The 62,544-nt window shown below is 40.1% G+C and overlaps 9 protein-coding genes across 9 annotated transcripts; all 9 read left to right on the top strand.

Moving 5' to 3' along the window:
- Positions 1–1,234: 1,234 nt before the first annotated feature.
- LOC130138931 (NAC domain-containing protein JA2-like) lies at positions 1,235–1,684 on the top strand. The gene has a single exon (XM_056314528.1). It carries the CDS (start codon positions 1,235–1,237, stop codon positions 1,682–1,684), a length of 450 nt encoding a protein of 149 aa, XP_056170503.1.
- A 4,710-nt stretch (positions 1,685–6,394) lies between these two features.
- On the top strand, positions 6,395–7,608 carry LOC130138930 (NAC domain-containing protein 72-like). The gene is made up of 2 exons (XM_056314527.1): positions 6,395–6,796; positions 7,336–7,608. Exons 1-2 carry the CDS (start codon positions 6,395–6,397, stop codon positions 7,606–7,608), a joined length of 675 nt encoding a protein of 224 aa, XP_056170502.1.
- A 9,130-nt stretch (positions 7,609–16,738) lies between these two features.
- On the top strand, positions 16,739–18,229 carry LOC130138929 (NAC domain-containing protein 72-like). Its single transcript, XM_056314526.1, has 2 exons — positions 16,739–17,140; positions 17,681–18,229. The coding sequence occupies exons 1-2, from the start codon at positions 16,739–16,741 to the stop codon at positions 18,227–18,229; spliced, it is 951 nt and encodes a 316-aa protein (XP_056170501.1).
- Positions 18,230–21,898: 3,669 nt separating this feature from the next.
- On the top strand, positions 21,899–36,242 carry LOC130138928 (NAC domain-containing protein 19-like). The gene is made up of 2 exons (XM_056314525.1): positions 21,899–22,300; positions 35,670–36,242. The coding sequence occupies exons 1-2, from the start codon at positions 21,899–21,901 to the stop codon at positions 36,240–36,242; spliced, it is 975 nt and encodes a 324-aa protein (XP_056170500.1).
- Positions 36,243–39,887: 3,645 nt separating this feature from the next.
- On the top strand, positions 39,888–41,101 carry LOC130138927 (NAC domain-containing protein 72-like). Its single transcript, XM_056314524.1, has 2 exons — positions 39,888–40,289; positions 40,829–41,101. Exons 1-2 carry the CDS (start codon positions 39,888–39,890, stop codon positions 41,099–41,101), a joined length of 675 nt encoding a protein of 224 aa, XP_056170499.1.
- A 3,942-nt stretch (positions 41,102–45,043) lies between these two features.
- LOC130138926 (NAC domain-containing protein 19-like) lies at positions 45,044–46,567 on the top strand. Its single transcript, XM_056314523.1, has 2 exons — positions 45,044–45,445; positions 45,995–46,567. The coding sequence occupies exons 1-2, from the start codon at positions 45,044–45,046 to the stop codon at positions 46,565–46,567; spliced, it is 975 nt and encodes a 324-aa protein (XP_056170498.1).
- Positions 46,568–50,208: 3,641 nt separating this feature from the next.
- LOC130138925 (NAC domain-containing protein 19-like) lies at positions 50,209–51,718 on the top strand. The gene is made up of 2 exons (XM_056314522.1): positions 50,209–50,610; positions 51,149–51,718. The coding sequence occupies exons 1-2, from the start codon at positions 50,209–50,211 to the stop codon at positions 51,716–51,718; spliced, it is 972 nt and encodes a 323-aa protein (XP_056170497.1).
- A 3,654-nt stretch (positions 51,719–55,372) lies between these two features.
- Positions 55,373–56,952, top strand: LOC130138924 (NAC domain-containing protein 55-like). The gene is made up of 3 exons (XM_056314521.1): positions 55,373–55,774; positions 56,089–56,140; positions 56,552–56,952. The coding sequence occupies exons 1-3, from the start codon at positions 55,373–55,375 to the stop codon at positions 56,950–56,952; spliced, it is 855 nt and encodes a 284-aa protein (XP_056170496.1).
- A 3,553-nt stretch (positions 56,953–60,505) lies between these two features.
- Positions 60,506–61,918, top strand: LOC130138923 (NAC domain-containing protein 72-like). Its single transcript, XM_056314520.1, has 2 exons — positions 60,506–60,907; positions 61,448–61,918. The coding sequence occupies exons 1-2, from the start codon at positions 60,506–60,508 to the stop codon at positions 61,916–61,918; spliced, it is 873 nt and encodes a 290-aa protein (XP_056170495.1).
- Positions 61,919–62,544: the final 626 nt, after the last annotated feature.

Raw genomic sequence — 62,544 nt, 5'->3', positions numbered from 1 at the left:
TGACTCAATTGACAAAATATGAAAAAGTTTATGATTCAATTGGCATAATTAAAAGGTTTAAGACTGAATTGGCAAAATTGCATCTAGTGCATATCACAAGGTCGAAATCTTTAAGGTAATTCATATATTTACCCATAAACCGTAAAACTTAACCAAATAAAAGTGATCGACCGATCATAGTTTATTGCAATATTTCCTCTTGATCAACTCAACGATTTTCCTTATTAATTTTGAGAAATGGTAAACGTATTAAGTATATTTACTGAAAATTGGGTGTCAAATGATGTGTAAAAGATTATTATTGGTCAAGGAATGAAGCTAAACAACCTTTCGTGCCCCAATTTTTCATTGGGCATTCAAGTTACATTTCACTCGGAATGAAAGGTGAATATTGTGTAAAAGGTTCAAATGGAACGAAAGGTTTACATTTCACTCAGGAACTAATATGACACATGAAACTAAGATCGCCCCTTGTCCGATCCCGGTGAGGTCGGGCCTCGCTGGCCTCTAGTAAGGCTCAACCTCCCCGGATTTGGCGAGGGGGACTCTCGCCGATCGTCGCCTTTAGCTAGTTGCCGGCCATCTCCGAGGCCCAATGACCGGAGGAGATGGAATGAAAAGAAAAATCAAAATTTTTAATAAATAGATGAATGCTCGTCTTGTAATGATAAGATGTTTTGTTTTTTTTTAAGTGTATGAGTAAGTGGTAAAATTTACCATTCACTCGGGCATTAAATTTTTTTGATAAGTTGTTAACATTTTCAACTCCCATTTATGGACGACAGTTTGACTTTCGCGTTCATTCCATATTGTATAAATAAAAGTCGGCAAATCAGTCACTAAAACGTAACTGTAAAGTTTAAATGCAATTGGTGATCATGTAAGGATTGGTCTACAGGCGGAAGGACGGCGCGTCTTTGGGGAAGATAAGATTCAACCTGAACTTTGGGGATATTTAACTGATTTTTGCCGCTTATTTTGTTCATTTAAATTGCATACAAGTTAGTTTAGTTGATCGTTACACTAAAAAAAAACACATTATTTTTCATATTCCGAAATTATCTCCAGCGGCAATTATGCATTATCGTCACCTTCGATGTGGCTATATAGTTCGTGAGAGAAAGCATTAGATCAGAAGCAAAAAAGAAAGAAGTCTTTTAGAGAGCAACATAAGATCATCCCCCACGAATTGAAGACTCTCAGATAGCTGGTCAGAGAGAAAGAGCGTGGAAACATGGCCGATACGCTCCCCATCGGTTACCGGTTTTCTCCGTCCGACGAACAACTCTTCTTCTATTACCTTGCGCATAGGGTGAGAGGGGATTTATCGTTTTCCGGATTCATCCCCAAGTTCGACGTGTACGAGAAGGAACCGTGGAAGTTCTTCGACGAGAACGCGGACAGGAGCTTGTACGTCTTCACCAAGATCAAGATGAAGAAGTCCAGAGCGGAAAGGACGGCGGGGTCGGGGTTCTGGAAGGGGGTGAAAACCACCGACATCGAAGATCATCAGGGCAATATCGTCGGCCACAAGAAGCACTTCAACTTTAAAGTGAAAGACGGCTCGTCTTTCGAACGCGAAAACGCAGCAAAGGGATCTTGGATCATGCACGAGTACTCCATGCTTAAACAAGAAGTGAGTCGAATTCTCTTGCTCTACCATCTTTTATTTATTGCGATGTAAGCCTACCTTATGTTTTCCAGTTAATTGCTGGCTGTTAGAGACGATAGTCTACGTACTGTATGGGTGCCTCTGATGAACCTTTGAATCTTGTTGGAACTTTTCCATTACAACAATTTAGTTATTTTACATAAGATATTCAGAAAGCTAATTATTTTCTTTTTAGATTTAAATTTTGAAAGCCAAGTGAATCATAATATATTTGTACAATCAATATATCTTAGCCTTTGTCATGTTAGAATTATTCTTATAATATTGTGTACGCTAGTGTACCCGTAGAATTAGAATAGTGCCGCTTCTATATCCTAGGGTTTCATCAGGTGAGTAAATCGTGAAAGCCAAACTCGGTCATCTTTTGTTCTCGTTTTTAATTCTTTGAAAGCCATGTTTAGCATAATGCATTCATCTAACATGTTTAGATACTATTCTCCCAGCTATATTTGCTGGAAAAATTCATAAATTTCTTAACACCTTGGTGTTTCCTTTGGTATGTAAAATTGCAGATTGTTCTATGTAAAATCCGATTCAAGAAGGAAGAAAGCGGCAAAAAACAAGGCACTACGATTTTCCTAAGCATGCCGGTCGAACCCGAGAAGATCACCGACTCAACGAATCTTCCGACTTCAACCGCAACATCGATGTGCCTCACCAAGACATCAACATGGAACCATCGGAAACAATGTCTCTCTTTTCATATCCTCATGTTGATCGGCAACCATGGTATTGCACAGGTTCGGAGGGGAATTCTCGACTTTGGCATCTCAACCGTGCTTAGCAATCGTGCACAACCAGTGTTCAATAATGGGGTTTCGTAAGTGAACGAAGGCCAATCGAGCAAAGCTTCATGGGCATCGCGACATCCGGTGGAAACGCAAATTCACCTGCATTACCAATCACGGAAGAGAATACTGACGACGACGGTTCTCAATGGTTTCTTGACCACATCAATCTCGATTGGACAAATGGCTGGGAGGACCTTGAAGACAACTTCGTACCTGAATGGCCTCTAGCACGTGATGTTACCGCATCAGAGTTCGCCCCTTTGATGGTAGAAGCACTCGAGTAATCGTTCGGCAAAGATCTACGAGAATATGTAAATAGTCCATTGCAAGAACCGAATTAACTCTTACAATCGATGAATATTGGATGATGTGATTTTGCAACATTCATAAGTGCTAACATGTTTCATTCGAATCCCAATTACATATTTTGATGTTGATTACACTGAAAAGTATCCCGTTCCATTGTTACTCATTCTCCATTGTACACATTCTCATCAAACAATATGTTATTATTCAATGCTATACCTCAAGATTGAATTTATATCAAGAGTTCTCAATAAAAAGGCAAACTATATAGTCCGGCGATTCTCCTCCTCCTCCTCCTCCTCATTATTATTATTATATTTAACTCTCATTGGTGATTAGCTCTACATACAAGCCAAAAAGGTGAACTCTCATAAGACACGTAGAATCACACTTAAAGTACACCCGAAATCAATGACAAACTTAAGTGAATTTGGTTTTGGCATTTCATCGGGTATGTTGTGTACAAGTCAATCATACCATTCACATGCAAGTTTCATGTTGAAATTTTGACACATGTATGATTCAAGGTTGTCACTTAAGTGAATTAGGTTATGGCATTTCATCTGGCATGTTGTGTACAAGTCAATCATACCACCATTCACATGCAAGTTTCATGTTAAAATTTTGACACGTATGATTCAAGGTTGGAAAGACATGTAACGCTAACAAGGGCATGAACTAACACGAATGACCAACATAGCAAAAGCAATACATAAGCGTATAAAGAGATTTGCAGCCAAGCAGTAAATCATTTAGGGCCAAGACATAGAAACATAAGACCAAGTTTGACACAAATCAAAAATGAGCGAAGCAACCAGATATGCGATTAGAGTGTTATGGCTGAGAGATCCAACAAAAAAGAAAAAGAGGAGGTCCTTGGAAACATAGAGGCAGGAATGCGACGTGAAATAGAGGACTATCGTTTTCCTACCTCGACAATATGAAACCTATGACACAAACCCAAATCCGCGACCAGCAAGGTGGAAATGGCAATGGGAAGAAGGGGCTTTGTCGGAGGGAATGTCGGAGAAGATGAACTGAACCCTATTTGTTGCTAGGGTTTTTTTTGTGTTATAATGAAGAGAGAACATGAGCTAATTGAATAAACATCAATTGAGTTATTATTATTTTGAAAAAAAACTAAGTTATTTTCACGTGGCTCTCCACGTAGTTTGCCACATCACTCAACTTCATCCACGTGGCTTGCCACGTCACCGAGCATTTTCCACGTCGCAACTGTAATGGCAAAATTTTATGGAAATTAACGGAGGGTAAATTTGTCATAGGTATACCAGTTTAAGATTTTCGTGATATAAACCGTAAGAAAAATGATTGCATTTTTTCTTTGTGCAGCAAATTCTAAGCATTAAATTGTGTAAGCTTATTGAATGAGAGTTTGAACTTGGATGGATGTTGAATATAATTTATGTTGTATGCACCTTAAAGAAGAAGAATATACTAAAGATTCAAAAAGGGGTTTTCCAAAAAAATAATAAAAAAATGTGATTTACTCATATTTAGTACTCGAATTTGGCCCACGTAATCAAATGTGGAGTTATGAATCAAATTTATAAACTGGTTTTTATATCCCCTGCATCATTCCTCAATGAAAGATGGTGTGCAAGCAAATCTACCTTCCTTCGTCGACTAAGACATTCTCATTATTGAACTCCACCATCCAAAAAGAAAAGGGAAAAAATTACAAAAAAAAACTCTAAAATATGACAATTGTGACACATTTACCTGAACTTCTTTTATGAGATAAAAAATCCTAAACTTTTACTAATGTGACACATTTGCTCTCCATCAATGTCTCATTAGATGATTTTTCATCCAAAATAATGTCATTTAATTTCACTAAATTGCATCTTGTGCATATCACAGATTCACTGGGTCGAAATCTCTTAGGTAATTCATATATTTCCCCATAAAACATAAAGCTTAACCAAATAAAAGTGATCGACCGATCATAGTTTATTGCAATATATCTTCTTGATCAACACAAGGATTTCCTTTTTTATTTTTGAGAAATGGTAAACGTATTAAGAATATTTACCGAAAATTGGGTGTCAAATGATGTGCAAAAGGTTATTATTGGTCAAGGAATGAAGTTAAACAACCTTTCGTGCCCCCAATTTTTCATTAGGAATTCACGTTATCATTTGGAATGAAAGGTAAATGATTTGTAAGTGGTTATCTCCAAATGGAAAGAAAGGTTTACATTTCACCCGGAACTAAGATGACAGGTGCAACTTAAGCATATAAGTTACAAAAAAAGTTAATGATGTTTCTCACATTCTTAATTGAATATTTCCAAATGTTTCAAGTATTTCTCGGATTAAATTAAATCCAAAATGTGAATTTCACAAAAATTATGAAAAGTTTAAAAGTTAAAAGTTAAATACTCAAGACAGGCCTAATTTAACCTAAGCTAAGAATCACTAGGAAAAGCACCAAAAAAATCTTAAATCTATTGCACTTATGTCAATTCAGTCCTAAATATTTCAATTGTACCAATGGAGTCATAACCCTTTTGACATTTTGTCAATGTAGCTAATCAAGCCAATTTTGACTGGAAATAGCCGACGTGGGTGTCACGCCTTACGTGGCACGACTAGCGAGCAGCCGCGATGTGGACAGATTCATTATTTTTTTATATATTTTCATTTCCTTTTCTCTTTTTTTTTCCATCTTCCTTCACTAGTCGTCGGGCCCTAGCTACAGCTGGCGCTCGGCGGTCGGCCACAGGCAAAGACCAACAAGGGTCACCCTCGCCGGGATCCAATGAGGGGCGACCTTGCCAACTTCAAGGGAGGCTTGACCTCACCAGATCTAGCAAAGCGAGACTCTCCCGATCCCGGCGAGGTTACCCCTCACCCGATCTCGGCGAGACCAAGCCTCACTAGCTTGTAACAAGGCTCAACCTCCCGGATTTGGTGAGGGCAACCCTCACCGATCGTCGCCTTTAGCGGTCACCGGCCACCTCCAAAGCCCCGCAACTAGCGGAGAAAGAATGAAAAAAAAATCATAATTTTTATTCAATAGATGAAAGCTCATCTTGTAATGACAGGATGTTTTTTTTTTTAATGTAAGAGTAAGTGGTAAAATTTACCATTCACTTAGGCATTGAAAAATTTTAATAAGTTGTTAACGTTTTCAACTCCCATTTATGGACGACAGTTGATTTTCGCATTCATTCCATATTGTATCAAATAAAAGTCGGCAAATCAGTTACTAGAAAGTAACTGTAAAGTTTTAAATGTAATTGGCAATCAGGTAAGGCTTGGTCTCCGGGCGGAAGGACGGCGCGTGTTTGGGGAAGATAAGATCCAACCTGAACTTTTGGGATATTTAACTGTTTTTCTCACTTCTATTGTTCATTTAAATTGCATACGAGTTAGTTTAGTTGATTGTTACACTAAAAAAAACACATTATTTTTCATATTCCGAAATTATCTCCAGCGGCAATTATGCATTATCGTCACCTTCGATGGGGCTATATAGTTCGTGAGAGAAAGCATTCGATCAGAAAAAAGAAAGAAGTCTTTTAGAGAGCAACATAAGATCATCCTCCTACGAATTCAAGAGTCTCAGATAGCTCGTCAGAGAGAAAGAGCGAGGAAACATGGCCGATACGCTCCCCATCGGTTGTCGGTTTTCTCCGTCCGACGAACAACTCTTCTTCTATTACCTTGCGCATAGGGTGAGAGGGGATTTATCGTTTTCCGGATTCATACCCGAGTTCGACGTGTACGAGAAGGAACCGTGGAAGTTCTTCGACGAGGACGCGGACAGGAGCTTGTACTTCTTCACCAAGATCAAGATGAAGAAGTCCAGAGCGGAAAGGACGGCGGGGTCGGGATTCTGGAAGGGGGTGAAAACCACCGACATCGAAGATCATCAGGGCAATATCGTCGGCCACAAGAAGCACTTCAACTTTAAAGCGAAAGACGGCTCGTCTTTCGAACGCGAAAACGCAGCAAAGGGATCTTGGATCATGCACGAGTACTCCATGCTTAAGCAAGAAGTGAGTCAAATTCTCTTGTTCTACCTTCGTTAATTTATTGCCATGTACGTCTACCTTGTCTCTACGTACCGTATGAGTGCCTCTAATGAACCTTGGAAACTTGGTGGAAGTTCTTCCATTACAACAGTTTCGTTATTTTACATAAGATATTCGGGTTCCTAATGCTAATAAAATCCAGAAAGCTGATTATTTTCTTTTTAGATTCAATTTTCAAAGCCAAGTGAACCGTAATATATTTGTATAACCAATATATCTTAGTCTTTGTCATGTTAGAATTATTCTTATAATATTGCGTACGCTATTGTACCCGTAGAATCATAATAGTGCCGTTTCTCTATCCTAGGGTTTCATCAGGTGAGTAAATCGTGAAAGCCAATTTGGTCATCTTTTTGTTTTCTCGTTTTAAATTCTTTGAAAGCCATGTTTAGCAGAATGCACTCATATAATCCGTTTAGATCCTATTCTCCCTGCTTTATTTGATAGAAAAAAATCATAAATTTCTTAACACCTTAGTGTTTCCTTTGGTATGTAAATTGCAGATTGTTCTATGTAAAATCCGATTCAAGAAGGAAGAAAGCAGGGAAAAACAAGGCACTACGATTTTCCTAAGCATGCCTGTCGAACTCGAGAAGATCACCGACTCAACGAATCTTCCGACTTCAACCGCAACATCGATGTGCCTCACCAAGACATCAACATGGAACCATCGGAAGCAATGTCTCCCTTTTCGGGTCCTCATGTTGATCGGCAACCATGGTATTGCACAGGTTCGGAGGGGGAATCCTTCACGTTGGCATCTCAACCGTGCTTAGCAATCAGTGCACAACCAGTATTCCATATTAGGGGTTTCGTAAGTGAACAAAGGCCAATCGAGCAAAGCTTCATGGGCATCGCGACATCCGGTGGAAACGCAAATTCACTTGCATTTCCAATCACAGAAGAGAATACTAACGACGACGGTTCTCAATGGTTTCTTGACCACATCAATCTCGATTGGACAAATGGCTGGGAGGACCCCGAAGACAGCTTCGTACTAGGTGAATGGCCTCTAGCATGTGATGTTACCGCATCAGAGTTCGCCCCTTTGATGGTAGAAGCACTCGAGTAATCGTTCGGCAAAGATCTACGAGAATATGTAAATAGTCCATTGCAAGAACCGGATTAACTCTTACAATCGATGAATATTGGATGATGTGATTTTGCAACATTCATAAGTGCTAACATGTTTCATTCGAATCCCAATTACATATTTTGATGTTGATTACACTGAAAAGTATCCCGTTCCATTGTTATTCATTCTCCATTCTCCATTCTGCCCATTCTCATCAAACAATATGTTATTATTTAATGCTATACCTCAAGATCGAATTTATATCAAGAGTTCTCAATATAAAAAGGCAAACTACCTAGTCCGGCGATTCTCCTCCTCCTCCTCCTCATCATCATCATCATTATTATTATTATAGTTAACTCTCATTGATGATTAGCTCTACATACAAGCCAAATAGGTGAACTCCATAAGACACGTAGAATCAAACTCAAAGTACACCCGAAATCAGTGACAAACTTAAGTGAATTTGGTTTTGGCATTTCTTCGGGTATGTTGTGTATAAGCCAATCATACCATTCACATGCAAGTTTCATGTTAAAATTTTGACACACGTACGAGTCAAGGTTGTCACTTAAGTGAATTTGGTTTTGGCATTTCATCCGGCATGTTGTGTACAAGTCAATCATAGCATTCACGTGCAAGTTTCATGTTAAAATTTTGACACGTATGATTCAACGTTGGAAAGCCACTGAACGCTAACGAGGGCATGAACTAACACGAATGACCTTACAAAGCAAGAGCAATACGTAAGCGTATAAAGAGATTTGCAGACAAGCAGTAAATCATTTAGGGCCAAGACATAGAAACATAAGACCAAGTTTGACACAAACCGAAAATGAGCGAAGCAACCAGATATGCTATTAGAATGTTATGGCTGAGAGATCCAACAAAAAAGAAAAAGAGGAGGTCCTCGGAAACATAGAGCCTCGAATGCCACGTGAAATAGAGGGCTATCGTTTTCCTACCTTGACAATAAGAAACCTATGCAATAAACTCAAGACCGCGACCAGCAAGGTGGAAATGGCGATGGGAAGAAGGGACTTTGTCGGGGGGAATGTCAGAGAAGATGAACAGAACCCTATTTGTCGCTAGGTTTTTTGTGTTATAATGAAGAGAGAACATGAGCTAATTGAATAAATTACATCAATTGAGTTATTATTATTTTGAAAAAAACTAAGTTATTCCACGTGGCTCTCCATGTGGTTTGCCATGTCACCGAACGCTGTCCACGTGGCTTGCCACGTCACTAAGCATTGTCCACGTCTGCAACTGTAACGGCAAAATTTTAAGAAATTTAACGGAGGGTAAATTTGTCACAGATATTACAGTTTAGGATTTTTCGTGATATAAATCCTAAGAAAAGTAATTGCATTTTTTCTTTGTGCAGCAAATTCTAAGCATTAAATTGTGTAAGCTTATTGAATGAGAGTTTGAACTTGGATGGATGTTGAATATTATTTATGTTGTATGCACTTTAAAAGAAGAAGAACAAACTAAAGATTCAAAAAGGGGCTTTCCAAAAAAATAAAAAAAAATGTGATTTACTCATATTTAGTACTCGAATTTGCTCCACGTAATCTAATGAGGACTTATGAACCAAATTTATAAACCGGTTTTTATATCCCCTGCATCTTTCCTCAATAAAAGATGGTGTGAAGGCAAATCTACCTTCCTTCGTCGACTAAGACATTCTCATTATTGAACTCCACCATCCAAAAAGAAAAGGGAAAAAATTACAAAAAGAAAAAAACTCTAAAATATGCCCATTGTGACACATTTACCCTAAACTTTTTTTATGAGATAAAAAATCCCAAACTTTTACCTATTTGACACATTTACTCTCCATCAATGTCTCATTAAATGATTTTTCAATCAAAACAATGTCATTTTTATTTCACTAAATTGTATCTCGTGCGTATCACGAGGTCGAAATCTCTTAGGTAATTCATATATTTACCCATAAAACATAAAGCTTAACCAAATAAAAGTGATCGACCGATCATAGCTTATTGCAATATATCCTCTTGATCAACACAACGATTTCCTTTTTTATTTTTGAGAAATGGTTAACGTATGAAGAATATTTACGGAAAATTGGGTGTCAAATGATGTGTGAAAGGTTATTATTGGTCAAGGAATGAAGTTAAACAACCTTTCGTGCCCCCAATTTTTCATTAGGAATTCAAGTTATCATTCGGAATGAAAGGTAAATGATTTGTGAAAGGTTATCTCCAAATGGAAAGAAAGGTTTACATTTCACCCGGAACTAAGATGACACGTGCAACTTAAGTATACAAGTTACGAAAAAGTTAATGATGTTTCTCACATTTTTAATTGAATATTTCCAAATGTTTCAAGTATTTCTCGGATTAAATTAAATCCAAAATGTGAATTTCGCAAAAAATTATGGAAAGTTTAAAAGTTAAGAGTAAAATACTCAAGAGAGGCCTAATTTAACCTAAGCTAAAGGAAAAGCACCAAAAAAATCTTAAACCTATTGCACTTATGTCAATTCAGTCTTCAACATTTCAATTGTATCAATTGAGTCATAAACATTTTGATATTTTGCCAATGTAGCTAATCCATCCAATTTTGACAGGAAATAGCTGACGTGGGTGTTAGCCGTCCTACGTGACATGGCTAGCAGACGACCGACGCTGATATGGACAGTTTCTTATTTTTTATATTTTTCATTTCCTTTCCCTTCTTTTTTTTCCATCTTCCTTCACTAGTCGTTGGGCCTTAGCTATGGTTGGCGCCCGGCGACCGGCCACAGGCAAAGACCAACAAGGGTCACCCTCGCCGAGATCCAATGAGGGGCGACCTTGCCAACTTCATGGGAGGCTTGACCTCACCAAATCTGGCGAAGCGAGACTCTCTCGATCCCGGCGAGGTTGCCCCTCACCCGATCCCGACGAGGCCAGGCCTCACTGGCCCGTAACAAGGCTTAACCTCCTCGGATTTGGCGAGGGCAACCGTCACCAGTTATCGCCTTTAGCTGGTTACCGGCCATCTCCAAAGCCCGGCAACTAGTAGAGAGAGAATGAAAAAAAAATCGTAATTTTTATTCAATTGGTGAATGCTCGTCTTGTAATGACAAGATGTTTTTTTTTTTTAGTGTAAGAGTAAGTGGTAAAATTTACCATTCACTCAGGCATTATAAAATTTTAATAAGTTGTTAACATTTTCAACTCCCATTTATGGACGACAGTTGATTTTCGCATTCATTCCATATTGTATAAATAAAAGTCGGCAAATCAGTCACTAAAACGTAACTGTAAAGTTTTAAATGTAATTGGCGATCAGGTAAGGATTGGTCTCCAGGCGGAAGGACGGCGCGTCTTTGGGGAAGATAAGATTCAACCTGAACTTTGGGGATATTTAACTGATTTTTGTCGCTTATTTTGTTCGTTTAAATTGCATACAAGTTAGTTTAGTTGATCGTTACACTAAAAAAAACACATTATTTTTCATATTCCGAAATTATCTCCAGCGGCAATTATGCATTACCGTCACCTTCGATCGGGCTATATAGTTCGTGAGAGAAAGCATTAGATCAGAAAAAAGAAAGAAGTCTTTTAGAGAGCAACATAAGATCATCCCCCTTACGAATTCAAGAGTCTCAGATAGCTCCTGAGAGAGAAAGAGAGTGGAAACATGGCGGATACGCTCCCCATCGGTTACCGGTTTTCTCCGTCCGACGAACAGCTCTTCTTCTATTACCTTGCGCATAGGGTGAGGGGGGATTTATCGTTTTCCAGATTCATCCCCGAGTTCGATGTGTACGAGAAGGAACCGTGGAAGTTCTTCGACGAGGACGCGGACAGGAGCTTGTACGTCTTCACCAAGATCAAGATGAAGAAGTCCAGAGCGGAAAGGACGGCGGGGTCGGGGTTCTGGAAGGGGTGAAAACCACCGACATCGAAGATCATCAGGGCAATATCGTCGGCCACAAGAAGCACTTCAACTTTAAAGTGAAAGACGGCTCGTCTTTCGAACGCAAAAACGCAGCAAAGGGATCTTGGATCATGCACGAGTACTCCATGCTCAAACAAGAAGTGAGTCAAATTCTCTTGTTCCTACCTTCTTTAATTTATTGCGATGTAAGCCTACCTTATGTTTTCCAGTTAATTGTTGACTGTTGGAGATGATAGTCTACGTACTGTATGAGTGCCTCTGATGAACCTTTGAATCTTGGTGGAACTTTTTCCATTACAACAATTGAGTTATTTTACATAAGATATTCAGGAAGCTAATTATTTTCTTTTTAGATTTAAATTTTGAAAGCCAAGTGAATCATAATATATTTGTACAATCAATATATCTTAGCCTTTGTCATGTTAGAATTATTCTTATAATATTGTGTACGCTAGTGTACCCGTAGAATTAGAATAGTGCCGCTTCTATATCCTAGGGTTTCATCAGGTGAGTAAATCGTGAAAGCCAAACTCGTCATCTTTTTGTTCTCGTTTTTAATTCTTTGAAAACCATGTTTAGCATAATGCATTCATCTAACATGTTTAGATACTATTCTCCCAGCTATATTTGCTGGAAAAATTCATAAATTTCTTAACGCCTTGGTGTTTCCTTTGGTATGTAAAATTGCAGATTGTTCTATGTAAAATCCGATTCAAGAAGGAAGAAAGCGGCAAAAAACAAGGCACTACGATTTTCCTAAGCATGCCGGTCAGAACCCGAGAAGATCACCGACTCAACGAATCTTCCGACTTCAACCGCAACATCGATGTGCCTCACCAAGACATCAACATGGAACCATCGGAAACAATGTCTCTCTTTTCATATCCTCATGTTGATCGGCAACCATGGTATTGCACAGGTTCAGAGGGGGAATTCTCGACTTTGGCATCTCAACCGTGCTTAGCAATCAGTGCACAACCAGTGTTCGATAATGGGGGTTTCGTACGTGAACGAAGGCCAATCGAGCAAAGCTTCATGGGCATCGCGACATCCGGTGGAAACGCAAATTCACCTGCATTACCAATCACGGAAGAGAATACTGACGATGAAGGTTCTCAATGGTTTCTTGACCACATCAATCTCGATTGGACAAATGGCTGGGAGGACCTTGAAGACATCTTCGTACCAGGTGAATGGCCTCTAGCACGTGATGTTACCGCATCAGAGTTCGCCCCTTTGATGGTAGAAGCACTCGAGTAATCGTTCGGCAAAGATCTACGAGAATATGTAAATAGTCCATTGCAAGAACTGAATTAACTCTTACAATCGATGAATATTGGATGATGTGATTTTGCAACATTCATAAGTGCTAACATGTTTCATTCGAATCCCAATTACATATTTTGATGTTGATTACACTGAAAAGTATCCCGTTCCATTGTTATTCATTCTCCATTCAGTACATTCTCATCAAACAATATGTTATTATTCAATGCTATACCTCAAGATCGAATTTATATCAAGAGTTCTCAATAAAAAGGCAAACTACCTAGTCCGGCGATTCTCCTCCTCCTCACTATTATTATTATTATAGTTAACTCTCATTGATGATTAGCTCTACGTACAAGCCAAAAAGGTGAAATCTCATAAGACACATAGAATCACACTCAAAGTACACCTGAAATCAGTGACAAACTTAAGTGAATTTGGTTTTGGCATTTCATTGGGTATGTTGTGTACAAGTCAATCATATCATTCATATGCAAGTTTCATGTTGAAATTTTGACACATGTATGATTCAAGGTTGTCACTTAAGTGAATTAGGTTATGGCATTTCATCTGGCATGTTGTGTACAAGTCAATCATACCACCATTCACATGCAAGTTTCATGTTAAAATTTTGACACGTATGATTCAAGGTTGGAAAGACATGTAACGCTAACAAGGGCATGAACTAACACGAATGACCAACATAGCAAAAGCAATACATAAGCGTATAAAGAGATTTGCAGCCAAGCAGTAAATCATTTAGGGCCAAGACATAGAAACATAAGACCAAGTTTGACACAAATCAAAAATGAGCGAAGCAACCAGATGTGCGATTAGAGTGTTATGGCTGAGAGATCCAACAAAAAAGAAAAAGAGGAGGTCCTTGGAAACATAGAGGCATGAATGCGACGTGAAATAGAGGACTATCGTTTTCCTACCTCGACAATATGAAACCTATGACACAAACCCAAATCCGCGACCAGCAAGGTGGAAATGGCGATGGGAAGAACGGGCTTTGTTGGAGGGAATGTCGGAGAAGATGAACTGAACCCTATTTGTTGCTAGGGTTTTTTTTGTGTTATAATGAAGAGAGAACACGAGCTAATTGAATAAACATCAATTGAGTTATTATTATTTTGAAAAAAAACTAAGTTATTTTCACGTGGCTCTCCACGTAGTTTGCCACATCACTCAACTTCATCCACGTGGCTTGCCACGTCACCGAGCATTTTCCACGTCTGCAACTGTAATGGCAAAATTTTATGGAAATTAACGGAGGGTAAATTTGTCATAGGTATACCAGTTTAAGATTTTTCGTGATATAAACCGTAAGAAAAATGATTGCATTTTTTTCTTTGTGCAGCAAATTCTAAGCATTAAATTGTGTAAGCTTATTGAATGAGAGTTTGAACTTGGATGGATGTTGAATATAATTTATGTTGTATGCACCTTAAAAGAAGAAGAATATACTAAAGATTCAAAAAGGGGTTTTCCAAAAAAATAATAAAAAAATGTGATTTACTCATATTTAGTACTCGAATTTGGCCCACGTAATCAAATGTGGAGTTATGAATCAAATTTATAAACTGGTTTTTATATCCCCTGCATCATTCCTCAATGAAAGATGGTGTGCAAGCAAATCTACCTTCCTTCGTCGACTAAGACATTCTCATTATTGAACTCCACCATCCAAAAAGAAAAGGGAAAAAATTACAAAAAAAAAACTCTAAAATATGCCAATCGTGACACATTTACCTGAACTTCTTTTATGAGATAAAAAATCCTAAACTTTTACCAATGTGACACATTTGCTCTCCATCAATGTCTCATTAGATGATTTTTCATCCAAAATAATGTCATTTAATTTCACTAAATTGCATCTTGTGCATATCACAGATTCACTGGGTCGAAATCTCTTAGGTAATTCATATATTTCCCCATAAAACATAAAGCTTAACCAAATTAAAGTGATCCACCGATCATAGTTTAATGCAATATATCTTCTTGATCAACACAAGGATTTCCTTTTTTATTTTTGAGAAATGGTAAACGTATTAAGAATATTTACTGAAAATTGGGTGTCAAATGATGTGCAAAAGGTTATTATTGGTCAAGGAATGAAGTTAAACAACCTTTCGTGCCCCCAATTTTTCATTAGGAATTCAAGTTATCATTTGGAATGAAAGGTAAATGATTTGTAAATGGTTATCTCCAAATGGAAAGAAAGGTTTACATTTCACCCGGAACTAAGATGACAGGTGCAACTTAAGCATAGAAGTTACAAAAAAAGTTAATGATGTTTCTCACATTCTTAATTGAATATTTCCAAATGTTTCAAGTATTTCTCGGATTAAATTAAATCCAAAATGTGAATTTCACAAAAATTATGAAAAGTTTAAAAGTTAAAAGTTAAATACTCAAGACAGGCCTAATTTAACCTAAGCTAAGAATCACTAGGAAAAGCACCAAAAAAATCTTAAATCTATTGCACTTATGTCAATTCAGTCCTAAATATTTCAATTGTACCAATGGAGTCATAACCCTTTTGACATTTTGTCAATGTAGCTAATCCAGTCAATTTTGACTGGAAATAGCTGACATGGGTGTCAGCTGTCTTACGTGGCACGACTAGCAGACAGCCGGCGCTGATGTGGACAGTTCATTATTTTTTTATATATTTTTCATTTCCTTTTCTCTTTTTTTTTCCATCTTCCTTCACTAGTCGTCGGGCCCTAGCTATAGCTGGCGCTTGGCGGTCGGCCACAGGCAAAGACCAACAAGGTCACCCTTGCCGGGATCCAATGAGGGGCGACCTTGCCAACTTCAGGGGAGGCTCGACCTCACCAGATCTAGCAAAGCGAGACTCTCCCGATCCCGGCGAGGTTACCCCTCACCCGATCTCGGCGAGACCAAGCCTCACTAGCTTGTAACAAGGCTCAACCTCCCCGGATTTGGTGAGGGCAACCCTCACCAGTCGTCGCCTTTAGCTGGTCACCGGCCACCTCCAAAGCCCTGCAACTAGCGGAGAAAGAATGAAAAAAAAATCATAATTTTTATTCAATAGATGAAAGCTCATCTTGTAATGACAGGATGTTTTTTTTTTTTTAATGTAAGAGTAAGTGGTAAAATTTACCATTCACTTAGGCATTGAAAAATTTTAATAAGTTGTTAACGTTTTCAACTCCCATTTATGGACGACAGTTGATTTTCGCATTCATTCCATATTGTATAAATAAAAGTCGGCAAATCAGTTACTAGAATGTAACGTTAAAGTTTAAATGTAATTGGTGATCATGTAAGGATTGGTCTCCAGGCGGAAGGACGGCGCGTGTTTGGGGAAGATAAGATCCAACCTGAACTTTTGGGATATTTAACTGTTTTCCTCACTTCTATTGTTCATTTAAATTGCATACAAGTTAGTTTAGTTGATTGTTACACTAAAAAAAAACACATTATTTTTCATATTCCGAAATTATCTCCAGCAGCAATTATGCATTATCGTCACCTTCGATGGGGCTCTATAGTTCGTGAGAGAAAGCATTAGATCAGAAAAAGAAAGAAGTCTTTTAGAGAGCAACATAAGATCATCCTCCTACGAATTCAAGAGTCTCAGATAGCTCGTCAGAGAGAAAGAGCGAGGAAACATGGCCGATACGCTCCCCATCGGTTACCGGTTTTCTCCGTCCGACGAACAACTCTTCTTCTATTACCTTGCGCATAGGGTGAGAGGGGATTTATCGTTTTCCGGATTCATACCCGAGTTCGACGTGTACGAGAAGGAACCGTGGAAGTTCTTCGACGAGAACGCGGACAGGAGCTTGTACGTCTTCACCAAGATCAAGATGAAGAAGTCCAGAGCGGAAAGGACGGCGGGGTCGGGATTCTGGAAGGGGGTGAAAACCACCGACATCGAAGATCATCAGGGCAATATCGTCGGCCACAAGAAGCACTTCAACTTTAAAGCGAAAGACGGCTCGTCTTTCGAACGCGAAAACGCAGCAAAGGGATCTTGGATCATGCACGAGTACTCCATGCTTAAGCAAGAAGTGAGTCAAATTCTCTTGTTCTACCTTCGTTAATTTATTGCCATGTACGTCTACCTTGTCTCTACGTACCGTATGAGTGCCTCTAATGAACCTTGGAAACTTGGTGGAAGTTCTTCCATTACAACAGTTTCGTTATTTTACATAAGATATTCGGGTTCCTAATGCTAATAAAATCCAGAAAGCTGATTATTTTCTTTTTAGATTCAATTTTCAAAGCCAAGTGAACCGTAATATATTTGTATAACCAATATATCTTAGTCTTTGTCATGTTAGAATTATTCTTATAATATTGCGTACGCTATTGTACCCGTAGAATCATAATAGTGCCGTTTCTCTATCCTAGGGTTTCAACAGGTGAGTAAATCGTGAAAGCCAATTTGGTCATCTTTTTTGTTTTCTCGTTTTAAATTCTTTGAAAGCCATGTTTAGCAGAATGCACTCATATAATCCGTTTAGATCCTATTCTCCCTGCTTTATTTGATAGAAAAAAATCATAAATTTCTTAACACCTTAGTGTTTCCTTTGGTATGTAAATTGCAGATTGTTCTATGTAAAATCCGATTCAAGAAGGAAGAAAGCAGGGAAAAACAAGGCACTACGATTTTCCTAAGCATGCCTGTCAGAACTCGAGAAGATCACCGACTCAACGAATCTTCCGACTTCAACCGCAACATCGATGTGCCTCACCAAGACATCAACATGGAACCATCGGAAGCAATGTCTCCCTTTTCGGGTCCTCATGTTGATCGGCAACCATGGTATTGCACAGGTTCAGAGGGGGAATCCTTCACGTTGGCATCTCAACCGTGCTTAGCAATCAGTGCACAACCAGTATTCCATATTAGGGGTTTCGTAAGTGAACAAAGGCCAATCGAGCAATGCTTCATGGGCATCGCGACATCCGGTGGAAACGCAAATTCACTTGCATTTCCAATCACAGAAGAGAATACTAACGACGACGGTTCTCAATGGTTTCTTGACCACATCAATCTCGATTGGACAAATGGCTGGGAGGACCCCGAAGACAGCTTCGTACTAGGTGAATGGCCTCTAGCATGTGATGTTACCGCATCGAGTTCGCCCCTTTGATGGTAGAAGCACTCGAGTAATCGTTCGGCAAAGATCTACGAGAATATGTAAATAGTCCATTGCAAGAACCGAATTAACTCTTACAATCGATGAATATTGGATGATGTGATTTTGCAACATTCATAAGTGCTAACATGTTTCATTCGAATCCCAATTACATATTTTGATGTTGATTACACTGAAAAGTATCCCGTTCCATTGTTATTCATTCTCCATTCTCCATTCTGCCCATTCTCATCAAACAATATGTTATTATTTAATGCTATACCTCAAGATCGAATTTATATCAAGAGTTCTCAATATAAAATGGCAAACTAACTAGTCCGGCGATTCTCCTCCTCCTCCTCCTCATCATCATCATCATTATTATTATTATAGTTAACTCTCATTGATGATTAGCTCTACATACAAGCCAAATAGGTGAACTCCATAAGACACGTAGAATCAAACTCAAAGTACACCCGAAATCAATGACAAACTTAAGTGAATTTGGTTTTGGCATTTCTTCGGGTATGTTGTGTATAAGCCAATCATACCATTCACATGCAAGTTTCATGTTAAAATTTTGACACACGTACGAGTCAAGGTTGTCACTTAAGTGAATTTGGTTTTGGCATTTCATCCGGCATGTTGTGTACAAGTCAATCATAGCATTCACGTGCAAGTTTCATGTTAAAATTTTGACACGTATGATTCAACGTTGGAAAGCCACCGAACGCTAACGAGGGCATGAACTAACACGAATGACCAACAAAGCAAGAGCAATACGTAAGCGTATAAAGAGATTTGCAGACAAGCAGTAAATCATTTAGGGCCAAGACATAGAAACATAAGACCAAGTTTGACACAAACCGAAAATGAGCGAAGCCACCAGATATGCTATTAGAATGTTATGGCTGAGAGATCCAACAAAAAAGAAAAAGAGGAGGTCCTCGGAAACATAGAGCCTCGAATGCGACGTGAAATAGAGGGCTATCGTTTTCCTACCTTGACAATAAGAAACCTATGCAATAAACTCAAGACCGCGACCAGCAAGGTGGAAATGGCGATGGGAAGAAGGGACTTTGTCGGAGGGAATGTCAGAGAAGATGAACAGAACCCTATTTGTCGCTAGGTTTTTTGTGTTATAATGAAGAGAGAACATGAGCTAATTGAATAAACATCAATTGAGTTATTATTATTTTGAAAAAAACTAAGTTATTCCACGTGGCTCTCCATGTGGTTTGCCATGTCACCGAACGCCGTCCACGTGGCTTGCCACGTCACTGAGCATTGTCCACGTCTGCAACTGTAATGGCAAAATTTTACGAAATTTAACGGAAGGTAAATTTGTCACAGATATTACAGTTTAGGATTTTTCGTGATATAAATCCTAAGAAAAGTAATTGCATTTTTTCTTTGTGCAGCAAATTCTAAGCATTAAATTGTGTAAGCTTATTGAATGAGAGTTTGAACTTGGATGGATGTTGAATATTATTTATGTTGTATGCACTTTAAAAGAAGAAGAACAAACTAAAGATTCAAAAAGGGGCTTTCCAAAAAAATAAAAAAAAATGTGATTTACTCATATTTAGTACTCGAATTTGCTCCACGTAATCTAATGAGGACTTATGAACCAAATTTATAAACCGGTTTTTATATCCCCTGCATCTTTCCTCAATGAAAGATGGTGTGAAGGCAAATCTACCTTCCGTCGTCGACTAAGACATTCTCATTATTGAACTCCACCAACCAAAAAGAAAAGGGAAAAAATTACAAAAAAAAAAACTCTAAATATGCCCATTGTGACACATTTACCCTAAACTTTTTTTATGAGATAAAAAATCTCAAACTTTTACCTATTTGACACATTTACTCTCCATCAATGTCTCATTAAATGATTTTTCAATCAAAACAATGTCATTTTTATTTCACTAAATTGTATCTCGTGCGTATCACGAGGTCGAAATCTCTTAGGTAATTCATATATTTACCCATAAAACATAAAGCTTAACCAAATAAAAGTGATCGACCGATCATAGCTTATTGCAATATATCCTCTTGATCAACACAACGATTTCCTTTTTTATTTTTGAGAAATGGTTAACGTATGAAGAATATTTACGGAAAATTGGGTGTCAAATGATGTGTGAAAGGTTATTATTGGTCAAGGAATGAAGTTAAACAACCTTTCGTGCCCCCAATTTTTCATTAGGAATTCAAGTTATCATTCGGAATGAAAGGTAAATGATTTGTGAAAGGTTATCTCCAAATGGAAAGAAAGGTTTACATTTCACCCGGAACTAAGATGACACGTGCAACTTAAGTATACAAGTTACGAAAAAGTTAATGATGTTTCTCACATTTTTAATTGAATATTTCCAAATGTTTCAAGTATTTCTCGGATTAAATTAAATCCAAAATGTGAATTTCGCAAAAATTATGGAAAGTTTAAAAGTTAAGAGTAAAATACTCAAGAGAGGCCTAATTTAACCTAAGCTAAAGGAAAAGCACCAAAAAATCTTAAACCTATTGCACTTATGTCAATTCAGTCTTCAACATTTCAATTGTATCAATTGAGTCATAAACCTTTTGACATTTTGCCAATGTAGCTAATCCATCCAATTTTGACAGGAAATAGCTGACGTGGGTGTTAGCCGTCCTACGTGACATGGCTAGCAGACGACCGACGCCGATATGGACAGTTTCTTATTTTTTTATATTTTTCATTTCCTTTCCTTCTTTTTTTCCATCTTCCTTCACCGGTCGTTGGGCCTTAGCTATGGTTGGCGCCCGGCGACCAGCCACAGGCAAAGACCAACAAGGGTCACCCTCGCCGAGATCCAATGAGGGGCGACCTTGCCAACTTCATGGGAGGCTTGACCTCACCAAATCTGGCGAAGCGAGACTCTCTCGATCCCGGCGAGGTTGCCCCTCACCCGATCCCGACGAGGCCAGGCCTCACTGGCCCGTAACAAGGCTTAACCTCCTCGGATTTGGCGAGGGCAACCGTCACCAGTTATCGCCTTTAGCTGGTTACCGGCCATCCCCAAAGCCCGACAACTAGTAGAGAGAGAATGAAAAAAAAATCGTAATTTTTATTCAATTGGTGAATGCTCGTCTTGTAATGACAAGATATTTATTTTTTTTTAGTGTAAGAGTAAGTGGTAAAATTTACCATTCACTCAGGCATTATAAAATTTTAATAAGTTGTTAACATTTTCAACTCCCATTTATGGACGACAGTTGATTTTCGCATTCATTCCATATTGTATAAATAAAAGTCGGCAAATCAGTCACTAAAACGTAACTGTAAAGTTTAAATGCAATTGGTGATCATGTAAGGATTGGTCTCCAGGCGGAAGGACGGCGCGTCTTTGGGGAAGATAAGATTCAACCTGAACTTTGGGGATATTTAACTGATTTTTGTCGCTTATTTTGTTCGTTTAAATTGCATACAAGTTAGTTTAGTTGATCGTTACACTAAAAAAACCACATTATTTTTCATATTCCGAAATTATCTCCAGCGGCAATTATGCATTACCGTCACCTTCGATCGGGCTATATAGTTCGTGAGAGAAAGCATTAGATCAGAAAAAAGAAAAACGTTTTTAGAGAGCAACATAAGATCATCCCCCTTACGAATTCAAGAGTCTCAGATAGCTCCTGAGAGAGAAAGAGAGTGGAAACATGGCGGATACGCTCCCCATCGGTTACCGGTTTTCTCCGTCCGACGAACAGCTCTTCTTCTATTACCTTGCGCATAGGGTGAGGGGGGATTTATCGTTTTCCAGATTCATCCCCGAGTTCGATGTGTACGAGAAGGAACCGTGGAAGTTCTTCGACGAGGACGCGGACAGGAGCTTGTACGTCTTCACCAAGATCAAGATGAAGAAGTCCAGAGCGGAAAGGACGGCGGGGTCGGGGTTCTGGAAGGGGGTGAAAACCACCGACATCGAAGATCATCAGGGCAATATCGTCGGCCACAAGAAGCACTTCAACTTTAAAGTGAAAGACGGCTCGTCTTTCGAACGCGAAAACGCAGCAAAGGGATCTTGGATCATGCACGAGTACTCCATGCTTAAACAAGAAGTGAGTCGAATTCTCTTGCTCTACCATCTTTTATTTATTGCGATGTAAGCCTACCTTATGTTTTCCAGTTAATTGCTGGCTGTTAGAGACGATAGTCTACGTACTGTATGGGTGCCTCTGATGAACCTTTGAATCTTGGTGGAACTTTTTCCATTACAACAATTGAGTTATTTTACATAAGATATTCAGGAAGCTAATTATTTTCTTTTTAGATTTAAATTTTGAAAGCCAAGTGAATCATAATATATTTGTATGTTGACACCTATTTTTAATTTGCCCAAAATTAATTACACAAAATTTAGGAATTAATTTTCTTTAATTCCTAAAACAAAAAAATATTTCTATTTAAATGCATTGCATATAGACATTAGGCATATGTGCATTAATAAGGCCTATTAGAGCATATTTTCTTAAAAGTTTAAAAAAAAAAAAAAAAAAATTTCGAAATCGATTCGGGCCGGGTCGGGGCTGGGCCGACCCGGCCCTTTTTCTTCCTTTTTCTTTTTTCTCTTTCCTTCTGCGCGGGCCCAGCCCGTTTCCTTTTTTCCTCCGCGCGGACTGGGCCTGGCCCGGCCCAACCCCTTCCTCTCTTCCTTCTCCCTCGCCGGTCGCTCTCTCCTCCCCTGTTCTCCCCTGTGCGCGACCGAAGCGTGACGCACGGCGGCGCCGCTCCTCATCGTCGTCATCCGGTCAGAGGAGGCCGGGGGAACACGCCACAGGGACTGGCCATTAAGGCCAGTCCCGTCTTCCCTATCTCTCGAGCTCCCTCTCTCTCTCCTTCTCTCTCTGCGTCCTCACAGAATCGGCCCCCCCTCTGCACCGGCCTAATGGCCGCGAAAGTCTTGGTAGGAGCAGAGGCCGGTGCAGAGCATTGAATGGAGCAGAGAATGGCGTCGTCGTCGTCGAATATACAGACCAGAGAGAGGAGAGAGAGGGGCGGTTTTTTCTCGGTCGATTTGAGCAGAGAGAGAACAGAGAAGCCGTGAGAGAGACCCAGAGAAATTGAGCGAATTCGAGAGAAGACAGAGTGAACAGGGAGCCTCAGTCAGCCTCGCCGTTGCGCGTAACCTCCGGCGGCCGAGCCAGGGGCGGTTTTTGAGAGAAAAACAGAGAGAGAGAAAAAGAGCACCGAGAGAAAACAGGGAGAGAGAGAGAACCGAGAGCTCGCCAGAGCAAGAAGGAGAACCAGCAGTGTCACCGTCGCCCACGGAGCAGCCGGAAAGCCGCCCTGACGCGCCGTCGACCGGTGAGTCTCTCCCGGCCGAGAACCGCCTCTGTTTTCCCCTGTTTTCCGGCGTGGTTGGGCCGGGACTCGCGCCGGCCGTTTCGTGCGAATCCCGGCCCATACCGACGTCGGTCCCGGTCCCTGCTCACCGTTGGAGGCGAACCAAGGCCGTCGGAGCCGTCCGAGTCGCCGGGAGAGGTCGAAATCCTTCGTTGTTTTCTGCGCACGCCAGGTGTTCGACGAAACGCCCCAGTGAAACAGGTTTGATTTTGGTCGCCGGCCGGCGAGTGCGTGGCCGGACGGCGAGTTGGGTGACTGAAGGAGCTTAGTGGGTGTTCCAGGAGGTGAAAACCGCGGCGGATTTGGTCTGGGTCGGCCGGCGGACGGCCAATTTTGGCTCCGCCGGCGTTTCTCTCCCCGCGGGTCTGTGAATCCGGGTCGGATTCGACCCGAATCAGTAGATCCGACCCGGGTCAACGCCCGGGTCGGATCCGTTGACTCGGGTCGGTTCCAACCGACCCGGATCAGCAGATCCGACCCGAGTCAACGCCCGGGGCGGATCCGTTGACTCGGGTCGGTTCCAACCGACCCGGATCAGCAGATCCGACCCGAGTCAACGCCCGGGTCGGATCCGTTGACCCGGGTCGGATCCGACCCGGTTAATATTATATTTTTTTTTATTTTTATTTTATTTTATTTAAAAAATTAAAAATTTAAAAAAATTAAAAAAATTAAAAAATTTTTTTTTTTTATTAAAAATTTTTTTTTTCTTCTTCTGTATTATTATTATTATTATTTTTTTCCGAAAAAATTTTTTTAATTAAATTTTTTTTTTTTTTTTTTTTTTTTATCTAAGTGTTTAATTTATTGTAGCATTATTATGCATAATTTACCATGTTTAAATTAGATAAGCCTAGGATTGCGCGGTAATATTTTGCATGTTAGTTTTTATTACCGTTGTATTGTTATGCATGTTTTAATACAATTGCATGAGCTGTTGTGTTTTTGAATGTCATCTGACTTAGTTAGGGTTAGAACCTTAGGCTGCATGAATTGCTGTGTTCCTGACTGCTAATCGTTCCTGATTGTGCACTCGTTTGATCACCTCACATATTAGGAGAAAGGTCCTAAAATCAATCCAAATTGCCTGACAAATGTTTTCAGAAATGAACAGGGGTAAAATGGTACCGAAAGGGCATTAGTTATCCAACTAGTGTAACCAAGTCCCCGAACTCATTTAATCTCTGGTTCGTAGGAATAGGGTGATTCTCCCATCACCCTATTTGGGTTTCTAATCGACCCACCCCAAATCGATTAGTGGCGACTCCTTGATATAAACCACTTGCATATTAAACACTTAAACCTTAAGTCGCGATATGGTATGGGCTTGGGAGAGCCCGAGTTAAGTCCCGAACCTAGACTTAGCACGTACCAGAGCGAGCCCCCTTTTTTGCATGTTGTTTAAAAAGGGCTCGGGAGTTCGGTCGCGACAGATCGGCGACTCACTGGGACTTGTTTTTTTTTTTTTTTCAAAGTGGACTTAAGCCAAAAATTTTTATCCTGTTCAAAATAATTTTTGTTTGACAGCAAGGACTTCAGGTATGATCCTGACATTAAGGTGTTATTTGTCTTGCAGGTTCGAATTGATTGTTTATAATTTGTTGTGCATGCTTTAATGATTTAGCACTACACCGTTGCACACACAACCACGCTGCCGGACCTGGGCCGCGATAGGGCATCTTAGGATGGTGTTAAGAAAGATACGACCTCGAACGCGAGTCCGCGATGTAGAGGTTGCCTTTCTTTTCCCCGAAATTTATTTCTAAAAATCGTAAAGAAGTATCTTTAGCCGCTATTCGCGTGACTATAAGATATTCCTTTCGATTTGGCCGAGGTTAAAAGGACTTGACACCAACGCGAGACTGCGACGGTCAGGCACCCTTTTAAATTCATGTTGCTGAGCCAGTCTAGATAGAAATCGAACCTCACTTCTCATGTGCATGTTGTTGCGATTGCCATGGTTCAAGGAAAGGTATATATTCTATCCCTTCTCATTTTTTATATATATATATGGCCTACTTATTCAATTGATTTGTTACTGTTAGGCCACCCGTTGATTGCAGTCTATATACCAGGGATACGCTTATTGCGGAGCTTGTCCGTAAAAATAAGCGCCTCCGAGAGACCGTGATTTCCCCATCGTTTATAAAATGAGTATCCGGGAAGGGCACCCTTTGTTAAAAGCCTCTGTCTTTTATATTTCCTAGTAATTATGTTCAGGGATTTTGGTTATCTCCTGTAAAAATGTTTTTGGGTTGTACAAATGTTAATATAACTCGGGCCGTTTTTTATGCTTTAAATAAAATTTTTTGCCCCTGAATGACACCATCGCGGCCTTCGGCCCAAGGGTATCCGGGGATGAGCAATCACGGTCCGAGGCGACCGGGGTTCGAACCCGGGACGCCGCCTGTAATGTTAATATTAATAAAAACCCTTTTTGCTTATTTTTTCTTTGCAAATAAAGAAAATACGCAATAATAATATGACTAAGTCATAGAATGATTCTTTATTGAGCATTATACTCATTCATATTAGCGTTTTCGCAGGTAGTTACAAAAAATGGCCGAAGAAAATGTCCGCCTCAATAACATGGAAGATGAGATGAAAATGGTCATCAATGCGATCCAAAATCTCACAAAGCAGGTGGAATCCATTCATGGCAAGCTCACACCTACGCCTGCAGCAGTTGAAGTGGTGTTACCACCACCGTCTACCGGAAAAGACAAAGCCTCCGCAAAGGATGATAGAAATGCCCCCGCTTGGAGGACGATCCGCTTCCCTTGCTGTCAAGAAGCCCGAATTTGAAGCCGTACCAATGACAGAACAGACAAACGCCTTGCAAAGGTCGAAGAGATGTCAAAAGCCTACAAGGCCCGCAAAATGCCGTCCCACTTGACCTGTCTATATACAAACGGGTCAAAGTACCAGAAAAGTTCAAGATGCCGGAATTCGAGAAGTATGATGGCACCTCATGCCCCAGACATCATCTGCACATGTATCATGTGCGGATGACTCAGTACGTTGATAATGAACCCCTTATGATTCAGACCTTTCAAGCGAGTTTGACGGGACCAGCCTTGACATGGTATATGTCGAAGGATATGGATACTTTTAAGTCTTGGGATGATGCCGCTGATGCATTCCTCAAGCATTATCAATTCAACCTCGACGTCACCTTTACTCGTGACGATCTGGAACGCGCTGAGAAGAAGAAGAGTGAGTCCTTCAAAGAGTACGCCACTAGATGGAGAAACTTGGCCGCCCAGGTTACCCCACAACTCACTGATCATGAACAAGTGAAATTGTTCATAAAGTCTCTTTCATATGAATACAGACACCGCCTGGTTGGTGCCACTGCTGAATCCCTTAATCGTCTTGTTCCTGTGGGCGAACGAATCGAAATGGGATTGCGTGAGGGGTGGTTTACAGACCCCACTTCCACAAGCAAGAAACTCGACATGAAGAAGGAGAAAGAACCCCTGACAGATGCGGATGTTGCATACACCCAAACCGTTCGTCCTTCCCCAATGATTCAGATAAGCAGTGGACAGCAACCGGTCTCAAGCCGCAAGCCGCCCCAAAGGGGAAATAACAAAAAGCAGTTCACGCCACTCCCTTTGCCTATGTCTCAGATCCTGCCTATTCTCCTGGAAAAGAGGTTGCTTGCTAAAGAGCCAAAGCGTGAAAATCCTGAGCGTTTCCCCAACTACGATCCCTCCGAGGCATGTGAATATCATTTGGGTGAAATGGGACATTCCGTCAATGACTGTGTCGTCCTGAAAAATAAGGTCCAGAAATTATTGGATGCAAAGATGCTTTCATTCCACAATGCACCACCCAATCAAGCAGGAGGCGCGGATGTCGTCATTGAGTAAACTGTAGACTCAATTTTCCTCCCTTAGAATAGAGGCATATTTAATAGTTTGAATCCTCCCATACTTGGGAGCTTTTCTTGCTTTCTAAAGTCTCAGCTGTTTTCTAGAATTCCCAGTTTTCTGAATTTGTAATTATGCTTGGAATTTTAGTATTGCAATTTCCATTCCAACAAATGTAATTCGCCTGAATTATTCAAAAGAATTACAATTGTTTTGTTTTGAGGGCCTGAGGAAGTACTCCAAACCGGCCCGTTGATGATATCCAGCCATGTAAAGGAAAGTGTTCTGAGGCCCGGGCTTCCTCATGCTCCCTCGTTTCTAAACTTTTGAAAATAAAACAAACGTTTTATCATTTTTCAAAAGGGCGAAAAGAACGGTGGTGAAAAAGCATGCATGCTCATAGACCTGTTTGTCTTTCTAACTCGCTCACTTCATGTCTCAGAGCATACTCCTTTTTGATTTATTATTACGAAAGGGACATTTGGAAATGACACAAACTGAAGAGCACATCAGCCCCTGGTAATGATCGCGGACCAACTCATCTGATAGGAGCAGTCCAAGCGAAGATCATCCAACCTTCAAATGAAACATGGGGCAAATTTCATTACTACCGGTGGGTGATATCAGCCCCAGAAAGTCAAATAGAATGCTAAGCATTCCTTGACTCCATGATGAGCGGAACATCATTTTGTACAAAAGTCGGGGGCAGATCAAGAAAAGATTACCCTTTTTGAAAGAAAAAGGTATGTCTTATTCCTTAACAAAATTTGGAAATGACATTCCTTCCCTTTTCTTTTGCAGATAATGAACTGGGGAACATGCTAAACTCTGACGTGCTAGCGAGCCGGATAGAGCACCAATGCCGGGACCTCTCGAATGAAACATGACGAAGAAGTGCTTAATTGGAAGAGTAGACTAGGGGGCATGCGATCTCCCAGTTCATCAAAAAGGGTGTATTTCGTTCCTAAAGTTCATTCACTTTAGCATAGAAATGACATATCTCTTCCTTTTACATAGGACAAAATTGAGTAAAGAATACTCATTGTACAAGCAACTGGAAAGGACTTTGCATATGACAAAATGGCGTCAAGGCAGATCCTGACAACCACAGAAGTCTCGATGGTAGTCATGCCCATGTTCGTCAAAGACCTTTAAAGCAGAGATTAGCTTTGCTGCGAAGATCCCCATGCAAGCAATTGCACATGCCTTGTGCAGTCAAGAATCAAAGCATTTACAAGAAACTCCTCAACATGCCGGGACCGCATTGACATAGCATGCGCTAACGATAGAGCCCTCTATTCGGAAGCACCCCTAATTATAGAGGATCTCATTTGAGCTTCATGACCAAGAGTATGGAGGAGCAGACTGAGACAGAGAAGGCTGAACAAAGTAAAGAGGAGAAAAGACTCCGCTAGCTTTGAAGGCAAAATGGAAGAAGGGTAATCTGTATCGTTCTTAATTTACCCTCAATCCTCTCATTTCTAACATAAGCTCCTGTTTTTGTTAGGAGGGAATTCTCAACATCCGAGGAAACTCAAGGAGTTGCCAATTTAATTTCAAATGAAGGGAATCACGAAGGGTAATGTGGTATCGTTCCCAATTCCTGTCCCTCAAAGAGCCGTTCATTAACACGGTCTTTCTCATTACCTTGCAGGTTTGCCCTACTGTTGCAGCATAGGTAAGTATCTCTTTCTCTAAAAAATTCTCTCATACGAGTACAAAGAAACAAAGGAGGAGGAAACATGTTAAAGCAAATAAATGCTTAACCTTCCCCCAAGTGCATTGCATGTCTATTGGAAGGAATTTCGCATGGTAATTTTACCTGTTTAATTCACCAATTCCCTGTGAAAATCTGGACAATTCGACGAATGGTGTCGAACTGCTCCGATGTATTGAACGAGGTGTCTCAGGATGATGAGAGGCAATCCTTAGCCTAAACACATTCTCAAGTACCAAACCCTTGCAAGATGAGCAAAAAGGTTTCACTTCTACAAGGTAAAGAGATTTCTCGCATAAGGTACGGTAGCCAAAATGACGAGAGGCAGTTCATTTCTCTGCCCCATACACTACCATTAATCCTTTGCTTGACCATTTGAGCCCATACACTTGGAGGTTCTTTTTAAATCACCCCTGTCAAGAACCACCCCACATTGGGGCAGCTTGAGGTAAATCAGCATCACAGGGAGAATTCAAATTCAGAGGGAGCAAGAGGAGCGTCCCTCCCTTTCGATCACTACTCCCATGGTTTCGGCCTTGTCGTCCTTACGGATCCGGCGGTCCTCGACAGGGTCCTCCAAGACAAGCACACCATCGACGGCTGAACAGTCGAGGCTAAGAGGGCTTTGTCAAGAGAGAAGCAGCAAACTAAAGCCTGTCCAAAATGCCAATATCTTATTGATAACAGTGATGTTGTCACTGAGCAAGACAGGAAAGGATGAGGAGTTTGTAATATCTAAAATTTTCTATGATCATCAGCTGCAACAGCTCTCACAAGGTGAAAAAGATGAATAGAAATTTTCTTGCTCTCACTTGCATTAATCTTTGAGTGTTTTTATTGCAGATGAACTCTCACAATAATTTAAGTACCCTAGGATGACGAAGAGCGGTTCTTCTTCTATCCCATACACTCATATCCCTTGCTAGCCCAATTGAGCCGGCGATTTCATTTCGTACCAACCCAGTTGGTGATCATCCCCTACACTGGGGCAAGGCAAAAGTCACCACAGCTTGAGCATCAGGGTCCGAAGTACCGAATCAAGATGAAGACTCCAAGAGCCTAATAACATTGTTCTGCTCAAACTTGTTTAGGCTAGTCCTGACAATACCAAAAGAGCAGCAAAAAAATGCTGAAAACTAGGGGCATGAAAAAGCGAAGTGCCCGGTAAAAGCAAGGCCAATGCCCATGAATAAAAAACAAAGAAAAAGAAAAAGGAGAAGAAGAAAAACGATGAAAAGACGACCCCAAAGGGTTAAACTTGAGTTCTTCTTCGATACAAATTCCTACTTTAGGAACTCTGTCTTGACAAAGATCTGTCCCAGAGATAGAATGGTATCCAGGAAAATGCTGGACGCAGAAGCTTCTCAAGAAAAAGTTGTCAAAGAAGCTAAAACAAGGGATTACCCAGGGAGTTTTCCAAAAGAGTCCCGACGGTGGAGAAAAAGGCTGGTGACAATGCCAAGATGATCACCAACTCTCACCCTTACACACATCTTTGAGCCTAACGATCCTTTCGTTTCTCAACCTGTGAACCGAGCCCACGTTACGTCCCTCAGGAAGTCTCTTCTGACTAGGACGCTTGAATTAACGTGGAATTTCAAATGTTTATAAACAACGCTCGAGGAAGTGCGAGCAAGATTATTTCTATCTCGTTTTGCAGGGTTCTTGACTTGTAAACCCGGAGATGATTGCGTAATATTTTCTTTCATGGCATTGACTTGAACAAATACCTTCATTAAGCCATTGACCAAGCCTCGCATTACGACCCGAAGAAGACCTTCAGATTGGCAGCGTGTACCGCTTATGGAAAACCTGGACCCTTGCGGATCCGATAACGATCCAGATTGAGTGTTTTCGATGTTCCCGCATTAATGGACGGGACAAATAACCCTTTTCAACGAGAGCGAGTGGAAAGTCCCTTCTGACTGAGAATCCCTCGTTCAGCATCTTGAGAAGTCCACCTCCCGAGTGAATATTGTTTTGATTGACCCTCAGTGGATGTTTGGTGATGCAAACATGGCGAAATCATCATGCATGAACTTTCAAATACACATTCTGGGATAGCCTAGCTTGTCTATCCTTGATGAATGCATGCATGTTTGTGCTAACCCTCTTTGACAGCTCAAAGTTCTAATCCTCAGTGATAGAACACGAAAATTCGGGCACTGGAGAAGCCCTCATTATCATTCTAAGAGAGAAGCCCTGAAAAAGGTCGGGTATTCAGCAGATGATACATCAAACCTCCGGGTAAGAATTCCCAGGTATTTCATCAGTTTTCTTTTCAAACTACCCAGAAGGTAAACCGGGTATTCCTTTGAAAAAAGAAAAAAGCATCTTGACCAGCTGGTCAAGATAATTCATACGATATTCAAGAATAGCCTCAGTTGTCTATTTCTCCGATGAATACGTATGTCTTTGCACAAAAAAAAAAAAAAAAAAATTGTCCGACAGAGACACGCCCAAGAGGCAGAACGTGCCCAGTAAGTACATTTTACCCATGCCTCGATTCCAAAATCCATGTACCTACGATTGTTATGGTACCCTTTGAACATCGGAGTCACCCCGTTGTTCACCCTCCGAACACGGAGTGACTCCCGTTGTTCACCAACCGAACATCGGATTGACCCCTTTGTTCACCCTCTGAACATCGGATTGACCCCGTTGTTCACCCTCTGAACATCGGATTGACCCCGTTGTTCACCCTCCTGAGCATGGGACTGACCCCCATGTTCACATCAAATCCTCGGGCGAGGACCCCCAGGTGCTCATCGTTTGAGCCTTTTCAAGACCTGCTGGCGAGGACCCACCAGGCAAACCAACAAATCCTCGGGCGAGGACCCCCAGGTGCTCATCGTTTGAGCTTTTCAAGACCTGCTGGCGAGGACCCACCAGGCAAACCAACAAATCCTCGGGCGAGGACCCCCAGGTGCTCATCGTTTGAGCTTTTCAAGACCCGCCGGCGAGGACCCACCAGCAAACCAACAAATCCTCTGGCGAGACCCCTGTGTGCTCATCGCTTGAGCTTTTCAAGACCCCGCGGCGAGGACCCACCAGCAAACCAACAAATCCTCGGCGAGACCCCCGTGTGCTCATCGCTTGAGCTTTTCAAGACCTCGGGCGAGGACCCACCAGCAAACCAACAAATCCTCTGGCGAGACCCCAGTGCTCATCGCTTGAGCTTTTCAAGACCCGCCGGCGAGGACCCACCAGCAAACCATCAAATCCTCTGGCGAGGACCCCTGTGTGCTCATCGCTTGAGCCTTTTCAAGACCCGCCGGGCGAGGACCCACCAGTGCAAACCATCAAATCCTCTGGCGAGGACCCCTGTGTACTTTATCAAAACAAAATCCACTACCAAGGCGACCGAAGAAAGGTTCGAGTCCTAGACAGACAAAAACAATCCCCGTCAAGGCGACCGAAGATAGGTTCGGGTCCTAGACAAACCATTTTTTCCGTCAAGGCGACCGAAGACAGGTTCGGGTCCTCGACACACAATATCAACTATCTGGAATTACTCTACCCTTCGGCAAGGTAAGTAGCCCCAGGTATATTTTTATTTGCTTTAGCATGCATCATTTTATATCGCATCATAAAAATGGGACTCCGGTCTCGCCAAAAATAACATTCATTCAACATGCATGGGCCAAATTTAGGTGCCATTTTATCTTTAAACGTAACCTCTGCGAGCTCAATCTCTGCGAGCTCACCTTCAAAGAGGGGCAGCTGTTGACACCTATTTTTAATTTGCCCAAAATTAATTACACAAAATTTAGGAATTAATTTTCTTTAATTCCTAAAACAAAAAAATATTTCTATTTAAATGCATTGCATATAGACATTAGGCATATGTGCATTAATAAGGCCTATTAGAGCATATTTTCTTAAAAGTTTAAAAAAAAAAAAAAAATTTCGAAATCGATTCGGCCAAATGGGCCGGGCCGACCCGGCCCTTTTTCTTCCTTTTTCTTTTTTCTTTTTTCTCTTTCCTTCTGCGCGGGCCCAGCCCGTTTCCTTTTTTTCCTCCGCGCGGACTGGGCCTGGCCCGGCCCAACCCCTTCCTCTCTTCCTTCTCCTCGCGGCCGCTTCTCTCCTCCCCGTTCTCCCCGTGCGCGACCGGGCGTGACGCACGGCGGCGCCGCTCCTCATCGTCGTCATCCTGGCCGAGGAGGCCGGGAACACGCCACGAGGACCGGCCATTAAGGCCGCTCCGTCTTCCCTATCTCTCGAGCTCCTCTCTCTCTCTTCTTCTCTCTCTCGCGTCCTCACAGACCGGCCCCCTTCCGCACCCGGCCTAATGGCCGCGAAAGTCTTGGTAGGAGCAGAGGCCGGTGCAGAGCATTGAATGGAGCAGAGAATGGCGTCGTCGTCGTCGAATATACAGACCAGAGAGAGGAGAGAGAGGGGCGGTTTTTTCTCGGTCGATTTGAGCAGAGAGAGAACAGAGAAGCCGTGAGAGAGACCCAGAGAAATTGAGCGAATTCGAGAGAAGACAGAGTGAACAGGGAGCCTCAGTCAGCCTCGCCGTTGCGCGTAACCTCCGGCGGCCGAGCCAGGGGCGGTTTTTGAGAGAAAAACAGAGAGAGAGAAAAAGAGCACCGAGAGAAAACAGGGAGAGAGAGAGAACCGAGAGCTCGCCAGAGCAAGAAGGAGAACCAGCAGTGTCACCGTCGCCCACGGAGCAGCCGGAAAGCCGCCCTGACGCGCCGTCGACCGGTGAGTCTCTCCCGGCCGAGAACCGCCTCTGTTTTCCCCTGTTTTCCGGCGTGGTTGGGCCGGGACTCGCGCCGGCCGTTTCGTGCGAATCCCGGCCCATACCGACGCTTGGTCCCGTGGCCCTCGCTCACCGTTGGAGGCGAACCAAGGCCGCCGGAGCCGTCCGAGTCGCCGGAGAGGTCGAAATCCTTCGTTGTTTCTGCGCACGCCAGGTGTTCGACGAAACGCCCCAGTGAAACAGGTTTGATTTTGGTCGCCGGCCGGCGAGTGCGTGGCCGGACGGCGAGTTGGGTGACTGAAGGAGCTTAGTGGGTGTTCCAGGAGGTGAAAACCGCGGCGGATTTGGTCTGGGTCGGCCGGCGGACGGCCAATTTTGGCTCTGCCGGCGTTTCTCTCCCCGCGGGTCTGTGAATCCGGGTCGGATTCGACCCGAATCAGTAGATCCGACCCGGGTCAACGCCCGGGTCGGATCCGTTGACTCGGGTCGGTTCCAACCGACCCGGATCAGCAGATCCGACCCGAGTCAACGCCCGGGTCGGATCCGTTGACTCGGGTCGGTTCCAACCGACCGGATCGCCAGATCCGACCCGAGTCAACGCCCCGGTCGGATTCATGATCCGGCCTGATCCGACTTAGGTTAATATTATATTTTTTTTATTTTTATTTTATTTTATTTAAAAAATTAAAAATTTAAAAAAATTAAAAAATTAAAAAATTTTTAAAAAAAAAAAAAATTTTATTAAAAATTTTTTTTTCTTCTTCTGTATTATTATTATTATTATTTTTTTCCGAAAAAATTTTTTTAATTAAATTTTTTTTTTTTTTTTTTTTTTTTATCTAAGTGTTTAATTTATTGTAGCATTATTATGCATAATTTACCATGTTTAAATTAGATAAGCCTAGGATTGCGCGGTAATATTTTGCATGTTAGTTTTTATTACCGTTGTATTGTTATGCATGTTTTAATACAATTGCATGAGCTGTTGTGTTTTTGAATGTCATCTGACTTAGTTAGGGTTAGAACCTTAGGCTGCATGAATTGCTGTGTTCCTGACTGCTAATCGTTCCTGATTGTGCACTCGTTTGATCACCTCACATATTAGGAGAAAGGTCCTAAAATCAATCCAAATTGCCTGACAAATGTTTTCAGAAATGAACAGGGTAAAATGGTACCGAAAGGGCATTAGTTATCCAACTAGTGTAACCAAGTCCCCGAACTCATTTAATCTCTGGTTCGTAGGAATAGGGTGATTCTCCCATCACCCTATTTGGGTTTCTAATCGACCCACCCCAAATCGATTAGTGGCGACTCCTTGATATAAACCACTTGCATATTAAACACTTAAACCTTAAGTCGCGATATGGTATGGGCTTGGGAGAGCCCGAGTTAAGTCCCGAACCTAGACTTAGCACGTACCAGGCGAGCCCCCCTTTTTTTGCATGTTGTTTAAAAAGGGCTCGGGAGTTCGGTCGCGACATTGTACAATCAATATATCTTAGCCTTTGTCATGTTAGAATTATTCTTATAATATTGTGTACGCTAGTGTACCCGTAGAATTAGAATAGTGCCGCTTCTATATCCTAGGGTTTCATCAGGTGAGTAAATCGTGAAAGCCAAACTCGTCATCTTTTTGTTCTCGTTTTTAATTCTTTGAAAACCATGTTTAGCATAATGCATTCATCTAACATGTTTAGATACTATTCTCCCAGCTATATTTGCTGGAAAAATTCATAAATTTCTTAACGCCTTGGTGTTTCCTTTGGTATGTAAAATTGCAGATTGTTCTATGTAAAATCCGATTCAAGAAGGAAGAAAGCGGCAAAAAACAAGGCACTACGATTTTCCTAAGCATGCCGGTCAGAACCCGAGAAGATCACCGACTCAACGAATCTTCCGACTTCAACCGCAACATCGATGTGCCTCACCAAGACATCAACATGGAACCATCGGAAACAATGTCTCTCTTTTCATATCCTCATGTTGATCGGCAACCATGGTATTGCACAGGTTCAGAGGGGGAATTCTCGACTTTGGCATCTCAACCGTGCTTAGCAATCAGTGCACAGCCAGTGTTCAATAATGGGGGTTTCGTAAGTGAACGAAGGCCAATCGAGCAAAGCTTCATGGGCATCGCGACATCCGGTGGAAACGCAAATTCACCTGCGTTTCCAATCACGGAAGAGAATACTTACGACGATGACAGTTCTCAATGGTTTCTTGACCACATCAATCTCGATTGGACAAATGGCTGGGAGGACCTTGAAGACATCTTCGTACCAGGTGAATGGCCTCTAGCACGTGATGTTACCGCATCAGAGTTCGCCCCTTTGATGGTAGAAGCACTCGAGTAATCGTTCGGCAAAGATCTACGAGAATATGTAAATAGTCCATTGCAAGAACTGAATTAACTCTTACAATCGATGAATATTGGATGATGTGATTTTGCAACATTCATAAGTGCTAACATGTTTCATTCGAATCCCAATTACATATTTTGATGTTGATTACACTGAAAAGTATCCCGTTCCATTGTTATTCATTCTCCATTCAGTACATTCTCATCAAACAATATGTTATTATTCAATGCTATACCTCAAGATCGAATTTATATCAAGAGTTCTCAATAAAAAGGCAAACTACCTAGTCCGGCGATTCTCCTCCTCCTCACTATTATTATTATTATAGTTAACTCTCATTGATGATTAGCTCTACGTACAAGCCAAAAAGGTGAAATCTCATAAGACACATAGAATCACACTCAAAGTACACCTGAAATCAGTGACAAACTTAAGTGAATTTGGTTTTGGCATTTCATTGGGTATGTTGTGTACAAGTCAATCATATCATTCATATGCAAGTTTCATGTTGAAATTTTGACACATGTATGATTCAAGGTTGTCACTTAAGTGAATTAGGTTATGGCATTTCATCTGGCATGTTGTGTACAAGTCAATCATACCACCATTCACATGCAAGTTTCATGTTAAAATTTTGACACGTATGATTCAAGGTTGGAAAGACATGTAACGCTAACAAGGGCATGAACTAACACGAATGACCAACATAGCAAAAGCAATACATAAGCGTATAAAGAGATTTGCAGCCAAGCAGTAAATCATTTAGGGCCAAGACATAGAAACATAAGACCAAGTTTGACACAAATCAAAAATGAGCGAAGCAACCAGATGTGCGATTAGAGTGTTATGGCTGAGAGATCCAACAAAAAAGAAAAAGAGGAGGTCCTTGGAAACATAGAGGCATGAATGCGACGTGAAATAGAGGACTATCGTTTTCCTACCTCGACAATATGAAACCTATGACACAAACCCAAATCCGCGACCAGCAAGGTGGAAATGGCGATGGGAAGAACGGGCTTTGTTGGAGGGAATGTCGGAGAAGATGAACTGAACCCTATTTGTTGCTAGGGTTTTTTTTGTGTTATAATGAAGAGAGAACACGAGCTAATTGAATAAACATCAATTGAGTTATTATTATTTTGAAAAAAAAACTAAGTTATTTTCACGTGGCTCTCCACGTAGTTTGCCACATCACTCAACTTCATCCACGTGGCTTGCCACGTCACCGAGCATTTTCCACGTCTGCAACTGTAATGGCAAAATTTTATGGAAATTAACGGAGGGTAAATTTGTCATAGGTATACCAGTTTAAGATTTTTCGTGATATAAACCGTAAGAAAAATGATTGCATTTTTTCTTTGTGCAGCAAATTCTAAGCATTAAATTGTGTAAGCTTATTGAATGAGAGTTTGAACTTGGATGGATGTTGAATATAATTTATGTTGTATGCACCTTAAAGAAGAAGAATATACTAAAGATTCAAAAAGGGGTTTTCCAAAAAAATAATAAAAAATGTGATTTACTCATATTTAGTACTCGAATTTGGCCCACGTAATCAAATGTGGAGTTATGAATCAAATTTATAAACTGGTTTTTATATCCCCTGCATCATTCCTCAATGAAAGATGGTGTGCAAGCAAATCTACCTTCCTTCGTCGACTAAGACATTCTCATTATTGAACTCCACCATCCAAAAAGAAAAGGGAAAAATTACAAAAAAAACTCTAAAATATGCCAATCGTGACACATTTACCCGAACTTCTTTTATGAGATAAAAATCCTAAACTTTTACCAATGTGACACATTTGCTCTCCATCAATGTCTCATTAGATGATTTTTCATCCAAAATAATGTCATTTAATTTCACTAAATTGCATCTTGTGCATATCACAGATTCACTGGGTCGAAATCTCTTAGGTAATTCATATATTTCCCCATAAAACATAAAGCTTAACCAAATTAAAGTGATCCACCGATCATAGTTTAATGCAATATATCTTCTTGATCAACACAAGGATTTCCTTTTTTATTTTTGAGAAATGGTAAACGTATTAAGAATATTTACCGAAAATTGGGTGTCAAATGATGTGCAAAAGGTTATTATTGGTCAAGGAATGAAGTTAAACAACCTTTCGTGCCCCCAATTTTTCATTAGGAATTCAAGTTATCATTTGGAATGAAAGGTAAATGATTTGTAAATGGTTATCTCCAAATGGAAAGAAAGGTTTACATTTCACCCGGAACTAAGATGACAGGTGCAACTTAAGCATAGAAGTTACAAAAAAGTTAATGATGTTTCTCACATTCTTAATTGAATATTTCCAAATGTTTCAAGTATTTCTCGGATTAAATTAAATCCAAAATGTGAATTTCACAAAAATTATGAAAAGTTTAAAAGTTAAAAGTTAAATACTCAAGACAGGCCTAATTTAACCTAAGCTAAGAATCACTAGGAAAAGCACCAAAAAATCTTAAATCTATTGCACTTATGTCAATTCAGTCCTAAATATTTCAATTGTACCAATGGAGTCATAACCCTTTTGACATTTTGTCAATGTAGCTAATCCAGTCAATTTTGATCGGAAATAGTGACATGGGTGTCACTGCCTTACGTGGCACGACTAGCGACAGTAGATGCGGCCGATGTGGACAGCTTCATTATTTTTTTATATATTTTTCATTTCCTTTTCTCTTTTTTTTTCCATCTTCCTTCACTAGTCGTCGGGCCCTAGCTATAGCTGGCGCTTGGCGGTCGGCCACAGGCAAAGACCAACAAGGTCACCCTTGCCGGGATCCAATGAGGGGCGACCTTGCCAACTTCAGGGGAGGCTCGACCTCACCAGATCTAGCAAAGCGAGACTCTCCCGATCCCGGCGAGGTTACCCCTCACCCGATCTCGGCGAGACCAAGCCTCACTAGCTTGTAACAAGGCTCAACCTCCCCGGATTTGGTGAGGGCAACCCTCACCAGTCGTCGCCTTTAGCTGGTCACCGGCCACCTCCAAAGCCCTGCAACTAGCGGAGAAAGAATGAAAAAAAAATCATAATTTTTATTCAATAGATGAAAGCTCATCTTGTAATGACAGGATGTTTTTTTTTTTTAATGTAAGAGTAAGTGGTAAAATTTACCATTCACTTAGGCATTGAAAAATTTTAATAAGTTGTTAACGTTTTCAACTCCCATTTATGGACGACAGTTGATTTTCGCATTCATTCCATATTGTATAAATAAAAGTCGGCAAATCAGTTACTAGAATGTAACGTTAAAGTTTAAATGTAATTGGTGATCATGTAAGGATTGGTCTCCAGGCGGAAGGACGGCGCGTGTTTGGGGAAGATAAGATCCAACCTGAACTTTTGGGATATTTAACTGTTTTCCTCACTTCTATTGTTCATTTAAATTGCATACAAGTTAGTTTAGTTGATTGTTACACTAAAAAAAGCACATTATTTTTCATATTCCGAAATTATCTCCAGCAGCAATTATGCATTATCGTCACCTTCGATGGGGCTCTATAGTTCGTGAGAGAAAGCATTAGATCAGAAAAAAGAAAGAAGTCTTTTAGAGAGCAACATAAGATCATCCTCCTACGAATTCAAGAGTCTCAGATAGCTCGTCAGAGAGAAAGAGCGAGGAAACATGGCCGATACGCTCCCCATCGGTTGTCGGTTTTCTCCGTCCGACGAACAACTCTTCTTCTATTACCTTGCGCATAGGGTGAGAGGGGATTTATCGTTTTCCGGATTCATACCCGAGTTCGACGTGTACGAGAAGGAACCGTGGAAGTTCTTCGACGAGAACGCGGACAGGAGCTTGTACGTCTTCACCAAGATCAAGATGAAGAAGTCCAGAGCGGAAAGGACGGCGGGGTCGGGATTCTGGAAGGGGGTGAAAACCACCGACATCGAAGATCATCAGGGCAATATCGTCGGCCACAAGAAGCACTTCAACTTTAAAGCGAAAGACGGCTCGTCTTTCGAACGCGAAAACGCAGCAAAGGGATCTTGGATCATGCACGAGTACTCCATGCTTAAGCAAGAAGTGAGTCAAATTCTCTTGTTCTACCTTCGTTAATTTATTGCCATGTACGTCTACCTTGTCTCTACGTACCGTATGAGTGCCTCTAATGAACCTTGGAAACTTGGTGGAAGTTCTTCCATTACAACAGTTTCGTTATTTTACATAAGATATTCGGGTTCCTAATGCTAATAAAATCCAGAAAGCTGATTATTTTCTTTTTAGATTCAATTTTCAAAGCCAAGTGAACCGTAATATATTTGTATAACCAATATATCTTAGTCTTTGTCATGTTAGAATTATTCTTATAATATTGCGTACGCTATTGTACCCGTAGAATCATAATAGTGCCGTTTCTCTATCCTAGGGTTTCATCAGGTGAGTAAATCGTGAAAGCCAATTTGGTCATCTTTTTGTTTTCTCGTTTTAAATTCTTTGAAAGCCATGTTTAGCAGAATGCACTCATATAATCCGTTTAGATCCTATTCTCCCTGCTTTATTTGATAGAAAAAAATCATAAATTTCTTAATACCTTAGTGTTTCGTTTGGTATGTAAATTGCAGATTGTTCTATGTAAAATCCGATTCAAGAAGGAAGAAAGCAGGGAAAAACAAGGCACTACGATTTTCCTAAGCATGCCCGTTAGAACTCGAGAAGATCACCGACTCAACGAATCTTCCGACTTCAACCGCAACATCGATGTGCCTCACCAAGACATCAACATGGAACCATCGGAAGCAATGTCTCCCTTTTCGGGTCCTCATGTTGATCGGCAACCATGGTATTGCACAGGTTCGAGGGGGAATCCTTCACGTTGGCATCTCAACCGTGCTTAGCAATCGTGCACAACCAGTATTCCATATTAGGGGTTTCGTAAGTGAACAAAGGCCAATCGAGCAATGCTTCATGGGCATCGCGACATCCGGTGGAAACGCAAATTCACTTGCATTTCCAATCACAGAAGAGAATACTAACGACGACGGTTCTCAATGGTTTCTTGACCACATCAATCTCGATTGGACAAATGGCTGGGAGGACCCCGAAGACAGCTTCGTACTAGGTGAATGGCCTCTAGCATGTGATGTTACCGCATCGAGTTCGCCCCTTTGATGGTAGAAGCACTCGAGTAATCGTTCGGCAAAGATCTACGAGAATATGTAAATAGTCCATTGCAAGAACCGGATTAACTCTTACAATCGATGAATATTGGATGATGTGATTTTGCAACATTCATAAGTGCTAACATGTTTCATTCGAATCCCAATTACATATTTTGATGTTGATTACACTGAAAAGTATCCCGTTCCATTGTTATTCATTCTCCATTCTCCATTCTGCCCATTCTCATCAAACAATATGTTATTATTTAATGCTATACCTCAAGATCGAATTTATATCAAGAGTTCTCAATATAAAAAGGCAAACTACCTAGTCCGGCGATTCTCCTCCTCCTCCTCCTCATCATCATCATCATTATTATTATTATAGTTAACTCTCATTGATGATTAGCTCTACATACAAGCCAAATAGGTGAACTCCATAAGACACGTAGAATCAAACTCAAAGTACACCCGAAATCAGTGACAAACTTAAGTGAATTTGGTTTTGGCATTTCTTCGGGTATGTTGTGTATAAGCCAATCATACCATTCACATGCAAGTTTAATGTTAAAATTTTGACACACGTACGAGTCAAGGTTGTCACTTAAGTGAATTTGGTTTTGGCATTTCATCCGGCATGTTGTGTACAAGTCAATCATAGCATTCACGTGCAAGTTTCATGTTAAAATTTTGACACGTATGATTCAACGTTGGAAAGCCACTGAACGCTAACGAGGGCATGAACTAACACGAATGACCAACAAAGCAAGAGCAATACGTAAGCGTATAAAGAGATTTGCAGACAAGCAGTAAATCATTTAGGGCCAAGACATAGAAACATAAGACCAAGTTTGACACAAACCGAAAATGAGCGAAGCCACCAGATATGCTATTAGAATGTTATGGCTGAGAGATCCAACAAAAAAAGAAAAAGAGGAGGTCCTCGGAAACATAGAGCCTCGAATGCGACGTGAAATAGAGGGCTATCGTTTTCCTACCTTGACAATAAGAAACCTATGCAATAAACTCAAGACCGCGACCAGCAAGGTGGAAATGGCGATGGGAAGAAGGGACTTTGTCGGAGGGAATGTCAGAGAAGATGAACAGAACCCTATTTGTCGCTAGGTTTTTTGTGTTATAATGAAGAGAGAACATGAGCTAATTGAATAAACATCAATTGAGTTATTATTATTTTGAAAAAAACTAAGTTATTCCACGTGGCTCTCCATGTGGTTTGCCATGTCACCGAACGCCGTCCACGTGGCTTGCCACGTCACTGAGCATTGTCCACGTCTGCAACTGTAATGGCAAAATTTTACGAAATTTAACGGAAGGTAAATTTGTCACAGATATTACAGTTTAGGATTTTTCGTGATATAAATCCTAAGAAAAGTAATTGCATTTTTTCTTTGTGCAGCAAATTCTAAGCATTAAATTGTGTAAGCTTATTGAATGAGAGTTTGAACTTGGATGGATGTTGAATATTATTTATGTTGTATGCACTTTAAAAGAAGAAGAACAAACTAAAGATTCAAAAAGGGGCTTTCCAAAAAAATAAAAAAAAATGTGATTTACTCATATTTAGTACTCGAATTTGCTCCACGTAATCTAATGAGGACTTATGAACCAAATTTATAAACCGGTTTTTATATCCCCTGCATCTTTCCTCAATGAAAGATGGTGTGAAGGCAAATCTACCTTCCGTCGTCGACTAAGACATTCTCATTATTGAACTCCACCAACCAAAAAGAAAAGGGAAAAAAATTACAAAAAAAAAACTCTAAATATGCCCATTGTGACACATTTACCCTAAACTTTTTTTATGAGATAAAAATCTCAAACTTTTACCTATTTGACACATTTACTCTCCATCAATGTCTCATTAAATGATTTTTCAATCAAAACAATGTCATTTTTATTTCACTAAATTGTATCTCGTGCGTATCACGAGGTCGAAATCTCTTAGGTAATTCATATATTTACCCATAAAACATAAAGCTTAACCAAATAAAAGTGATCGACCGATCATAGCTTATTGCAATATATCCTCTTGATCAACACAACGATTTCCTTTTTTATTTTTGAGAAATGGTTAACGTATGAAGAATATTTACGGAAAATTGGGTGTCAAATGATGTGTGAAAGGTTATTATTGGTCAAGGAATGAAGTTAAACAACCTTTCGTGCCCCCAATTTTTCATTAGGAATTCAAGTTATCATTCGGAATGAAAGGTAAATGATTTGTGAAAGGTTATCTCCAAATGGAAAGAAAGGTTTACATTTCACCCGGAACTAAGATGACACGTGCAACTTAAGTATACAAGTTACGAAAAAGTTAATGATGTTTCTCACATTTTTAATTGAATATTTCCAAATGTTTCAAGTATTTCTCGGATTAAATTAAATCCAAAATGTGAATTTCGCAAAAATTATGGAAAGTTTAAAAGTTAAGAGTAAAATACTCAAGAGAGGCCTAATTTAACCTAAGCTAAAGGAAAAGCACCAAAAAAATCTTAAACCTATTGCACTTATGTCAATTCAGTCTTCAACATTTCAATTGTATCAATTGAGTCATAAACATTTTGATATTTTGCCAATGTAGCTAATCCATCCAATTTTGACAGGAAATAGTCGACGTGGGTGTTAGCCGTCCCACGTGACATGGCTAGCAGACGACCGACGCCGATATGGACAGTTTCTTATTTTTTATATTTTTCATTTCCTTTCCTTCTTTTTTTCCATCTTCCTTCACTCAGGTCGTTGGGCCTTAGCTATGGTTGGCGCCCGCGACCAGCCACAGAGCAAAGACCAACAAGGGTCACCCTCGCCGAGATCCAATGAGGGGCGACCTTGCCAACTTCATGGGAGGCTTGACCTCACCAAATCTGGCGACGAGACTCTCTCGATCCCGGCGAGGTTGCCCCTCACCCGATCCCGACGAGGCCAGCCTCACCGGCCCGTAACAAGGCTTAACCTCCTCGGATTTGGCGAGGGCAACCGTCACCGCTATCGCCTTTAGCTGGTTACCGGCCATCCCCAAAGCCCGACAACTAGTAGAGAGAGAATGAAAAAAAATCGTAATTTTTATTCAATTGGTGAATGCTCGTCTTGTAATGACAAGATATTTATTTTTTTTTAGTGTAAGAGTAAGTGGTAAAATTTACCATTCACTCAGGCATTATAAAATTTTAATAAGTTGTTAACATTTTCAACTCCCATTTATGGACGACAGTTGATTTTCGCATTCATTCCATATTGTATAAATAAAAGTCGGCAAATCAGTCACTAAAACGTAACTGTAAAGTTTAAATGCAATTGGTGATCATGTAAGGATTGGTCTCCAGGCGGAAGGACGGCGCGTCTTTGGGGAAGATAAGATTCAACCTGAACTTTGGGGATATTTAACTGATTTTTGTCGCTTATTTTGTTCGTTTAAATTGCATACAAGTTAGTTTAGTTGATCGTTACACTAAAAAAACACATTATTTTTCATATTCCGAAATTATCTCCAGCGGCAATTATGCATTACCGTCACCTTCGATCGGGCTATATAGTTCGTGAGAGAAAGCATTAGATCAGAAAAAAAAGAAAAACGTTTTTTAGAGAGCAACATAAGATCATCCCCCTTACGAATTCAAGAGTCTCAGATAGCTCCTGAGAGAGAAAGAGAGTGGAAACATGGCGGATACGCTCCCCATCGGTTACCGGTTTTCTCCGTCCGACGAACAGCTCTTCTTCTATTACCTTGCGCATAGGGTGAGGGGGGATTTATCGTTTTCCAGATTCATCCCCGAGTTCGATGTGTACGAGAAGGAACCGTGGAAGTTCTTCGACGAGGACGCGGACAGGAGCTTGTACGTCTTCACCAAGATCAAGATGAAGAAGTCCAGAGCGGAAAGGACGGCGGGGTCGGGGTTCTGGAAGGGGGTGAAAACCACCGACATCGAAGATCATCAGGGCAATATCGTCGGCCACAAGAAGCACTTCAACTTTAAAGTGAAAGACGGCTCGTCTTTCGAACGCGAAAACGCAGCAAAGGGATCTTGGATCATGCACGAGTACTCCATGCTTAAACAAGAAGTGAGTCGAATTCTCTTGCTCTACCATCTTTTATTTATTGCGATGTAAGCCTACCTTATGTTTTCCAGTTAATTGCTGGCTGTTAGAGACGATAGTCTACGTACTGTATGGGTGCCTCTGATGAACCTTTGAATCTTGGTGGAACTTTTTCCATTACAACAATTGAGTTATTTTACATAAGATATTCAGGAAGCTAATTATTTTCTTTTTAGATTTAAATTTTGAAAGCCAAGTGAATCATAATATATTTGTACAATCAATATATCTTAGCCTTTGTCATGTTAGAATTATTCTTATAATATTGTGTACGCTAGTGTACCCGTAGAATTAGAATAGTGCCGCTTCTATATCCTAGGGTTTCATCAGGTGAGTAAATCGTGAAAGCCAAACTCGTCATCTTTTTGTTCTCGTTTTTAATTCTTTGAAAACCATGTTTAGCATAATGCATTCATCTAACATGTTTAGATACTATTCTCCCAGCTATATTTGCTGGAAAAATTCATAAATTTCTTAACGCCTTGGTGTTTCCTTTGGTATGTAAAATTGCAGATTGTTCTATGTAAAATCCGATTCAAGAAGGAAGAAAGCGGCAAAAAACAAGGCACTACGATTTTCCTAAGCATGCCGGTCAGAACCCGAGAAGATCACCGACTCAACGAATCTTCCGACTTCAACCGCAACATCGATGTGCCTCACCAAGACATCAACATGGAACCATCGGAAACAATGTCTCTCTTTTCATATCCTCATGTTGATCGGCAACCATGGTATTGCACAGGTTCAGAGGGGGAATTCTCGACTTTGGCATCTCAACCGTGCTTAGCAATCAGTGCACAGCCAGTGTTCAATAATGGGGGTTTCGTAAGTGAACGAAGGCCAATCGAGCAAAGCTTCATGGGCATCGCGACATCCGGTGGAAACGCAAATTCACCTGCGTTTCCAATCACGGAAGAGAATACTTACGACGATGACAGTTCTCAATGGTTTCTTGACCACATCAATCTCGATTGGACAAATGGCTGGGAGGACCTTGAAGACATCTTCGTACCAGGTGAATGGCCTCTAGCACGTGATGTTACCGCATCAGAGTTCGCCCCTTTGATGGTAGAAGCACTCGAGTAATCGTTCGGCAAAGATCTACGAGAATATGTAAATAGTCCATTGCAAGAACTGAATTAACTCTTACAATCGATGAATATTGGATGATGTGATTTTGCAACATTCATAAGTGCTAACATGTTTCATTCGAATCCCAATTACATATTTTGATGTTGATTACACTGAAAAGTATCCCGTTCCATTGTTATTCATTCTCCATTCAGTACATTCTCATCAAACAATATGTTATTATTCAATGCTATACCTCAAGATCGAATTTATATCAAGAGTTCTCAATAAAAAGGCAAACTACCTAGTCCGGCGATTCTCCTCCTCCTCACTATTATTATTATTATAGTTAACTCTCATTGATGATTAGCTCTACGTACAAGCCAAAAAGGTGAAATCTCATAAGACACATAGAATCACACTCAAAGTACACCGAAATCGGTGACAAACTTAAGTGAATTTGGTTTTGGCATTTCATTGGGTATGTTGTGTACAAGTCAATCATATCATTCATATGCAAGTTTCATGTTGAAATTTTGACACATGTATGATTCAAGGTTGTCACTTAAGTGAATTAGGTTATGGCATTTCATCTGGCATGTTGTGTACAAGTCAATCATACCACCATTCACATGCAAGTTTCATGTTAAAATTTTGACACGTATGATTCAAGGTTGGAAAGACATGTAACGCTAACAAGGGCATGAACTAACACGAATGACCAACATAGCAAAAGCAATACATAAGCGTATAAAGAGATTTGCAGCCAAGCAGTAAATCATTTAGGGCCAAGACATAGAAACATAAGACCAAGTTTGACACAAATCAAAAATGAGCGAAGCAACCAGATGTGCGATTAGAGTGTTATGGCTGAGAGATCCAACAAAAAAGAAAAAGAGGAGGTCCTTGGAGACATAGAGGCATGAATGCGACGTGAAATAGAGGACTATCGTTTTCCTACCTCGACAATATGAAACCTATGACACAAACCCAAATCCGCGACCAGCAAGGTGGAAATGGCGATGGGAAGAACGGGCTTTGTTGGAGGGAATGTCGGAGAAGATGAACTGAACCCTATTTGTTGCTAGGGTTTTTTTTGTGTTATAATGAAGAGAGAACACGAGCTAATTGAATAAACATCAATTGAGTTATTATTATTTTGAAAAAAAACTAAGTTATTTTCACGTGGCTCTCCACGTAGTTTGCCACATCACTCAACTTCATCCACGTGGCTTGCCACGTCACCGAGCATTTTCCACGTCTGCAACTGTAATGGCAAAATTTTATGGAAATTAACGGAGGGTAAATTTGTCATAGGTATACCAGTTTAAGATTTTTCGTGATATAAACCGTAAGAAAAATGATTGCATTTTTTCTTTGTGCAGCAAATTCTAAGCATTAAATTGTGTAAGCTTATTGAATGAGAGTTTGAACTTGGATGGATGTTGAATATAATTTATGTTGTATGCACCTTAAAGAAGAAGAATATACTAAAGATTCAAAAAGGGGTTTTCCAAAAAAATAATAAAAAAATGTGATTTACTCATATTTAGTACTCGAATTTGGCCCACGTAATCAAATGTGGAGTTATGAATCAAATTTATAAACTGGTTTTTATATCCCCTGCATCATTCCTCAATGAAAGATGGTGTGCAAGCAAATCTACCTTCCTTCGTCGACTAAGACATTCTCATTATTGAACTCCACCATCCAAAAAGAAAAGGGAAAAAATTACAAAAAAAAACTCTAAAATATGCCAATCGTGACACATTTACCTGAACTTCTTTTATGAGATAAAAAATCCTAAACTTTTACCAATGTGACACATTTGCTCTCCATCAATGTCTCATTAGATGATTTTTCATCCAAAATAATGTCATTTAATTTCACTAAATTGCATCTTGTGCATATCACCAGATTCACTGGGTCGAAATCTCTTAGGTAATTCATATATTTCCCCATAAAACATAAAGCTTAACCAAATTAAAGTGATCCACCGATCATAGTTTAATGCAATATATCTTCTTGATCAACACAAGGATTTCCTTTTTTATTTTTGAGAAATGGTAAACGTATTAAGAATATTTACCGAAAATTGGGTGTCAAATGATGTGCAAAAGGTTATTATTGGTCAAGGAATGAAGTTAAACAACCTTTCGTGCCCCCAATTTTTCATTAGGAATTCAAGTTATCATTTGGAATGAAAGGTAAATGATTTGTAAATGGTTATCTCCAAATGGAAAGAAAGGTTTACATTTCACCCGAACTAAGATGACAAGTGCAACTTAAGCATAGAAGTTACAAAAAAGTTAATGATGTTTCTCACATTCTTAATTGAATATTTCCAAATGTTTCAAGTATTTCTCGGATTAAATTAAATCCAAAATGTGAATTTCACAAAAATTATGAAAAGTTTAAAAGTTAAAAGTTAAATACTCAAGACAGGCCTAATTTAACCTAAGCTAAGAATCACTAGGAAAAGCACCAAAAAAATCTTAAATCTATTGCACTTATGTCAATTCAGTCCTAAACATTTCAATTGTACCAATGGAGTCATAACCCTTTTGACATTTTGTCAATGTAGCTAATCCAGTCAATTTTGACTGGAAATAGCTGACATGGGTGTCAGCCGTCTTACGTGGCACGACTGCGGACAACGGCGCCGATGTGGACAGTTCATTATTTTTTATATATTTTTCATTTCCTTTTCTCTTTTTTTCCATCTTCCTTCACTAGTCGTCGGGCCCTAGCTATAGCCGGCGCTTGGCGGTCGGCCACGAGCAAAGACCAACAAGGTCACCCTTGCCGGGATCCAATGAGGGGCGACCTTGCCAACTTCGGGGGAGGCTCGACCTCACCGATCTAGCAAAGCGAGACTCTCCCGATCCCGGCGAGGTTACCCCTCACCCGATCTCGGCGAGACCAAGCCTCACTAGCTTGTAACAAGGCTCAACCTCCCCGGATTTGGTGAGGGCAACCCTCACCAGTCGTCGCCTTTAGCTGGTCACCGGCCACCTCCAAAGCCCTGCAACTAGCGGAGAAAGAATGAAAAAAAAATCATAATTTTTATTCAATAGATGAAAGCTCATCTTGTAATGACAGGATGTTTTTTTTTTTTAATGTAAGAGTAAGTGGTAAAATTTACCATTCACTTAGGCATTGAAAAATTTTAATAAGTTGTTAACGTTTTCAACTCCCATTTATGGACGACAGTTGATTTTCGCATTCATTCCATATTGTATAAATAAAAGTCGGCAAATCAGTTACTAGAATGTAACGTTAAAGTTTAAATGTAATTGGTGATCATGTAAGGATTGGTCTCCAGGCGGAAGGACGGCGCGTGTTTGGGGAAGATAAGATCCAACCTGAACTTTTGGGATATTTAACTGTTTTCCTCACTTCTATTGTTCATTTAAATTGCATACAAGTTAGTTTAGTTGATTGTTACACTAAAAAAAGCACATTATTTTTCATATTCCGAAATTATCTCCAGCAGCAATTATGCATTATCGTCACCTTCGATGGGGCTCTATAGTTCGTGAGAGAAAGCATTAGATCAGAAAAAAGAAAGAAGTCTTTTAGAGAGCAACATAAGATCATCCTCCTACGAATTCAAGAGTCTCAGATAGCTCGTCAGAGAGAAAGAGCGAGGAAACATGGCCGATACGCTCCCCATCGGTTGTCGGTTTTCTCCGTCCGACGAACAACTCTTCTTCTATTACCTTGCGCATAGGGTGAGAGGGGATTTATCGTTTTCCGGATTCATACCCGAGTTCGACGTGTACGAGAAGGAACCGTGGAAGTTCTTCGACGAGAACGCGGACAGGAGCTTGTACGTCTTCACCAAGATCAAGATGAAGAAGTCCAGAGCGGAAAGGACGGCGGGGTCGGGATTCTGGAAGGGGGTGAAAACCACCGACATCGAAGATCATCAGGGCAATATCGTCGGCCACAAGAAGCACTTCAACTTTAAAGCGAAAGACGGCTCGTCTTTCGAACGCGAAAACGCAGCAAAGGGATCTTGGATCATGCACGAGTACTCCATGCTTAAGCAAGAAGTGAGTCAAATTCTCTTGTTCTACCTTCGTTAATTTATTGCCATGTACGTCTACCTTGTCTCTACGTACCGTATGAGTGCCTCTAATGAACCTTGGAAACTTGGTGGAAGTTCTTCCATTACAACAGTTTCGTTATTTTACATAAGATATTCGGGTTCCTAATGCTAATAAAATCCAGAAAGCTGATTATTTTCTTTTAGATTCAATTTTCAAAGCCAAGTGAACCGTAATATATTTGTATAACCAATATATCTTAGTCTTTGTCATGTTAGAATTATTCTTATAATATTGCGTACGCTATTGTACCCGTAGAATCATAATAGTGCCGTTTCTCTATCCTAGGGTTTCAACAGGTGAGTAAATCGTGAAAGCCAATTTGGTCATCTTTTTGTTTTCTCGTTTTAAATTCTTTGAAAGCCATGTTTAGCAGAATGCACTCATATAATCCGTTTAGATCCTATTCTCCCTGCTTTATTTGATAGAAAAAAATCATAAATTTCTTAACACCTTAGTGTTTCCTTTGGTATGTAAATTGCAGATTGTTCTATGTAAAATCCGATTCAAGAAGGAAGAAAGCAGGGAAAAACAAGGCACTACGATTTTCCTAAGCATGCCTGTCAGAACTCGAGAAGATCACCGACTCAACGAATCTTCCGACTTCAACCGCAACATCGATGTGCCTCACCAAGACATCAACATGGAACCATCGGAAGCAATGTCTCCCTTTTCGGGTCCTCATGTTGATCGGCAACCATGGTATTGCACAGGTTCAGAGGGGGAATCCTTCACGTTGGCATCTCAACCGTGCTTAGCAATCAGTGCACAACCAGTATTCCATATTAGGGGTTTCGTAAGTGAACAAAGGCCAATCGAGCAATGCTTCATGGGCATCGCGACATCCGGTGGAAACGCAAATTCACTTGCATTTCCAATCACAGAAGAGAATACTAACGACGACGGTTCTCAATGGTTTCTTGACCACATCAATCTCGATTGGACAAATGGCTGGGAGGACCCCGAAGACAGCTTCGTACTAGGTGAATGGCCTCTAGCATGTGATGTTACCGCATCAGAGTTCGCCCCTTTGATGGTAGAAGCACTCGAGTAATCGTTCGGCAAAGATCTACGAGAATATGTAAATAGTCCATTGCAAGAACCGGATTAACTCTTACAATCGATGAATATTGGATGATGTGATTTTGCAACATTCATAAGTGCTAACATGTTTCATTCGAATCCCAATTACATATTTTGATGTTGATTACACTGAAAAGTATCCCGTTCCATTGTTATTCATTCTCCATTCTCCATTCTGCCCATTCTCATCAAACAATATGTTATTATTTAATGCTATACCTCAAGATCGAATTTATATCAAGAGTTCTCAATATAAAAAGGCAAACTACCTAGTCCGGCGATTCTCCTCCTCCTCCTCCTCATCATCATCATCATTATTATTATTATAGTTAACTCTCATTGATGATTAGCTCTACATACAAGCCAAATAGGTGAACTCCATAAGACACGTAGAATCAAACTCAAAGTACACCCGAAATCAGTGACAAACTTAAGTGAATTTGGTTTTGGCATTTCTTCGGGTATGTTGTGTATAAGCCAATCATACCATTCACATGCAAGTTTAATGTTAAAATTTTGACACACGTACGAGTCAAGGTTGTCACTTAAGTGAATTTGGTTTTGGCATTTCATCCGGCATGTTGTGTACAAGTCAATCATAGCATTCACGTGCAAGTTTCATGTTAAAATTTTGACACGTATGATTCAACGTTGGAAAGCCACTGAACGCTAACGAGGGCATGAACTAACACGAATGACCAACAAAGCAAGAGCAATACGTAAGCGTATAAAGAGATTTGCAGACAAGCAGTAAATCATTTAGGGCCAAGACATAGAAACATAAGACCAAGTTTGACACAAACCGAAAATGAGCGAAGCCACCAGATATGCTATTAGAATGTTATGGCTGAGAGATCCAACAAAAAAGAAAAAGAGGAGGTCCTCGGAAACATAGAGCCTCGAATGCGACGTGAAATAGAGGGCTATCGTTTTCCTACCTTGACAATAAGAAACCTATGCAATAAACTCAAGACCGCGACCAGCAAGGTGGAAATGGCGATGGGAAGAAGGGACTTTGTCGGAGGGAATGTCAGAGAAGATGAACAGAACCCTATTTGTCGCTAGGTTTTTTGTGTTATAATGAAGAGAGAACATGAGCTAATTGAATAAACATCAATTGAGTTATTATTATTTTGAAAAAAAAACTAAGTTATTCCACGTGGCTCTCCATGTGGTTTGCCATGTCACCGAACGCCGTCCACGTGGCTTGCCACGTCACTGAGCATTGTCCACGTCTGCAACTGTAATGGCAAAATTTTACGAAATTTAACGGAAGGTAAATTTGTCACAGATATTACAGTTTAGGATTTTTCGTGATATAAATCCTAAGAAAAGTAATTGCATTTTTTCTTTGTGCAGCAAATTCTAAGCATTAAATTGTGTAAGCTTATTGAATGAGAGTTTGAACTTGGATGGATGTTGAATATTATTTATGTTGTATGCACTTTAAAAGAAGAAGAACAAACTAAAGATTCAAAAAGGGGCTTTCCAAAAAAATAAAAAAAAATGTGATTTACTCATATTTAGTACTCGAATTTGCTCCACGTAATCTAATGAGGACTTATGAACCAAATTTATAAACCGGTTTTTATATCCCCTGCATCTTTCCTCAATGAAAGATGGTGTGAAGGCAAATCTACCTTCCGTCGTCGACTAAGACATTCTCATTATTGAACTCCACCAACCAAAAAGAAAAGGGAAAAAATTACAAAAAAAAAAACTCTAAATATGCCCATTGTGACACATTTACCCTAAACTTTTTTTATGAGATAAAAAATCTCAAACTTTTACCTATTTGACACATTTACTCTCCATCAATGTCTCATTAAATGATTTTTCAATCAAAACAATGTCATTTTTATTTCACTAAATTGTATCTCGTGCGTATCACGAGGTCGAAATCTCTTAGGTAATTCATATATTTACCCATAAAACATAAAGCTTAACCAAATAAAAGTGATCGACCGATCATAGCTTATTGCAATATATCCTCTTGATCAACACAACGATTTCCTTTTTTATTTTTGAGAAATGGTTAACGTATGAAGAATATTTACGGAAAATTGGGTGTCAAATGATGTGTGAAAGGTTATTATTGGTCAAGGAATGAAGTTAAACAACCTTTCGTGCCCCCAATTTTTCATTAGGAATTCAAGTTATCATTCGGAATGAAAGGTAAATGATTTGTGAAAGGTTATCTCCAAATGGAAAGAAAGGTTTACATTTCACCCGGAACTAAGATGACACGTGCAACTTAAGTATACAAGTTACGAAAAAGTTAATGATGTTTCTCACATTTTTAATTGAATATTTCCAAATGTTTCAAGTATTTCTCGGATTAAATTAAATCCAAAATGTGAATTTCGCAAAAATTATGGAAAGTTTAAAAGTTAAGAGTAAAATACTCAAGAGAGGCCTAATTTAACCTAAGCTAAAGGAAAAGCACCAAAAAAATCTTAAACCTATTGCACTTATGTCAATTCAGTCTTCAACATTTCAATTGTATCAATTGAGTCATAAACATTTTGATATTTTGCCAATGTAGCTAATCCATCCAATTTTGACAGGAAATAGCTGACGTGGGTGTTAGCCGTCCTACGTGACATGGCTAGCAGACGACCGACGCTGATATGGACAGTTTCTTATTTTTTATATTTTTCATTTCCTTTCCCTTCTTTTTTTTCCATCTTCCTTCACCAGTCGTTGGGCCTTAGCTATGGTTGGCGCCCGGCGACCAGCCACAGGCAAAGACCAACAAGGGTCACCCTCGCCGAGATCCAATGAGGGGCGACCTTGCCAACTTCATGGGAGGCTTGACCTCACCAAATCTGGCGAAGCGAGACTCTCTCGATCCCGGCGAGGTTGCCCCTCACCCGATCCCGACGAGGCCAGGCCTCACTGGCCCGTAACAAGGCTTAACCTCCTCGGATTTGGCGAGGGCAACCGTCACCAGTTATCGCCTTTAGCTGGTTACCGGCCATCCCCAAAGCCCGACAACTAGTAGAGAGAGAATGAAAAAAAAATCGTAATTTTTATTCAATTGGTGAATGCTCGTCTTGTAATGACAAGATATTTATTTTTTTTTAGTGTAAGAGTAAGTGGTAAAATTTACCATTCACTCAGGCATTATAAAATTTTAATAAGTTGTTAACATTTTCAACTCCCATTTATGGACGACAGTTGATTTTCGCATTCATTCCATATTGTATAAATAAAAGTCGGCAAATCAGTCACTAAAACGTAACTGTAAAGTTTAAATGCAATTGGTGATCATGTAAGGATTGGTCTCCAGGCGGAAGGACGGCGCGTCTTTGGGGAAGATAAGATTCAACCTGAACTTTGGGGATATTTAACTGATTTTTGTCGCTTATTTTGTTCGTTTAAATTGCATACAAGTTAGTTTAGTTGATCGTTACACTAAAAAAAACACATTATTTTTCATATTCCGAAATTATCTCCAGCGGCAATTATGCATTACCGTCACCTTCGATCGGGCTATATAGTTCGTGAGAGAAAGCATTAGATCAGAAAAAAGAAAAACGTTTTTTAGAGAGCAACATAAGATCATCCCCCTTACGAATTCAAGAGTCTCAGATAGCTCCTGAGAGAGAAAGAGAGTGGAAACATGGCGGATACGCTCCCCATCGGTTACCGGTTTTCTCCGTCCGACGAACAGCTCTTCTTCTATTACCTTGCGCATAGGGTGAGGGGGGATTTATCGTTTTCCAGATTCATCCCCGAGTTCGATGTGTACGAGAAGGAACCGTGGAAGTTCTTCGACGAGGACGCGGACAGGAGCTTGTACGTCTTCACCAAGATCAAGATGAAGAAGTCCAGAGCGGAAAGGACGGCGGGGTCGGGGTTCTGGAAGGGGGTGAAAACCACCGACATCGAAGATCATCAGGGCAATATCGTCGGCCACAAGAAGCACTTCAACTTTAAAGTGAAAGACGGCTCGTCTTTCGAACGCGAAAACGCAGCAAAGGGATCTTGGATCATGCACGAGTACTCCATGCTTAAACAAGAAGTGAGTCGAATTCTCTTGCTCTACCATCTTTTATTTATTGCGATGTAAGCCTACCTTATGTTTTCCAGTTAATTGCTGGCTGTTAGAGACGATAGTCTACGTACTGTATGGGTGCCTCTGATGAACCTTTGAATCTTGGTGGAACTTTTTCCATTACAACAATTTAGTTATTTTACATAAGATATTCAGAAAGCTAATTATTTTCTTTTTAGATTTAAATTTTGAAAGCCAAGTGAATCATAATATATTTGTACAATCAATATATCTTAGCCTTTGTCATGTTAGAATTATTCTTATAATATTGTGTACGCTAGTGTACCCGTAGAATTAGAATAGTGCCGCTTCTATATCCTAGGGTTTCATCAGGTGAGTAAATCGTGAAAGCCAAACTCGTCATCTTTTTGTTCTCGTTTTTAATTCTTTGAAAACCATGTTTAGCATAATGCATTCATCTAACATGTTTAGATACTATTCTCCCAGCTATATTTGCTGGAAAAATTCATAAATTTCTTAACGCCTTGGTGTTTCCTTTGGTATGTAAAATTGCAGATTGTTCTATGTAAAATCCGATTCAAGAAGGAAGAAAGCGGCAAAAAACAAGGCACTACGATTTTCCTAAGCATGCCGGTCAGAACCCGAGAAGATCACCGACTCAACGAATCTTCCGACTTCAACCGCAACATCGATGTGCCTCACCAAGACATCAACATGGAACCATCGGAAACAATGTCTCTCTTTCATATCCTCATGTTGATCGGCAACCATGGTATTGCACAGGTTCGGAGGGGGAATTCTCGACTTTGGCATCTCAACCGTGCTTAGCAATCAGTGCACAGCCAGTGTTCAATAATGGGGGTTTCGTAAGTGAACGAAGGCCAATCGAGCAAAGCTTCATGGGCATCGCGACATCCGGTGGAAACGCAAATTCACCTGCGTTTCCAATCACGGAAGAGAATACTTACGACGATGACAGTTCTCAATGGTTTCTTGACCACATCAATCTCGATTGGACAAATGGCTGGGAGGACCTTGAAGACATCTTCGTACCAGGTGAATGGCCTCTAGCACGTGATGTTACCGCATCAGAGTTCGCCCCTTTGATGGTAGAAGCACTCGAGCAATCGTTCGGCAAAGATCTACGAGAATATGTAAATAGTCCATTGCAAGAACTGAATTAACTCTTACAATCGATGAATATTGGATGATGTGATTTTGCAACATTCATAAGTGCTAACATGTTTCATTCGAATCCCAATTACATATTTTGATGTTGATTACACTGAAAAGTATCCCGTTCCATTGTTATTCATTCTCCATTCAGTACATTCTCATCAAACAATATGTTATTATTCAATGCTATACCTCAAGATCGAATTTATATCAAGAGTTCTCAATAAAAAGGCAAACTACCTAGTCCGGCGATTCTCCTCCTCCTCACTATTATTATTATTATAGTTAACTCTCATTGATGATTAGCTCTACGTACAAGCCAAAAAGGTGAAATCTCATAAGACACATAGAATCACACTCAAAGTACACCTGAAATCAGTGACAAACTTAAGTGAATTTGGTTTTGGCATTTCATTGGGTATGTTGTGTACAAGTCAATCATATCATTCATATGCAAGTTTCATGTTGAAATTTTGACACATGTATGATTCAAGGTTGTCACTTAAGTGAATTAGGTTATGGCATTTCATCTGGCATGTTGTGTACAAGTCAATCATACCACCATTCACATGCAAGTTTCATGTTAAAATTTTGACACGTATGATTCAAGGTTGGAAAGACATGTAACGCTAACAAGGGCATGAACTAACACGAATGACCAACATAGCAAAAGCAATACATAAGCGTATAAAGAGATTTGCAGCCAAGCAGTAAATCATTTAGGGCCAAGACATAGAAACATAAGACCAAGTTTGACACAAATCAAAAATGAGCGAAGCAACTAGGATAAAGCGATTAGAGTGTTATGGCTGAGAGATCCAACAAAAAAGAAAAAGAGGAGGTCCTTGGAAACATAGAGGCATGAATGCGACGTGAAATAGAGGACTATCGTTTTCCTACCTCGACAATATGAAACCTATGACACAAACCCAAATCCGCGACCAGCAAGGTGGAAATGGCGATGGGAAGAACGGGCTTTGTTGGAGGGAATGTCGGAGAAGATGAACTGAACCCTATTTGTTGCTAGGGTTTTTTTTGTGTTATAATGAAGAGAGAACATGAGCTAATTGAATAAACATCAATTGAGTTATTATTATTTTGAAAAAAAACTAAGTTATTTTCACGTGGCTCTCCACGTAGTTTGCCACATCACTCAACTTCATCCACGTGGCTTGCCACGTCACCGAGCATTTTCCACGTCTGCAACTGTAATGGCAAAATTTTATGGAAATTAACGGAGGGTAAATTTGTCATAGGTATACCAGTTTAAGATTTTTCGTGATATAAACCGTAAGAAAAATGATTGCATTTTTTCTTTGTGCAGCAAATTCTAAGCATTAAATTGTGTAAGCTTATTGAATGAGAGTTTGAACTTGGATGGATGTTGAATATAATTTATGTTGTATGCACCTTAAAGAAGAAGAATATACTAAAGATTCAAAAAGGGGTTTTCCAAAAAAATAATAAAAAAATGTGATTTACTCATATTTAGTACTCGAATTTGGCCCACGTAATCAAATGTGGAGTTATGAATCAAATTTATAAACTGGTTTTTATATCCCCTGCATCATTCCTCAATGAAAGATGGTGTGCAAGCAAATCTACCTTCCTTCGTCGACTAAGACATTCTCATTATTGAACTCCACCATCCAAAAAGAAAAGGGAAAAAATTACAAAAAAAAAACTCTAAAATATGACAATCGTGACACATTTACCTGAACTTCTTTTATGAGATAAAAAATCCTAAACTTTTACCAATGTGACACATTTGCTCTCCATCAATGTCTCATTAGATGATTTTTCATCCAAAATAATGTCATTTAATTTCACTAAATTGCATCTTGTGCATATCACGATTCACTGGGTCGAAATCTCTTAGGTAATTCATATATTTCCCCATAAAACATAAAGCTTAACCAAATAAAAGTGATCGACCGATCATAGTTTATTGCAATATATCTTCTTGATCAACACAAGGATTTCCTTTTTTATTTTTGAGAAATGGTAAATGTATTAAGAATATTTACCGAAAATTGGGTGTCAAATGATGTGCAAAAGGTTATTATTGGTCAAGGAATGAAGTTAAACAACCTTTCGTGCCCCCAATTTTTCATTAGGAATTCAGGTTATCATTTGGAATGAAAGGTAAATGATTTGTAAATGGTTATCTCCAAATGGAAAGAAAGGTTTACATTTCACCCGGAACTAAGATGACACGTGCAACTTAAGCATATAAGTTACAAAAAAAGTTAATGATGTTTCTCACATTCTTAATTGAATATTTCCAAATGTTTCAAGTATTTCTCGGATTAAATTAAATCCAAAATGTGAATTTCACAAAAATTATGAAAAGTTTAAAAGTTAAAAGTTAAATACTCAAGAGAGGCCTAATTTAACCTAAGCTAAGAATCACTAGGAAAAGCACCAAAAAAATCTTAAATCTATTGCACTTATGTCAATTCAGTCCTAAACATTTCAATTGTACCAATGGAGTCATAACCCTTTTGACATTTTGTCAATGTAGCTAATCCAGTCAATTTTGACTAGAAATAGCTGACATGGGTGTCAGCTGTAGTTCATTATTTTTTTTTATATTTTTCATTTCCTTTTCTCTTTTTTTTTCCATCTTCCTTCACTAGTCGTCGGGCCCTAGCTATAGCTGGCGCTTGGCGGTCGGCCACAGGCAAAGACCAACAAGGTCACCCTTGCCGGGATCCAATGAGGGGCGACCTTGCCAACTTCAGGGGAGGCTCGACCTCACCAGATCTAGCAAAGCGAGACTCTCCCGATCCCGGCGAGGTTACCCCTCACCTGATCTCGGCAAGACCAAGCCTCACTAGCTTGTAACAAGGCTCAACCTCCCCGGATTTGGTGAGGGCAACCCTCACCAGTCGTCGCCTTTAGCTGGTCACCGGCCACCTCCAAAGCCCTGCAACTAGCGGAGAAAGAATGAAAAAAAAATCATAATTTTTATTCAATAGATGAAAGCTCATCTTGTAATGACAAGATGTTTTTTTTTTAATGTAAGAGTAAGTGGTAAAATTTACCATTCACTTAGGCATTGAAAAATTTTAATAAGTTGTTAACGTTTTCAACTCCCATTTATGGACGACAGTTGATTTTCGCATTCATTCCATATTGTATAAATAAAAGTCGGCAAATCAGTTACTAGAACGTAACGTTAAAGTTTAAACGCAATTGGTGATCATGTAAGGATTGGTCTCCAAGCGGAAGGACGGCGCGTGTTTGGGGAAGATAAGATCCAACCTGAACTTTGGGGATATTTAACTGTTTTCCTCACTTCTATTGTTCATTTAAATTGCATACAAGTTAGTTTAGTTGATCGTTACACTAAAAAAAGCACATTATTTTTCATATTCCGAAATTATCTCCAGCGGCAATTATGCATTATCGTCACCTTCGATGTGGCTATATAGTTCGTGAGAGAAAGCATTAGATCAGAAGAAAAAAAGAAAGAAGTCTTTTAGAGAGCAACATAAGATCATCCCCCACGAATTGAAGACTCTCAGATAGCTGGTCAGAGAGAAAGAGCGTGGAAACATGGCCGATACGCTCCCCATCGGTTATCGGTTTTCTCCGTCCGACGAACAACTCTTCTTCTATTACCTTGCGCATAGGGTGAGAGGGGATTTATCGTTTTCCGGATTCATACCCGAGTTCGACGTGTACGAGAAGGAACCGTGGAAGTTCTTCGACGAGAACGCGGACAGGAGCTTGTACGTCTTCACCAAGATCAAGATGAAGAAGTCCAGAGCGGAAAGGACGGCGGGGTCGGGATTCTGGAAGGGGGTGAAAACCACCGACATCGAAGATCATCAGGGCAATATCGTCGGCCACAAGAAGCACTTCAACTTTAAAGCGAAAGACGGCTCGTCTTTCGAATGCGAAAACGCAGCAAAGGGATCTTGGATCATGCACGAGTACTCCATGCTTAAGCAAGAAGTGAGTCAAATTCTCTTGTTTCTACCTTCGTTAATTTATTGCCATGTACGTCTACCTTGTCTCTACGTACCGTATGAGTGCCTCTAATGAACCTTCGAAACTTGGTGGAAGTTCTTCCATTACAACAGTTTCGTTATTTTACATAAGATATTCGGGTTCCTAATGCTAATAAAATCCAGAAAGCTGATTATTTTCTTTTTGGATTCAATTTTCAAAGCCAAGTGAACCGTAATATATTTGTATAACCAATATATCTTAGTCTTTGTCATGTTAGAATTATTCTTATAATATTGCGTACGCTATTGTACCCGTAGAATCATAATAGTGCCGTTTCTCTATCCTAGGGTTTCATCAGGTGAGTAAATCGTGAAAGCCAATTTGGTCATCTTTTTGTTTTCTCGTTTTAAATTCTTTGAAAGCCATGTTTAGCAGAATGCACTCATATAATCCGTTTAGATCCTATTCTCCCTGCTTTATTTGATAGAAAAAAATCATAAATTTCTTAATACCTTAGTGTTTCGTTTGGTATGTAAATTGCAGATTGTTCTATGTAAAATCCGATTCAAGAAGGAAGAAAGCAGGGAAAAACAAGGCACTACGATTTTCCTAAGCATGCCCGTTAGAACTCGAGAAGATCACCGACTCAACGAATCTTCCGACTTCAACCGCAACATCGATGTGCCTCACCAAGACATCAACATGGAACCATCGGAAGCAATGTCTCCCTTTGTGGGTCCTCATGTTGATCGGCAACCATGGTATTGCACAGGTTCAGAGGGGGAATCCTTCACGTTGGCATCTCAACCGTGCTTAGCAATCAGTGCACAACCAGTATTCCATATTAGGGGTTTCGTAAGTGAACAAAGGCCAATCGAGCAAAGCTTCATGGGCATCGCGACATCCGGTGGAAACGCAAATTCACTTGCATTTCCAATCACAGAAGAGAATACTAATGACGACGGTTCTCAATGGTTTTTTGACCACATCAATCTCGATTGGACTAATGGCTAGGAGGACCCCGAAGACAGCTTCTTACTAGGTGAATGGCCTCTAGCATGTGATGTTACCGCATCAGAGTTCGCCCCTTTGATGGTAGAAGCACTCGAGTAATCGTTCGGCAAAGATCTATGAGAATATGTAAATAGTCCATTGCAAGAATCAAATTAACTCTTACAATCGATGAATATTGGATGATGTGATTTTGCAACATTCATAAGTGCTAACATGTTTCATTCGAATCCCAATTACATATTTTGATGTTGATTACACTGAAAAGTATCCCGTTCCATTGTTATTCATTCTCCATTCTCCATTCTGCCCATTCTCATCAAACAATATGTTATTATTTAATGCTATACCTCAAGATCGAATTTATATCAAGAGTTCTCAATATAAAATGGCAAACTACCTAGTCCGGCGATTCTCCTCCTCCTCCTCATCATCATCATCATCATTATTATTATTATAGTTAACTCTCATTGATGATTAGCTCTACATACAAGCCAAATAGGTGAACTCCATAAGACACGTAGAATCACACTCAAAGTACACCCGAAATCAGTGACAAACTTAAGTGAATTTGGTTTTGGCATTTCTTCGGGTATGTTGTGTATAAGCCAATCATACCATTCACATGC

This window comes from Syzygium oleosum, unplaced genomic scaffold, assembly GCF_021117445.2.
Source record: "Syzygium oleosum isolate NSW1041296 unplaced genomic scaffold, Sole_v2.1 Sole_v2.09, whole genome shotgun sequence".
Classification (NCBI taxonomy): Eukaryota; Viridiplantae; Streptophyta; class Magnoliopsida; order Myrtales; family Myrtaceae; genus Syzygium; species Syzygium oleosum.
This window is presented reverse-complemented; position numbering and strand designations above follow the sequence as displayed.

Excerpts from the sequence above, each read along its gene's own strand:
- LOC130138928 (XM_056314525.1), top strand. The coding sequence starts at position 21,899 with ATGGCGGATACGCTCCCCATCGGTTACCGGTTTTCTCCGTCCGACGAA. Across the intron at positions 22,301-35,669 it reads ACTCCATGCTTAAACAAGAA|ATTGTTCTATGTAAAATCCG; the intron begins GTGAGTCGAATT and ends GTAAAATTGCAG.
- LOC130138927 (XM_056314524.1), top strand. The coding sequence starts at position 39,888 with ATGGCCGATACGCTCCCCATCGGTTGTCGGTTTTCTCCGTCCGACGAA. Across the intron at positions 40,290-40,828 it reads ACTCCATGCTTAAGCAAGAA|ATTGTTCTATGTAAAATCCG; the intron begins GTGAGTCAAATT and ends TGTAAATTGCAG.
- LOC130138930 (XM_056314527.1), top strand. The coding sequence starts at position 6,395 with ATGGCCGATACGCTCCCCATCGGTTGTCGGTTTTCTCCGTCCGACGAA. Across the intron at positions 6,797-7,335 it reads ACTCCATGCTTAAGCAAGAA|ATTGTTCTATGTAAAATCCG; the intron begins GTGAGTCAAATT and ends TGTAAATTGCAG.
- LOC130138925 (XM_056314522.1), top strand. The coding sequence starts at position 50,209 with ATGGCCGATACGCTCCCCATCGGTTGTCGGTTTTCTCCGTCCGACGAA. Across the intron at positions 50,611-51,148 it reads ACTCCATGCTTAAGCAAGAA|ATTGTTCTATGTAAAATCCG; the intron begins GTGAGTCAAATT and ends TGTAAATTGCAG.
- LOC130138923 (XM_056314520.1), top strand. The coding sequence starts at position 60,506 with ATGGCCGATACGCTCCCCATCGGTTATCGGTTTTCTCCGTCCGACGAA. Across the intron at positions 60,908-61,447 it reads ACTCCATGCTTAAGCAAGAA|ATTGTTCTATGTAAAATCCG; the intron begins GTGAGTCAAATT and ends TGTAAATTGCAG.
- LOC130138929 (XM_056314526.1), top strand. The coding sequence starts at position 16,739 with ATGGCCGATACGCTCCCCATCGGTTACCGGTTTTCTCCGTCCGACGAA. Across the intron at positions 17,141-17,680 it reads ACTCCATGCTTAAGCAAGAA|ATTGTTCTATGTAAAATCCG; the intron begins GTGAGTCAAATT and ends TGTAAATTGCAG.
- LOC130138924 (XM_056314521.1), top strand. The coding sequence starts at position 55,373 with ATGGCGGATACGCTCCCCATCGGTTACCGGTTTTCTCCGTCCGACGAA. Across the intron at positions 55,775-56,088 it reads ACTCCATGCTTAAACAAGAA|TGTACCCGTAGAATTAGAAT; the intron begins GTGAGTCGAATT and ends TGTGTACGCTAG. Across the intron at positions 56,141-56,551 it reads ATATCCTAGGGTTTCATCAG|GTTCGGAGGGGGAATTCTCG; the intron begins GTGAGTAAATCG and ends GGTATTGCACAG.
- LOC130138926 (XM_056314523.1), top strand. The coding sequence starts at position 45,044 with ATGGCGGATACGCTCCCCATCGGTTACCGGTTTTCTCCGTCCGACGAA. Across the intron at positions 45,446-45,994 it reads ACTCCATGCTTAAACAAGAA|ATTGTTCTATGTAAAATCCG; the intron begins GTGAGTCGAATT and ends GTAAAATTGCAG.
- LOC130138931 (XM_056314528.1), top strand. The coding sequence starts at position 1,235 with ATGGCCGATACGCTCCCCATCGGTTACCGGTTTTCTCCGTCCGACGAA.